We start from the raw sequence: 72089 nt of genomic DNA, 5'->3' as shown, positions 1-72089 counted from the left end.
TTAATGGGAAGAACACAGGTAATACCATAATTATAATGAGATGTTTTTTATTTGAAATATGGAGGAGGTCAGTTTAAAAGCCATTCCATTTTGACAAGCTGTTAAACTCAAGAACCATAAAAATTGAGAAATTCAATCTATCAATGTTTATAATAGGTCTCAGAATGCATGAGCAATGTCCAGGATCCTAGGAAAGAGAGGTATTGATGTTTACACTTCAATCATTACTGCTTTTAACAGCTAAATCAGTAAAATTGGTATTGATTCTAGCCAAAAGTCCAGATGAATTGGATGAGTAAAATCTCCTGTTGATCTTCATATGTCAAGGGACTACCCAGGTATTGGAAACCCCATTTTCAAGAAATCTGCAAGTTCTGCCTCTAAATAAGATCTGAAGGCCTGGCAGTAATCTGAGCCATCTCCCAATTTATCTTCACAAAGATAAATTAAGACAGATTTAACATTAGATTAGTCCATCCCTATCTAGGAAATGCAACCAAAACAAACTCACTGAGATGTGTCCTGTGTAGATGCCTTGCAGCTGTATAATCATTCTTTGAAATTCATAGCCTGAGTACAGCACTTTTTCACCAGGAGGTAAAATGAGTAATATATTAAGGAAAGAATTTATGAAGACCAACAGAAATATTCCCTTTGCCATGTTGAGCTTGTCACAATTCTGGTAATTTTTTCTCTTGCAAGAATTACTCCTGTTGTGAAGCCCTAGCAAAAATCTTCCTAGGAAAGTACAACCAAAAAAAGACAAACAATAATGATGCAAGTTTAGCCTCTTCAGAGCATGCATTCCCATTTTCCAGAAATTAAACAATATCTGTCAAGAGAAGAAATGGAAGTTAGGAAAGGTGATTTAAATTAGTAGGAAGAAAGTGACTAAATTTAAAATACACAATATTCTATAAAGTCATTAAAGTTACTAAGAATAGAACTATTCTATCTAGGATTTAGTCACAGCTAGAAAAATGCTGTGATTTATGATACAAATAGCTAATAAACAGTGGCATCACCACTAAGGTCTGTGCAGAAGACTGTATAAAGCCAACTAAATCCAATGCAAAAACATCAGGCTTACTTCTATAAAACTTTTTTGTTGATTTCCTCAATGCTGTGGACTTCTAGGCATATTTTGAGAGTTTGTTCTCATATACAGGAGAGAGCCAAACACAGCAAAATGTGTGAATTATCTGTCCTACCACGTGTGAAAAAAAACCAAACAAACCATAAGAGACCTTCAGTCAGCAAATGCTTTATGAGTTCATCAGTTACAGGCTCAAATATAAGGCTTAATTAAATTATCTGAACATGGTTTTGAAGGGATGCAGTACCTCCTGTTGCTATAAGAAAGGTTATTAGAGACCCAAGAATACCTCGGTGAGACTTCTTGAAGAATAGGGTTTGGCTTTCCCTGTGATCTGTTTCCAGGTAAAGTCTGCACTGTCACAAAACAGATGCCCTCTTTGGAAAAAGCTCTTTATAAAAAAGGTAACTGAGGATGACAGGAGGAAAGAAATTTTTTAAAGAGTGAAACTTGAATAAAAGCTTGAATAAGTAGGTTTTTTATTAATAGCTCTTATTTCCAGCACATCTGATATGATTTGATCCCCAGATGCACAGACTCTAGGTGCCATCTGCTAGTCTCTTGTGGTGAACTTGGTCTGTATGGGCAAAGAGCAATTGAGCATCCACATCTGTATAACAGATAAAAAAAAAAAAAGTTGGATAGAGAAAGAAATCATCTTTCGATAATGGGTTTATTGATTATACCTCTGTAAAACTGAGTAAATATTTTTATTACTTTTTAGCACTAGATTTCAAGCTGTAAATAAGAGCTACATGAAATTTGTACTGGACTTTCCAAGGGATGCAAAATATATAAATCAAAAGCAAATATTTTCTTTTGACATTTTAAATGGTAGTACTAAATATAAAACTCATTAAAGGAACATGATTTACCATGCAATTTTATATACAGGTGGGGTAGAGTTCAAGAAATATTTTTGCTGATTTTCTTTAGTTGCTACAGTACTACTATTCACAACTAGAAAAAATAGTGACATAACCTGCCTAACCAGTACTACTCAAACCCACTGGTTTCTCTTTCCTATGATAATTTACTCTTGAAATTTAGGAATGCAAATTAGGATTTTTTCTCTGATGCAACCTAGGATGTTGTTAGTCAGAGTATTTGAGTCTTTGATGCATATTCATAATTTTATCTTTAGCTTAAGAGCAGTTAGGTATTACACATTAATTTTAGAATCTTTTATATTCTGAAGAAAATTTTCCATGGTGAATGTAACTGGAAAATTTATTTTGTGGGCTGTGTTGACATATTTGTACATCTGAGATAATGAGGGTTTTTCCCTGATTTTTCTCAGAATTCAATGTGATGTAAGTGATGCCATAGCTGAAGACTGCTCCCTGGAAGGGATCAAAGGGATCAAAATCACAGTAGTATTTGCCAACAAGGCTGTAACTTCACATGCATTGTAATTTTGAGGAAATTTCTACTTTGGCCATTCCACAAGAAATTGGTTTTGTTAGTTGAATGTTGATTATTTGATCAGAAATTAGCTAGCAATATCTATTCAGTATTCAGTCTTGCACTAGAGAAGACATTTATGCTGTAATAAAACAATGTAATTCTGGAGATCATTCTACTGTGATGTGAAAATATGGGTAAACCTTATTCAATTCCATATAGGGAAGTATACTGATGACTGAGACTTATTTCTTTGCCAAAATCCACTGAATTTGTGAGCATCTCAGTTAAAAAATGAGACACTATAGTGTGTTTTAAAAATGCAGTAAAGGGAAAGGTCCATACACCAGTGAAGATTTTTTTTGCATGATTTCTTTGTACATGAGCCAAGGTCCCTAATCATGATAATTCTTAGACTGAAGACTGCTATTCAGAGATAATGGACATACAACTGACATTTTTTTCTAAATAGAACCAAATGCATAATGAGGAGTCTAGAAGACAAAGAAGATATAGACGGCAAAGCACCAGGTTTGGAAAAGATGCAAGAAAATAAGTATAAAATCGTACATTCACACAAATATTTACATTGAAAAGATCTTTAAGAATCCAACCATTTATCCAGCACTGCCAAGACTGCCGCTGAACAATGTAAGTAAGTGCCACATCTAAATGACTTTTAAACACTTCCAGGGATATTGATGTCACCATTTCCCCGGGCAGCCTCTTCCAGTGTTTGACAAACCTTCCAGTGAAAATTTTTTCCTAAAATCAAATATAAACTTCTCCTGGTGCAACTTGAGCCTGTTTCCTCTGTCATGTGGTTGGACATCTGGAAGGAAGGACCACCAGCCACCTGGCTACAGTCTCCTTTCAGGTAGTTGTACAGAGCAAGGTCTCCCCTCAGCCTTCTTTTCTTCAGGCTCAACAACCCCAGCTCCTTCATCCACTCCTCATAAGAATTGTTCTCTAAACTCCAGGTCTGTTTACACTGGGCCATTTTCCAGACACTTTTTTCCAAGTGTGTAAGCACTGTTTGGGGTTGTGACCCAAGTGCAGGACCCAGCACTTCACTTTGTTGAACATCATGCAATTGGTCTTGGCCCATCAATCCAGCTTATCCAGAGGCTTCCTACACTCCAGCAGATCAACACTCCAGCCCTGCTTGGTTTCATCTGCAAACTGACTAAAGATGCACTTTATCCACTTGTCCAAATCATTGATAAAGATAAGAGGGCTGGCCCCAGCACTGAGCCCTGGGGAGCACCACTTGTGACTGGCCACTAACAGGATGTAACTCCATTCCCCACCATTCTCTGGACTCCATCATCCAGGCAGTTTTTTTACCCAGCCAACAGTAAGAAATACAGAATTCTGTGGGGAAAAGTGTCCAAGTCTTTACCTGATGTCCAAGCTAGATGTCCAAGGTGACCCCTCTCCTTAATTGTCAGAGAGTCTAAAAATGTCATTTTGTGATCATTGATGAAAAAGTCAAAAGCTGGTCAACAAATAGAAAGCATTGAAATGTTTACATATTAAAAAAATAGTCATTGTTAGAAGAGTGATCCAGTGGCTATGTGAATAAAGTGCAAGGGCCAAGAGACTCATGCAGGAGACGATTGCTCTAGTAGGAAAGATTTCCCTGATGTATACTTGAAGAGTGGGAATCTCAGCTAAGAGCAAATTCTTGGCTCTCTAGTTGGCAATAGCAGAGGTAATCTCTCTGTTCTACTTGAAACTGAGGGAGAACAGGCTTTGGAATATATGTTTTTAAATTTTGTTTTTATAAATTAACGATGAATAGCTTTAGTATATCAAAAATATTTTCCTAACATAAAGTGGTCTAGTTTAGCTGTCTTCTCACAAACCTGTGAAATAGACAGAACAGCTCTGTTTTGTAATGTATTGATGTGCTTCTTCTACTTTCTCATATTTGTATAGCAACTTAATCCAGAACTTCTGGAGAAAGATTAGGTCCACTTTTCTGTCAGTCAGATACAACCAGACAGCACTCTGAAAAGTCTTTCCATTAAGTCAAAATCCATCTAATATGAAAAGGAAAGACACAGCGGTCGAGGAGGGAAGAATGAACTAGTCAGCAACAGGGGTCTGCTTTAGGGAACAGAACTACAGGGTCAGCTTCACGTTTTGAATCAATGAGTAACAACCATTAGCTTCACATTTGTTCTGAGGAATCGATGCTGAACTGATTGAAGGTGCATATGACTGAATTCTAGAATGATTTTTAACTTTCTAAAGCAAGATATTAAGGCTTTTTAAAAGAAAACTTTGTTTAAACAGAAGCCTAAGGGGTAAAAATTTCTTCTCCCCAAAATTATTTTTCTGCCAATGGTCAGTTACTTGAAAGGACAATATGGTGCAAAATCATTAAACTAGGGTAATTATTTTGGTTTTTTTCTAAATTTGGATGGCAATCTGTAATGCACATGGTTCAAGGCCCTATCATCCTAATTTTTTTTTAAATTTAACTAGTCATCTTGTGAACAACTTGAGGATTTCTAATCCAAATAAGTTTAGAGTATTTAGAGTATTTGTGTGTATGTGTGTGAAATTATCTGTACATCATATTAATGCTGTGGTGTAAAACAATAAAGCCTTGATGAAGCAATTTATTTTAAAAAATCCTCTTCATAATTTTTTTTCATTTAAAAAAGATATAATTTCTCTACAGATTTAATTTGCTGTTTTTGAAACTTTTCATAGAAACTTTTAAATATTTCTCGTAGTGGAGGTGCCTATGAATACATGCAACCTTGAGGTAGGAATAGAAATAAATTGGATTTTTTTCCAAGGAAACTAAGCTACAAGACACAGGTGGGCTTCAAATGCTTTTCAAATTCTGGTGGAAATATAAGTGTCCAGCCCAAAAGTTGGTCCTGCAGGCAACGTTGAACAATTTTACTTATTGTCCAGCAGACCATTTCTGCTAGTTATGGTATTTGCTATTTTCTCTTAGAAAAAAATGTGAAGTCTAGTTTCCCAGGTAGAATATAATAATTATTCACACATAAAATATCCATAAAATATATTTTCCTGAAGAAATTACCCATAACCTTATTTTTGTGTAAATTTATTCCATAATTGCTTGCTTTTGTTTATAGATTCCAAATAATTATAGCAGTTTACGTCTGGAGGGTTGCTGAATGAATTCCTGGTAATATATTTCTGGAATATGTTATTTGTTGAAAAATACCTTTTCTGCAAAATTACTGGTGTGGGTGTGGAACCAAGCCATAAACTACCAGGAAACTCAAAACATTTGTTTTAAATTTACCAAATTGATATAACTTCCATTGTTGTATCCCATAGCTAGCTACTTAAATCTTCTAATTCCCCAAAGCTGTGCTGGCTTTTTTGAGCCTTTGGGTCATTCCCTCCTAGCAGAACCGAGAAAAGAGTATTTTTCTTTGCCAGACATGGTAGAGTGCTAGCTCTTGGGCACCACAGAATTATAAATCCTTTCTAGCCATATCACCTCATTGTGACACAGCTAACACTTCTGATGTCAGAGATTAAATGTAGATCACCAGCAGTTCTCTTGTTTTTCATCTGAACCCTAAACCATGCTTTTTTCAGCATTACTTGAAAGTATTTGCATTTTTTGTACATGCCTGAAATTTGCTGTTTAAAAAAACAATCTGGCAATAATCATTGCAATTATTATTATCAAGACTTGAATACATGAAAAACTTCGACTTAAGGAAATTGAAATATATTCTTTTTGAAACAAGATCATCAATGGTAGGAACAGAAGTAGAATATGATACAAGGAGATGAGGGCAAAGTATATAGGGAATGATTGTTGAAGTCCTCATTGGCTACAAAACAAGGGTTGTCAATATTAGCTGTGCATCTGATGATTCATCTGTCTGCATCTTGAGGAATTAGGGTATCACAGGATTTCTGGGAGAAAACTCCACTCATTCTTTCTCCATATATTTGAAATAACTGTTCACCATGGAGTGTACTATCACTTTTGGCACAGAAAATAAACTTTTCTTACAGCTCAAAAAGCTACATCAACTTTGAGGCATTAGGAGCCAGAACAGAAATCTAACTCTCATGGATGGTTATTTTCCGTTTCTCCCCTAAAAGCACATGTACCTTTAGGAGGCTAGTTTAGGATACAGATGTAAGAATTTACTTTGTGTATTTATTTCAAACAATATATGTTAAACTCCGCTTTTCCTTGTATAAAACTGTATCACCTAGTGGTACTAGCATGTGAAAAAGAAATTAGCTATTCTATCTAGTTAGAACTAGTAAATGCTAGAATAAGTCATGGATTTGGAAAACTGGTATTAGAATCCTCTAATTAAATATTTTATTGTATCAAACCTTTGTAAATTTCTCCTAGATCTTAAAAATTGCTGATACTCAGTATATTTTTAGTACTATGGAAGCTGAAGTAGTTGATTATTACAGATAATCCGTCATAGTTATTTTTACCACAAGAAACAATCAGTCCTAGGCCCAAATTAAAATAATGAATTTCCTGTAAGTAAAGAGCAGTAGCCCACTAAAATACAAATGTTATTTGTTAGCTGCACTAATTTTCTGAATTTCGCAAAATTACTACTCATATATGAATTTTCTTAATTTTCCTAAAAATATATCATGCTTTCATGCTGAAAACTGAGCTGACATTTAGATGCTATTTTCTTTAATTTTGCTTGTACATGGGAAGTTATTTCAGAGAAATAGGATAAGAACTGAAAATCCCTGATGTCACAAAGGAGACAACCTTATATAGAAAAACGAGTCAGCATATAACTTTTCAAGACAAGACTACCATCTTGTGGCCTTTGTGTACAATGACTGGTTGACGGCACAGATTTTTCATAAAAATAGAAATAACATTCTCTTCTGCTTCTGTTTGTTTCTAACAGCGTAAGTCTTTGTGCAGATAAAGCTCATATATCTTTCAATAGAAGTTGTTTTGAATCAAACAAAGACCTATTTGACTTTTTGTATGGCTGCCATGACAGGCGCAGAATAATATTCAAAAGCACAACACAAATGCTTTGTATAAATCAGTGCTGCTGAAGCTGTGTCCTATTAAAGGAGACTAACAAATCAACAAAACTATATTAGTCTCTCTGTTTGACACACGCGGGGTAATTGGACACTGCTTCTTTTTCTGGCAAAAATTCCGTTTGATGTTAATAAGAAACAGGGCAACTACTCAGCTGATTGTACTCATAAATGCTGAAATTTGTTTGGAATGGACTGCTATGGCTATCTAAGGCGGCTGACTTAAATTGTTTACTACTTTGTGGTACTGGATTTAGGCGCATTTAATGTGGTACTGGAATGTAACTTTCATTTAAAGTGAAATTTCTGTCTGCAGTATTTTATCTGTACTGTGCTTGAGAGATCGGCCTTCTTAGTGCAAATGAGATCAGAATCTTATGTGGTTTATGAAAAATGGGGTAAAACTGTCTTGATCATACCTATAAAAATGCTTAGACTTATCCTTTACAGGGCAGCAGAAGAAACTACTGCTTTACTAGATGACATTCACTACAATCTTACAAATTATATGTTTACAGTTAATATGTTTTAATATGTTGTCTTTGCAAATTTATACTAGCAGGGCTTACTTCTAGTTAATAGTTCAGAAGAGATGCAGAATTTTTAATCTTACCAACATGGGTATTGCCCTGCTATAACAACATCTCTGAGTTGAATTTCCTTTCAAGAGAGGAAAGATTTCCAGCTTCTCTTCTCACTCCCCCTCTGCTGCCAGATGCATACACCTGGGCAGTCCAAGAGCAGATCTTTCCAGCAACAGCTGAAGAAAAATAAACCTTTGTGGCCCTTGGGCTTTTCCCTGTCATTTGTCATGATGTTGCCAGGAGGCCCAGCAGTTCTTTCGTGTTCCATTGGTTGTAGATGTCACCTGAGCATCTTTTCTGGCTTCTTGTGACTTCGGTGTGAAGCTCTGAGAAGGGCCTGGCTATGTCCTTTTGAGGATGTAGAAGGACAGCTGAACAGAGCAGGATGCAGCCTCATCAACCTTTCTTCTCCAGAGGGACTCAAGTCAGTTGTGCAGCCTTTCCTCACATAATGTGTTCTGTCTGTCTGTTCACCAGGGCCTCTTGGGCATTTGCTGCAGCTTGCTAATAGCTTTGGTTGTGGTGAGTACTAAACTGGGCTTAATCCTCCTGCCATGGTCTGGCAAGTGTTAGAATTGTCTTTGCCCATACTGATGGCTTGAGTCTGATGAGCAGTATGGTGAGAGTGGTGAGAAATGGAACCAGTGTGGGACACCTGCCCGAAATCAAGGTGCTTTGGAAATAGTGGCCACAGGCTATAAGGATCTTCCAATAGCAACTGGAGATGGTGTCAAAAGTTTTAGTAAAATATATATAATGAATTTCTACTGCTTTCATCCCACTGAATGATTCATTTCACAGTAGAAAGCTATCAAGCTGACCAGCAAAGATATAGTAACAGATTTTTTTAACTTTCACTTTACAGTACACAAGACAATCAAAATTGGTGTAAAACTCTTATACTTCATCCAGATTCTTGTAGGAACATGAACTATTCTACTTTTGGTTGATGTTTACGTTTTTCTACTTGCTTTCCTTATACTGAACCAAAGTAATGTGGGAGAATGTCCTGAAAAGTTTTAAACACCAGTTTTCTGTCTTATGAAGAGAACTGTATTCTTTAGTATGACTGTATATCTTTTTTCACCCAAAGACTTTATTGCTGTTTAGTCTTTGACAGGACTGATTAAAAAAACATTTATGGACAGCCTGATACATATTTCAGTTTTTCACTATGACTTAAAGAGTGAGGCAATATATATTACCAGAAACAAACAAAAAAACTTTATTTTTTTTCTAACACTTAACAAGTGCTTTATATATAATACAAGCAAATTCAATATATGCTTCTCAGTGTCACTGAAATATAAATTATTATTGTTAATTAAATACATAATTCTAGTGTTAATCAATATTAGTTGCCCAAGGCAAGTGACATTTGTGGGAAAGAGTTATCACATTAAAAATTAACAGACTAGTTATAATTTCAGCAAAACTGACATTACTTGTTCATAACACAGCATAATCTGAGATTTCTTATGGTTACCATACAACTAGAAAAAAATTTTCCCTAAGTAAAATATGTTGTCTATAAATCAAATAAATCGTTAACTACAGAATTTTGTAGTTTCATTCCGTATGAAAGATATTCATGTTTGTCATGAGTTTGTATGTTCACAGTTTTCAAGGCAAATCATGATTGCAATTTTTTTTAAAAGGTTAAGCTAAAAATAAATAAAAAAACCCACAACAAAACCAACTAGAATAATCCAAAGAAAATAAAAGCATTCATTTTCTACACACATCTTTCATTACATGCTTTCCTGTGTGTTTTCTCTGTAGCTTTTTTAAAGTAGCTAATTTTATCCACCAAAATGTAGAGCTGTCCTAGTCCCATATGATTTCATGTTAAATTCAGTACTGTCTACTTAATTCAGTTTCCTCTACAGAGACGTAGGAAACATTTTGGGTTATCAGAAATGCATGACTGTGTGTGTTTTTTATAGGAAAATAGAATTTCCAAACATTTAGCTATGTAAAGTGGATTTCAGCTTCTCTGGAGTGCCTCTCATTTACCCCAGAGGCTTGCAGGAATAATACTGAGCAATACATCAAAAAATATCTTTTTTTTATCTGTACTAAACAGATCCTATTAAAATAAATCAAGTACATATTCACACCACTCTTCTGGGAGCATGAACACCAATTGGATTAAAAATAATAGTTTGAAAAGCAATTTCATACATCTATGTATTCAGAAAAACATCTAAATTAGCATCCTTTAAAAATGCAGTTGCTAGAAGACACATATAGCTGGCTTGACTATTGGGTGGACTATTTTTAATGCACCCTTCCTAAACCTGAGCAGTAAATAAATATAGATAACAATTTCTGGAAATGTTCCTCTGATAAAATTATTACCCTTTCCAATAAAAGTGCTTTATATCACAGAGTTATAGAGTCATGTCAGAAGGGACCTCTGCTGAAAACAGGATCAACCAGAGCAAGTTGTGCAGGACTGTGTCTGGCAGGGTTCTGAGTATCTCCAAGGACAGAGACTCCACAACCTCACTAGGCAAGTGTTTCATCACCGTCACAGTTAAAAATTATTTTTTGTTATGTTTAAATAGAATTTTCTGCATTTCAATTTTTGCCCATTGCCTCCACCACTGCTGAAAATACAGAAATATTTTCTTCCATTCATATTTTTTTAATTGATTTTAAATATGATCGATTTAGCAGCCTACCTGATTTGAGCTAGAGTACATCTAAATATGTGAGCTCTATATCTATTCTGAATAATAAGACACATACACATTTAAGGCAAAGTTATTAAAATGACACAAAGTAGTCATCATGAATTAGTTTTTTCATCTCACCTTCACTCACACTGGCTTATCTCTGGCTTGTGTTCTGTAAGAATAAACCTGTCATGTCTGCAATATTTAAATCTTTTCAAACCATCTGTTCTTCTCTGACAAGAACAGTAAGTCTATTGCAAATGTTTTATTTATTGTGATACTTTCCCTGTTCTTATTCCTATCTTTTCTGTCACCTTTAATTCTTCCTAACCATACTCTTCTGCAGATCCTCACACATGGACAATATCATTGGTACACAAAAGTCAGAATTTTGCTTTTCTAGATACTGAAAGACTACCAAAATTGAAAGTATAGAAAGCAAGCCAAAGGAACTTCCAAAGGGAAAATTTATGGATTTTTTTTTTCTTACATAAGTCTTTTGATAGGTCCTGGTAGTTTTTTCTACAGCTATTTTAACAACATGCAAAGGAATTATCAATCTTCTGTAAGTAAACTATTGCACTGACTGTTCGCAATCCAATATTAGCAAAAAATATCATTTGAGAATCATATTTCAAATCTAGTTGAACTATAATAGACTCAAATTTGCAAATTAATTATCATTGATTGTTGTGCCTAAAGAGATAATGAATTGTCTTACAGCCAGCACCTCTCACCTACTAATGACCATTCTAATGAACTTTACAGCACTTCTTACTTTTAGCATATTAATCCATTTCATATGACTAAATTTTATTCTATCGATGAAATCTTCAGGGTTAAAATATCATGTATATATTTCCAGAAACATCATCAAATCAAATTAGCCAATTATAGTCTGGACTTGATAAACAGAGTGGAATTATTTTGTTTAGTCTCTACATTAAAGCCAATATTAAAAACTTTCCTCTTTCAGAAATGCCTACTAGCCTTTTTTTTTTTTTTCTTTTTTTTTAATTTCTTGGTGTTTGCTTACTTTTATGAGTTGAAAGCACATCTATCCCATAAAATAGCTTTTAAATATCATAATACATTTAGAACAACAAATCAAACTTTGTTTTCTGGTCGTAAAATTCTTGATTCTGCTAATTGCCATTGAAGCAAATATTGTAGACTGCACAATCACCATGTGATGGAATTTTATCTACAAGCATGATATAAAGTTTAGTTGTCTTACAACAATTGCACTGCATCTTTTGCATTCCTGCTCTGGCTATCCTTTTTATTATTTTTTCTGTCCAAAAAGATTGCTCATCAGATGTCTCTATTCTCCAGATCTGATTATTTCACAGCTACACTTTATTGATATTCTCTTCCTTTTCCAAGATTAAAAATTCCTAGACTTGTTAGGAAATAATAGAGTTGGGAACCTGCTGGTAAAAGAGTTGAATTGACAGGTGGGCTGAGGTATTTCTGTTGCTCCCTAGCCATCAGGATGTTGGCAAAATGTATTCCTTTTTCATATATTAAATTCATAGACCAGTCATCATTAGAACACTCCTGTTTCCTAGTTAAAGCTGGATGAGTGGATGTAAATTTTGTTTCTCTTGCACATATTTCTGAGCAGTAGATGTCACTCTAGGCCTGACCAAATTTTTCAGGCTTCTTTCTTGCCAAAATAATTTCTCAAGTGGAGGAGGAAGGTGTTGAAAATTTTAATTGTTTACTCTTGAAATATTTACGTTTTTATACGTTAGCTTGAACAGATAGGAATTGCAGTAAAATTCTTGCACTGAATTATGAATTATAGACAGTGGAAAAAGCAATAATTTTTCAGCACCTTACCTGACTGATATCTCAAGTATTTTTCAGGAAATACAGTTTTAGTGAATGCTAATTTTATTGCATTCTGAGACTTCTAAAAGACAGATAGATGGCTTAAAAATTTTAATTTGTTTTAATTTCTAACAAACCCAGAAATTTTTAACTATATCTGCATTTAGACAGGCATCATTAAAGATGACTCCCATGTGAGGTGTCTAAAGTTGAGTGCCATTTAGGTAATATTAGGCTTCACATTCACTTATGTTCAGATACAGTATTGTATTTACATTAAATTTAAAATTAGAGCACCAAAGAAAATCAATTGCATTTAACAAATTCAGAACCCTGTTGAGGACAAAACTGGAACCCTGCTGGTATGGGGAGCGAGCAATTTACAGTGAGCAAATTAGTGCATTAACAGTCTATTGCAAATAAAGATAGAATTTCCACTAGTCCAGTTAAAATAACACTAACAAAATATTAAAGACAGACAGGTTCTGATCCCTGAGTCATTGGGGCAGTATGGAGGGTTCTGCTTTCTTCTGCCAGGGCTGGGGCCACTCCTGGCCGGGCATGGGACAGGTCCTGGCTGCCAGACCCTGCCATGGCCCACCCAGGGGAGCCCCAGGGAGCCACCTCAGTGCCCTGAGAGGTATCACAGACAGGGCCTACATTCCAGGGGCTGAGATGACATGGGATCTGGACTGTGAACAGTGATGCCCTGGGACCAGGACAGACAGGGCCAGAAAGTAGTGCCTTCAAGAGCCTGGAAAAACACCCTGGAAACACCAGGTATTAAATGAGACGTTAAAACTGGATCTTGTGGATACTGAACTTATTTCTTTCAGATGTTACCCTGCCATGTGTCAATTATTAAAAAAGCCACCAATGAACTTTAAGATTCATTTGTTTTTATTTAGTTCCTCTAAATTTTGTGTAAGAAAGAATAATATACAGAAGTTTATATCCCTGCAGCAGACCTCAGGTGTTACGGGTGCAATGTTTCCCACTCCACACTATTCGTTTTCTCATTCCAATACCTAAAATTCCTTTCTGAAATCTGCCAAGAGGGTCAGATCCACTGTTAAATGGATTTCAAGGCATTTGAGAAGATAAGCAAGTTCATAGCAAGTTTTGAGCTCTAAAAAAATTTTAAAAATACAATTTGAAGCCTCTACTAAAGTTACTTTACTAAAGGAAATGAGAAGTCTGGTGGAAGGCAGAAATGGAAGGCAGGTGGCATTATATCTTCTTAACTAAAATTTTTGGGAAATAAAAATTTTAGACACATAAAAGTGTGCAAAATATTAGAACGGCATTTTTTTAAACTATTGTATACTTATATGTTGATATATCTGAAAAAGTCACCCCAATATTAGATTAACATGGTAAAACTTTATAACTTTGGTGTAGTCAAATGGATGACTTTTCTAGAGACAAAATAGGCATTTGGAAAGTACAAAATATAGGTGTTTTGAAAATGAGTGAAAGTACTTGGTATGGTCCATAGCTATGGAAGCCTCTGGTGGGGTTACAAAGGAGGAAACTTTATACTGTCAGCTGTGATTCTCCCTTCCCTCTTCTCCAAATATTTTGTGTATGGTAGGTAGGAACTGAGAAGGTAAAGAGGAAGCCCAGGGCACTGTTTGTTAATGTGATGTGTTCAGATGCAAAGATAGCAGAGAAAAGATGGCTCTCAATAGCTTTGAAATGAAATTCTGTAGTGCTTGGGACTACAGTTGCCCTGCCAGCCTGTTGAAACCATCCTGTCTATGGCAAGATAGACTTTTCAGTAAGCATGTTTTTGTTTCGTACTCCTCCATTCTATTCCTGTATTATTAGTGAGAATGTAACTCAGGAATGCTACTGCAAGCAACTCAAAATCTCCATCAGCTTTGCATTTGTACTGGGAATGTAAATGCTTCATAATTAATATCATTGGGTTGTGTGTTCATATAGGCATTTTTAAATTTCTCCTAATCTTACCAAAGTTTAGGAAATATTTCTGTTTTATCCCCGTGGTTCTGCAAAAGGCACAACCTAAAAGAAGAGATTTAAGCGTCTCCATTCTCAAACTGAAAAATATGTACTAATGCCATTTCAATATTATCATTGTATCTTATATAATTTTCAGTCTTTTTAATTGAGTTCACAGCCATTTCTATGTAGAGAAACAAGAGAAGAGTTTTCATTAAATTGGAAGAAAGTAAAAACTGTAACCATACAGTAACCAAAACTGAGGGATGGGAAAAAGCCCTCATGGTTTCTGGTTTTGTAAGAAAAAAACTTTCAGAACTTTTCTGACTTGTGTTCTAGATCCTGGTTGAAGTACTTTATGAATAATTTAGGGTAGCCTTATTATCTTGGTTGGCTGACTAAGCAGTTGGCCTTACAAAACAGAGAATGTCAAATGTTGGAGAAGAAAGCATAGTCCTTTCCAGCGTACCACTTGAAAGATACACTTGAAACATTGTGAAAATTGAAGGAACTGCAGCCCTTGGGGACTCAAGCTGGACCAATTTTTTACTGAAGGACTGTAGCCCAGCTTGGAAAGACTCATGAAGACTTTTAGCCTGTGAGAAGGTCCCATGCTGGAGCAGAGGAAAACTGTGAGGAGGAAGGAATAGCAGAGAGCAACTCTTACAGAGTGACCACAGCCCCACATTCTTCATCACCCTGCTTTGCTCTGGGAAAGAAGGTAGAGGAGTCAGGAGTAAAGGGGTAAAGTCAAGCCTAAGAAGAAGGGGAGAGCTTTGTCTTTGCTCCTCCTCGCTCAACTCAATTTCCAATTGGTGATAATTTAATATAATTTTCCACAAGTTGACTCTGTTTTGCTCACCACAATAAGTGTTCCAAACATACCAGAGAATCTATTCTTGTGCTCAGTATGATGCCTTAAGTTTTAGCTTTCATATTTTGCTGATTCTGGACTGCATTAGTATACAATCTTGAAGTTTATATAAAGTGTTAGCAAGTTCTCTTCACAGTTTAGTTAGACAAAACAATCCTTTCCAGCCTGAGAACCAAGGACACCAATGCAGCTTCAGGCCCAAAAAGTATAAACAACAGTGAATTGAGGAGAGCAATTTGGGAGGATGGGACTTCATAACCTGAAGCTGTAATTGCACAATTAACCCCAATATGTAAATGCAAAACTTATAAAAGTGTGAAAACTCATGACTCGTCATTCATCTTTGGTGGAGCCATGGCTGGGCTCTTGAACTGCCCAAGATGTGTCCTTTGAAGCCTTTAAATAAATATCTGCTTTATTCCTTTAACACTGTCTAGCCTCTGTTCCAGGTAGCCTCTCAAGGTGTCAAGTAGCCCTCAGTGAACAAATCCTTGGAGGAAAAAATGTAATTGCTTTTGCAACCCTTACAAGAATTTATTGCCTTCGGTCCCCTTTGGCTGTTTTCCAGATTATTTATCCATCATGTGAAGACTTTTGTTTGCAACTGCCATCCATTACTTTCATCTGATATCACCTAATTCTTTTTTTGGAACTGACAGTGAAAAATGGATTTCTACGTTTTTTCACTGCTCCCCATGGCCATGAAGACCTCTTTCATATCTCCTTTAGTCATCTGTTCTTCCATTTCTACTGTTCAGTGCACAGAAGCCATTTCAAGTCACTCTTGTAATCCTTTCTCTGTACATCTTCAAAAATTCCTTTGAATCCTTTTTCAGAGGCAGGGGATCAGTATCCATAACTGCACACTGTAATCAGGATGCTACTGAACCATGGATTCATAGTGTGTCATAAATCCCCTTGTTTCCTTTTTCTTTCTCAAGAATTTCTGGCTTTAAAATTATTATTTTTGATAGCTTATGGACAGTGAGCCAATATTTTATATCTATCTATTATAGTTCTAAATTTTCATCTGAGTTGTCAGTGAAAAGATGACCCTTTTATATATAACATATCCAATGGACAACATCTGACATTTATTTAAAATTAATTTAATCTGTAATTATTAGAAAAAAAACTTGAAATAATTCTCTTGATCCTGATTTATCTTTAGTAGCTTAGCATCAATAACAAAATTTGTCACTTTATTATTCACTCTTTTTGAAAATATGTTGAATTGCACAGATTCCCTCAGTGATCTGAAGTTATAATGTTATCTTCCTTTACTTAAAAAATAAACCCTCCTGTCCCATTTTTCCATTGTTTTGATTAATTATTCATCCACTCTTCACCCTGAAACTGCCTACATAGGTCTTTATGGCATAAAAGTACTGTGAGCAAGTAAATATTCACACTCTGCAGAATGGAGTAAGCCATGTTACAACTCCTGACTCGGCTGGGCTCCAAAACCTAACAGAGCATAGGGATCAGCTTCTGTTTCAAAAAACACAAATCTAGTTTGACTACATGCCCGTCAGCTGAGGCACTGACCATGATCAAGTAACTAGTTGCAGTGCTCTGTGCTTAGGAAAATATTTTCTATGGCAGGATAAGTAAGGACCTCTTAATGCATTATTTCTGAAAAAAAAAAACAGATAGAATTAAAATTTTTTTTTAGTCTAAGATTTAGACTAGTGGTCTGGTTGCTCCTAGAAGAAGGGATGTCTTGGAAGAAAAAATTTTCTATAGGGCACTGTGCATGTAGTTGCATAGCAGTGAAGCTAAGAGGAAAACACACAGGAAGAAGATAGCATCCTTTTTCAACAATATCTGTGACAGAAGGCTAATGTTTCAGTCAATTTTTGGCATGAGATCACTTTTGAATGGTTTACCAAGCATAGTCACTGAGGGACAGTCATGTCTCAGTTGCCATGCAACTATGTAAATTGGAGGAGAAAAGAACAGATGTTAGTCTTCTTATGCAAAAAATATAGTTAATGAAAAACATGCTTCATGAGAAAAATGTTTAAATGTATGTCATTACTAATGAAGATGTAAATAATTACCATGGCCTTTTTGTGAGACTTGTATTTAAGTTAAAATGTTAAATAAAACATAACACATATTTCAATATGTCTTACCTAAATATAATATCCAGTTCAAGAAACAGAAATGCAAGAAAAATCTAAACTTGCTGTTCAGAATATTGGTGCAGTTTGATGCTATGAGATATATGTTGAAATTTGCTATGGATCTCTAAGAATATGAAATTAGTGAGTCAAACCTGATTGATTAATACCTTGTGTTCATGCAAAAATAAATCAACAGGCTACAAAATTTTGTAAAAAAATGTGATACCTTCCACTGCCAGAAGTTGTCTTCTTGTAGTGTGGTATTTCAATCTGAATTCCATAGTTTAGGAACCAAAGAAGTGAAGATATTTAAAATTTAATTTTAATAGGAATATACTATACTAGAATGTAATTTTCTAATTTTAGGTAAAAAAATTTTCTCAGGATCACTCTCTTCAAGTGAGTTAACACCTTAACAGACCCTATTGTGCAATGCAAAGCTGTGGAAGATGAGTTTCTTTCGCCGGTTTAAGAGTCACATGCAGAGTGTTAGGTATAAACATAATTTTTTTTAAAGAATAAGATATGTGTAAACTGTGATTATTCCACAGATAGATTCCATTGTAAAGCAGAGAAAATATGAATTCAGGATCGATTTTTTCTAGTTATTAAACAAAAATCAACCCTGACATCATCTTCAAAGCCTACCATTCATCTTACCAAAAATTTGACAAATATTCTAAAATTTAGTTACTAGCTATTGAAATGCTTAAGTCCTTAAGTCACCTTACTTAGGCGAAAAGAAATGTCAACTTCAGGCAGAGAATTTTTTTATTTATCCTGGACGTAAAATGTCTTTGAGAAATGATGCCTTTTGCTCAGATGTAAAAGGACTTTTGGAGTCTAGTATCCGATGTATAATGAAACTTCGCATAGCTGGTAAAGGTAAAATCTATTTTGAGCTTTGCTATTTTCACAGCTCTTACCATTGTTTATGTAGATATGTATTAGAAACCCTGTGGGATAGTTCAAAATTATATTTGAAGAGAGATAAATAAAAGTACAGTTCACATGTTCAGGGAACAGAATGTGACTCTCACTTGAGAATTCTTTATATTGCAGCAGAGTGCTTTTGGAAAAAAGTACAAGGAAATATGAGGATGTGAATGTGTATAATCTAAAATATATTTCCTTAGGGTCTGGCTATGGTTAAAAGCTATTTATCTTAAAGCACTTTTTTTTAAACTTGCAATTCTTTCTGAGGTTTATTTGAATCTTTTGTTCTGTGTGCTTCATTGGTTGCACCTTTGGTAGACCCGTGTATCATTAGGGAGGTATGTATGTGCTCTTAAATGCTTTTCAGACATGGAAAAATTAGTCTTTTTTTGGACCCTCAGTAACTAGCCGTTTTTGCTGAAACGGTATATCTGAGATTTTTCTACCACAGTTTAGATAAATAAGTAAATAAATAAGCCTTACCAAGGTTTAACAAAATTAACTGCACAGTGTATCCTTCAAATATCACAGAATCACAGAATACGCTGAGCTGGAAGAAACAAGGATCATCAAATCCACATCCTCAGGATTATCCTCAAAAGCCACACCATGTGCCCAAGAGCATTGCCCAAACACTTTTTGAACTCCGACAGGCTGGTGGTGTAACCACTTCCCTGGGGAGTTCATTCCAACTCCCAGCCACCTCCTGGGTGAAGAACCTTTCACCTATACCTAACCTAAACCTCTCAGACACAACTCAGGCCATTCCCTTGGGTTCTGTCCCTGGTCAGCACAGAGCAGAGATCAGTGTCTGTCCCTCCTCTTCCCCTCCTGAGGAAGTTGTAACTGCAGCAAGGTCTCCCCTTATTCTCCTCTTCTACAGGCTGAACAGACCAAGTGCCCTCATAAGTCTTCCCCTCAAGGCTCTTCACCATCTTCTATATAAGGGGCTCTTGTTTATTCAAAAAGATTTTAAGGCATTCCTTTCTTTAAGGAAATGACATGGTATTTTGTACATCAACTTTTATGTCAGTAATTATGCTTAAGAATTCTATCAAAGAATGAAATGTCAGTGTTTTTATTTAAACAGTTATTAATTTGAAAAGTATAAGCCTCACAGTTATTCAGTGCTTTAGAGTCAGGTTGTTAAATCTTAAAACTGTGACATTATTTTCAAGATTGGTGCTGTTGACTTTCATATTCCGCATATATTTTTTGCAGAATATCGCATCTTTAATCCTCTATTTTCCTTCCAAAGGTGAATGTTCGAGGTGTGTCAAAAGTTAATTCAACTAGGGAATTTTTAGGTTATAGGATTTCTGAAAATATTGATTATTATTATTTTCTCCTACTTCTTCCTGTGTCTTACGGTTTTAGTTTTGTATCTCAAGAATGCCATCACTATTTTTGACCTGTAGTCAGTGAAAGACCTTTACAATTTTTCAGCATCCATTGAAGAAGTCATATAAATATTCTTATTTTATTTAACACAAGTATTTGATTAAGTTAAAACTTGAAATAAAAGCACCTTTAAAAACATTTGCTTCTCTTTTGTGGTAAGAAAAGAGTAAGGCAAAACTCAGATTATATTAAAGTGGTTTTTTTTTCCCCTCTAACTGTAGTTTGACACTGATATTTTATCATGTTAACGAAGAGATGTAAGAAGGTTCCTACAGCACAATTGCAGATAATAGAACATAATTATATGTTTATGTAGCTGATTATAATGTTGCTCCTATCCAGCTGCACAGAGGAAGAATAAAGGCTCGTTTCATGCCATACCTGATGAACATGACTGCCTCACTGTATGTGCTAGTGAAAAATACCACTGTACTATGCAACTTTGCATGAGTAAGAATTATATTGAGAAATCAAAATAATGTATTCTATCAATAAACTCCAAGGGAAAAAGTAAACCTTTTCCTCTAATTAGTAACCGGGAAATTTTTCATCGTGATTGGACATGGTGAAATAACTAATTGGCTTGGGTTTTATTTCTTTTCACAGAATAGACTTGAAATTGTAGCATGGCTTTGCATTATGTTTTCATGTGTGCCAAACATACTACAGAAAACATATATTTATTTTTCTATGACATTCGGTATTAGGTCTTGTCATAAATACGGGAAGGGCAATTTTCTAGGTAAGTAACACAATAAGTGTATGATAGCTCTGAAAGAGCAGTCAATCTGAAATATATTCCAAATCTTGCTTTGTCACAAGACCACCTGGATGCCCCTCTGAAAAGCTGACAGGTATTCTTGATTCAACAAGTTTCTTCTTCTTCTTTTTTTTTTTTTTCTGTTTATGCCTTGAAACTAACTTACTATGTTACTGTGTGAAAATGCAAGTTTGAGAGAATCAACTACTGTAAATATTTAGTATTTAGCCTAAGAGGAAACATCTTCAGGGTCTTTTACTTTCAGAGTAATGCCATCAGAAATTACTAAATATTTTCCAAATAATCAAAAGTAATATGTTAGTATTTGTGTGGTTTCTGAACAAATAAACATTTGCCAGCAATGATTGCTATAAACAAGTTGCATTACCCAATTAATTTTTGTAACAATATTAAAATTTTGTCATTAAAATAATGTTTCACATTTATTACTGGTGACACAACTTAGTCTACTCAAGCATCATAAGTGAGTAATTTAAATTTAAAAATATTTTTATACATTAAATGTATAAAGAAATTCTCACTAATACTGCAGAACTTCTTATGTTCTATTAGACATCAAAAAATATTATTCAGGGTAGGGTTATAACCATCACTTTATCAAATAAATCAAATAAATATGATCTTTTATTAGAAATTGCTTTCATTTAACCTTGGGGTTGCAGTTCTATATTTGTTTTTTATAATAAGAGGGCATCACATAACAGGTCAGCTAGGACTCTGTGTTATTGGAGAACTGTCAAATAAAAACCTACGATAAAAGAATAAGGATTTATTCCTTATTCTGAGTCTGTGTTACTTTACAGGAGCATAATATGTAATATTTCCTTTTCATTTAATAATATAACAGTTAATATATTCTTAATTCAGAGAAAACAAACTTAAACCCTGACAGATTTCTAATGGCAATTTTCTTAGAAAAAAGAGGTAATATAGGGCCAAATGCCATAAAGCATAACACTGATACAAAACATGGTAATCCAAATTATTTCATAAACTGTTTTCAATGTGCCATTATTGGTTTGTGCTGAGAAGCAATGATAACATGCTGTAAAATATATTCGGGTCATACTGTATACAAAGATTGTCAACATTTTACACAGAGCAGCTTATGTAGCTCAGTGCAGAGTTCTGCTTAAAAAAAAATGATGGTACCATATGGTACTGCTGCTCAAAGCCTCAGTCTCCACTTCCACTGCTGAAAGTTGTTAATGTCAAAACAGATCAAGCACAATGTCACTGAAGAAAATTACCTTAAGGCAGATCTAACATGGAAGACAATCTATCATTTAAAGGGACAATTCTCTTATGCTTATTTAACCTTTTTCTGATGTTTTGGAATTTGAGAATTTGTGGTTGACACACTAAAGAAAGAATTAAACAAAAAAGTCTGAGACTTACCTTTGCCCATGATCAGATGGGGATAGAAGGGTGATATCCATTTTCATAGTTTTCTGCATGGCAGAAGTCAAGCTACATTTCTAGACAAGTCAATATGATGACCCCCTGAATGTCAATGCCAGCCCCTAAATCCCACTCAGCCCCATGACAGAAATTCCAGTAAAGATTTCACACACAAGTTTTTTATGGTTCAGTTATTCTTGCAAGTGTCAGTAACACACAATCATTCATTGTCATACAGAACCATGTAGAAATTCTGCTTCAGTGCCAAGTTTCTCTGTGTCAAAACATAGGCAGAAACAGCACTTGCCCCACAGATTAAACTTTCAGAGGAATGGTATAAAAAAGGAAGAATCAGTGACCATAAAGTCATATTATTATACACTGAAATAGTGCAGTATTCCTCATTATTCTGCTACATAAAGAACTATTTTTAATATTTCAGTGACTGGAAAGCAACAGTTATTAGCAATGCTTATAAATTAATTAAAGACTAGTTAGGTCTGCTAGTTGGAATTTCTTTGAAGTACAGTTTGTAAGAAACAGGTATCAGGTATGATTTGGCTTCTGATTTGTCCATAATGTACCAGAAGGCAAAGCTGATGTTCAGAGTGTGTAACATTAAGGATACTTTTTAATTTATTAATGCCAATGGAAAATATCTTCTATTTAAATATGTTTTTCAGTTGTGTGCTGTTTAGTTCAGCATTTCTGTCTTGAAATGCATTCTTGGTTAAAATATGGAATAGGAAAATTGTGTTTCTGAGGGGAGAAATGTTTTATTCTTGGTATTTATATTTGTCCTTTCTGCATCATTCCATGTTTGTAAACTGAATTTATGAATTTACATCAACATAGGCTGAATTCTCTGATATTTACAGTACCCTGAAATTTCAGCTCAGCAGCTGAGTCATGAATCATGCACATTTTGTATAATTTAGTCATCAGTGTCTCAATTGCTTGATTGATTGTTCAATATTCTATTATATGTTATATTAGCCTTATAAATGGAATCTTAGATCACTATGCATAGAGTATAAGTTCTTCAATTTTGATTAGAGATGCCAAAAATGCTACATAAATCATTTCAAACCCTGCAAATCAAATTATATTACCCCTTTTGAACTGTAAACAAAAATCTATCACCATAAAAACCAAAGTGTTTTAGTTACACTGATATAAACTGGACTACGTAGACTTTAGAGATAGCAGCATCAGCTTATAAATTTAGCACATCCTAGTTTTCAGAGGAAAGAAAATAAAAATATATTGATTGAGAGAAAACAATACTCATAACTAGAGGGAAAAAAATGTGGGGTTTGAGGTAGGATAGAGAGGGTCTCGCATTTGGGACCTAGATTTCTCTTTTGGGCAAGAGTCCACACTGTCTGTTCTCTATCACCTTCTTGTCCTGCGTATCCATGTGCATTGTTTCCAAGAAAAGTTGATGTATTACTTTCTCAAGTAATAAGGTCAGGATAACTACCAATAGTTGCTCAGATCCTTCTTGATTTTCTTGAATGTAGACATAATTCATATTTCCCAGCCCTCAGGGAACTCTGCTTCGAATCAAGACCTCACAATGGTATCGTCCAGCACTTCTAACCATCCTGGGTATCCTCTAACCATCCTTGAGGCCAAGATCTGGGAGGCTTAAGGGCAGATTTATCACCAAAGACAGAGACAAAGAAGCTAGCAAGAACCTTTGTATTTCTATGTCTGTTGTCAAATAAAGCTCTCTAGGTATAGGCACGTACTATTTCAGTCTGTCTTTGACTGGTAAATTGACAATAGACTCCCTCCCTGTCCTTCCCTTCTGCTGCCAAATTCAACTAAAATTAAGCTTTGCCTTTCATTATTGTGGACATACTGTTAGAGATCTAGGAAAATTCCAGCCAGGAAAATCATTCCCAGGTTGAAGTCTGTCCTGGTTCCCTCAGATCCTTTCCCAAGCTGATAACATGTCCAGCTCCAGTAGGGAGTATTTCCCAGGATGATAGTTTTGTCAAAATAGAATGGAATTAATAACAAAGATTAACAGCTGGTGGTGACCGTGGGACCCATTCTGAAGTACTGTCCCAGAGGCATTTCTGCAACTATCCAATGAGCTACTGTCTGAGTTCAGCACAACACCATATAAATACGAATAAATAAATCCTCAATGAAAAGTCTTCTCCAGGGAGGTCTGTGTTGCTTTCTCTAGCTCAGTAGTGACACATTCTTCCTTCTATTCATGCTTGGGTGACGTTTCTGTATTCTTGGTAGAGCCTAGATCATTACAACCACGTTAGTTTGGGCACAGCTTTCCTAAGAATTTATCATTTGCAAAAAACACCAATATATTTTATAATTACCTCAATAAAACTCTTATTACAAAATGTTGCGAACTGATGAGATTATTGTTGATTATTGTTGATGAATCAAAGCCGAGGATCTCTTGAATGAGTTATCCAATCATGTAGACTTTGCATGTATAAGGATATTTGTGCTTTGTTAATAAAAGACAGATGTGGAAAATCTATTACAAACATTATGCCCACATATGTTTCCCTTTACTTCATCATGTCACAAAGATTTCACAGTTTTAAGTGGATTTAAGCAACATGCATAATTCACAAAGTAAATTAACTGAATAGTCAGGATGCAAGTAAGATTTAGAAAATGGCTGCAAGTAAGGTTCAAATGTATGACTGAGACTGTATGTTTAAAACAGTAGTATTAGACTTGTTTCAGCAAATCTAACATAGAGCAGTGTTTGCACTCCTGTTTCTGTCAGTGGGCCTGATTCTACATTCATTAATGGCATTTAATACCCTACTTTGTAGCCTTTTGTGAAATTAAATCTGTATAATTATTCAGTGTAAGTAAAGGTAATGAATTTGGGCCCAGTGGGATTGTCTCAAGAGACAGCCTATAATTTGTTGACGTATTGACACTTACTGCTTGCTGGCTTCCATCTGTTTCTGCTTAACAAAAAGTCTGTTTATGAAGACATGGCTGAATCAAAAAATTGAAATGACAACAAATGATAATAGATGAAAGAAGTATTTCCACTACAGGCAGTTGATGACTAGTAAATACCTCTAGTATCCTCAACATGGGCTTGTGTTCATGACTTTACACTCTGTACAGACCCAAGAAAGAATAATCCTTTTTTTTTTTTTTTTTTTTGCTGATATCCATGTTTCTGTTTGCACTGTGTCTGGCTGCTGTAATTTCCTTCACAGCAGCTAGTATGGGGACATGTTTTGTATTTGTGTTGGCAACAGAGTTGATGACACATTATCAGCTGTTGTGAGGGGACACAGCTGGGACAGCTGACCACAGCTGAACAATGGAATGCTCAATACCATATGATGTTATGCTCAGCACAAAAATCTGAGGGAGGAAGAGAAGAGGGACATTTTGAGTGATGGCATTTGTCTTCCCAAGTTGCTGTTATGTGTGATGGAACCCTGCTTTCCTGGGGATGACTGAACATGGGAAGTGGTGAATTAATTCTTTCTTTTGTTTTGCTTGTGTCCATGGCTTTTGTTTGCCTATTAAATGATCTGTATCTAAACCCATCCGTTTTCTCACTTTTCTGATTTTCTCTCATACCCCATTGGGGAAAGGTGAGTGATTGGCTGTATGATGCTTAGTTACCACTTGGGGTTAAATTGCAATACTAGTACTGTTCTCTTCTTGTTATAATAAACTTTGAAACCCTCAAATAGAAGACATTATATTGGATATTCATGAAGATACCTTAAAACCGTGTATTGCAAGACTGAGACCTGTTTCATCTTTTAAAAGACTAGAGATAATTTAACGAATGGTCAGAGAAGATACATTGTTCCACAGGAATACTTTAAAATTAGACTGAAGAAATTCACACATTTTATGTCAGAAGCAGAGTAGGATAATAAAAAGTGAAATAAATATTCAAAACTTCCTCCTCCCCCCACCTCTTTCCCAACCCTATCTCCTCCCCTGCAGTGTCCCAGGGAGACAGGGGATGGGTGGGGGTTATGGTCATTGTTCCTGCTGCTGCCCAGGGAGAAGAGTCTTTCCCCAGCTTCAATGTGGGGTCCCTCCCACGGGAGATAGTTCTCCATTAACTTCTCTGGTGTACATCCATCCCATGGGCAACAGCTCTCCATGAACTGCTGCAATGTGAGTCACTCTTCCATACGACGTCCTTCAAGGACAGCCTGCTTCAGCATGAGTCCTCCAGAGAGTGGCAAGTCCTACCAGGAAACCTGGTCCAGCCTGAGTTCCTCTTTCCGTGGGTCTGCAGGTCCTGCAGGAACCTCCTCCAACCTGGGCCTCCCACAGGGTCATATTTTCCTCTCAGGCATCCACCTGCTCCAGCACGGGTTTCCTCCATGGGCTGCAGGTGGATCTCTGCATCCCCTTGGTCATTCATGAGCTGCAGGAGGACAGCCTGCTATCAAAACCTGTCCATGCAGACCCAATACATCATCTTTCCATGGATTATGTAAAATAAATTTAATACAGGATAAAACAGTATTTCTTTGGACTTTATGGAAAAGGTTTGATCTATTATCTGGAGTGATCTTTCCAGTAATCTTTACAGAGTGGTTTTATGCTTCAGTTTTTTACCCCGAGTGGAATACAAATTTTAAAATTTACTTTCATTTTTAAGAGTCCCTTGTATTCCTGTTTCTAAAAGTAAATTTTCATACAAAATCAGAACTGGTAGAAGATAAGCACTGACATTTTCTGTATTATGCCTAATGAAAAAAATAACTGCTTATATAATAGATTACATTAAAATATTCCTAACTTCAGATTGCTAAAATATTTCATTTGCTTTTTAATCCTAATTCTTTCCCCATTGTAGAGGGGAAGAGAGGGTTATGAGTACAACATTGCATTCAGGTTAACTCTCTTGTACTGCTTGTTTGCTTTAAGAAATACCATTCAGGGTGTCATATATCTGTTCTCTTTATCTGCTTGAAATCCCTGTTTGAACAAAATTTCTGAGGCACATAATAGAAATCCCTCTTGGGAAAGTGAGTCATCCGGACCTGAACAGAACTGCAAAAGGAAATAAGTATTAATTAGTGTTCTTAATGAACATTTTGGCCTGAAATAAAATGTTAATTTTGGATAAGTTAAAATACAGAAATTCTACTAAATATTTACTCAGTAGAAACAGGCTTATTAGAAGCAGTATTTTCCATACAAATCTTGTGGGAAATCTATTAACTTGTTTTAATTATCACAAGTTGCCTTACTTAGACATTGTCTTGAAAGAATATATCTTGAAATAATAAAAATAAAAGACCTCTGATTACAAAGTGCATCAAAAGCAATGCTTTAGATAGTGTTTAATTTATTAATATAGAGATTTTTAACATAAAGGCAAGAGTGATTTTGCTTTTAATTTGGAAACAAACATTCAGTCATTCTGTTGTTCTGAGAAGGAAAGAATGGAAAAATACTCATTTTATATTTGGACAGGTAGTAGATTTTCAACAACAAAGATCAAACATTCTGGAAGAATTACTGGTTGCATTAATATCTGCAAAATCTTAATTGTCTTGATCACACTCGTAATTTGCATTTTCCTGAAATATGATGACTTATTAAGCTCCATCTGTCATTTTTGACCTTATTATTTCAGAAAGCTGATCTCAGTAAACTTTTCCATGTCTTCATGACATTGTACTAAAATTTCAATTTCTGTCTGAAACTTCAAAGAAAATAATAAATCTATGGGTAGCTTGTCAGAGTTGATGTTACCATTTCACATTTATGAAAGAGAAAGACAATTTGTTGCTTTGGTTCTGTTTTTTTTTTTTTTTAAATTGAAATTAAAATCCATGTTGTGAGCATTCTGTTTATCTTCATAACTGGCTTAAGCGGTGTTGGACAGGTAGCATGGATCTTTCTTTTCAAGTACTTATTGAGCATTTCAACAAGAAATCCAACCCAAGAGACAGTATAGGTCCACATGTGTCAATAGATAAGGGAAATTCATCCAACTGCACATTCTGACAGTGATTTCAGCCCAGCAACACACAGTTACTGTGTGGTAAACAGAGTGTCAGAAATGCAGCCAGCACTGCCTGCACAATGTTCATATCTACCCTGCCACAGGCAGTGAGTCGAATCTGTTCCACATTGAGGAACTTCTGGTTTATTCAAACTTATTCACACTTTTAGAGGAAACCTTCATCTCTGTGAACTCCTGAGTGTTTATATTCTTAGTAGGCTAGGTGGATAACTGATTTAAAACGCTACTAGAACATCATTGTGATTAAGAGAAATTTTGTCCTTACTTAGAATATATGCAACCTGCAGATTTCTTTCTTTGTCTTCATCTTGCTTGTAAAACCACTTGCTAGATAATCCATATTAAAAAAACACTATCAAAAGTGTAGATTTTTTTCATTTACAGTTCACATGCTTGATAAACAGACCATGCTCAAATAATCATCTTTATGTATTTTCCTTTTTATACCTATTCATCTGTAATAGCCAATGTTTGCAACTGCTAGTGGGTAGATACTTGAACAGTTGGTATGTAATTGACACACATCTGAGAGACAACACTGAAACTTTTTCTATTTTAGCAAAAGATTGGATAACAATCAAAGTTAGTGTTACTGGAGGGCAAAGTGTCAGGAAAGCAATCAGCAGATGAGCAGATAAAATGGTGGTGGAATGGTATCACATATCAGATGAGGCTGAGAAGTAATCATCAAACAAGGCTAGAGAAAGATGGAATGGATGTGGAGAATACTTCTGTCACTGTCTCCTCCAAAAAACCTACACTATTTGATATGAGTCTGCTGAAGAGAAACTGCTGGACTGTGTCAAAGGAAAAATGACTCTTGCCACTTTGTGGTCGTTTTAGAGCTGCCTTGTTCATTGCAGAATCCATTGTCTCATTTGCCAAGATTATCCTCATTAAGTGAATGTAACATTATTTCAACTGTTTGTTGGTCTCAGAAGTCTGAAACTAACACTCATTACATGAAACAGATCATAGTACAAAAAAACCTTCTTACTCAGAAAAAGCAGTCTTAGAATTTCTTAAAAAACTGTAAAAGAATTTTTAAAAGATTGACTTAGTTTGAAAATTCGCATTGTCTTGGTGAAGGATTTAATGAAATCAGATGGATTCAAGGGATCTATACATTATTTCTGCAGATTTATTTTTGACAGTTTGCTGTGAATTTTATTTATGTTACAGGTATGCAAGTCCAGAATAATTCCAATTATTTTCTCTAGACTGACTCTGGACACAATTGACAGGTCTTGCCTACTTTTTTCAAAACTAAGACAAGCAGTTGAACTATAGTGAAATATTCTTGGGGTTTTAAATTTGTTTTTTTCCTTTGCAGTCTTTTGAATATAAAATGGTTTATAATGTTAGACCTCAGGTAAAACAATTCCAAAGTTTTACAAGTCAGACCTATTGTTCAGTGATTTTCTTAGACCATGTCTTATTTCAGTGTTTTGTCTGGGTAGATTTATTACATTAGAAGTCCATATAATGAGATTTGTTTGATGCCTGTACCTTCAAAATTTTTTTTAATACATGCACAGTACTGTGATGAATTGGTGAGTACTTATGCTTCATATGAGTGCTTGAAAAAGATATAAAAAAAGAAATAGTATACTACTGTTCCTGTATAAGGGAATGTCTGTTGGGGAAAAAAAATTCCTTCAGGGTCAGGTTGCAAAGACAGAGGCAAGTAATCTACTCCATAATTTATACACTGCAGTGTATTAAAAAAAATTGTGTGGCTAATCATTAGTACTATGTATTCATTCTTCTCAGTGCAACTCAAATTTATTTCAATCTATCAAGAAAATACTTAAAATACTGTTAAAGAAATACCATTATGCTTGCATTAATTTGTTTAATGTTTAAGGCAATCACCCAGAATATGAAGACATCTGCATGTTCCTAATCTATCTAATGCACATACTCAGTACAATGGCTACCATGATGTAGAATATTCTGGGAATGAGAGATGTGTTAAAAGCTGACCTGGAATAACTAAGGAAGCCTGGTTTTAGGCTTAACACACTCATCACATGAAATCTGGTAGAGCCTGGATCAGATCCCATCCTCCCATCAAGGAGCAGCACCTCTGAACTGGGAATCATAGAAACACAGACCCATACAACAAGCCAGGCTGGAAGATAAGACTGAAGATCCTCCAGTCCAAACTTTCATGAGAATGACAGCCTGGATGAGATTATCCAGCAATCCAATCGTGTCTTGAAAACTTTAAATGACAGGGACTCTATCAAGTTCCTGGAGAGGCTGTTCCAGTGACTGATTGCACTCATTGTGCAAAAAAAAAAAAAAAAAAAAAAAAAAAAAAAAAAAAAAGTTTTTGGGATCATCCATGATGAAACCAAAAGCTGGTAAGAGTCTTGTTCCAAATGGTTTCTGCAATGAAAACAGGGAACAGAGGAAGGAGAGCCAGTTTCAGGTAAACTATAATAAATCCATCAAAACGTGAAGAGTCTGAAGGAAAAGCACTATGTCAGAACCATGGGTGAATTAAGTCAGATTGAATGAGTGTGTCCTGCCAAAACCTTCCTCTAGAAACAGATTTCTTAAGATGACATTATAATCCCCAAAAATCTTGTTTTCTGGATAGTTAACACTCTCAGCAGGTACATGATATACCCGAGTTCCAGATCTTGTTCCAAGTAATATTTCATATTGAATATATTAATATGAGAGTTTAATGATACCCTGGCAGGTAGTGCATTTCTCTGGGAGCTGGCACTGTGACTTTAGACTTTGTCAGAGGAGAGCATTCAGCTGGAGATTTTAATACCCTGGCTAGAGATCCTGCTCAGTATTTATCAAGTGAACAAAAAGAGAAGAGACACTTTCTTCTGACTTGAAAAGATAGTCCATACCCTCCTATTTTTCCACTGAAAGCCATATCTCAAGTCAAATCTTGTTCTATGGAGAAAAGCCCGTAGCACATAAAAAAAAAAAATCAGTATTTAACATGTAAACTGTTTATGAATTTAAAGTAGGATAATAGCTTGCTATATTTTGGTTTGAATTATTGCCAGTTATTTATTAACTGATCATAACTTTTTCGCTAGTAGTGGTTTATGCATTAGTGAGGAAAAAAAGGTGAAGTTTCCTGTTGCTTCTCCTTCAGCCTTTTGAATGAATGACTGCAGCTTGAAAGCCTATGGTAGGGAAGGAGCTGCCTCAGGCTTGGTATGTTGCTCTGTCCTTGGCATGTCTCTTCTAGCTCCTTTGTTGAAAAGGGTCCTGAGGACATTGGAGTAATCTGAGAAACATGAAAAGCAGGTTTATCTTAAAATAATTAGTATTACTCCCTGCTAAACCTGTTTTTCTCCTGAAAAATGCTGCAAAGCAATTTATTTTGATGCCAAAATGTGCTTGAAGTCTCCTATATAATAGTACAAATCAATGTATCTGATAATTTAGAAAAACATCTTTGATTTTTGATTTGTCATTGCTAAGAGTGGGTATTAACTATATGCAGATGGAATAAAATCTTCTGTAAGAAATGTACTGAAAATATATCCACCTTAACAGTGTTTTACATATATAGAGGAGTAATCTGTGGAGTCTACCTAGAATAGAAAAGAAAGGCATTTTGAAAGATAAAAACAATAATTTAAAATGAAATGGAGATCAGTTTTATTTTTTAGTATGACTAGACTACTTTCTGGACTAATTTAGGATCATGTGTCTCTGTTTTGTATTCAAAAAGATTTGCATTAAATTTTTAATGATAACTTTCTGTATTAGATGTTCATTCTCTGACTGTTTAAATCAGAGCACATATCTCTAGATTAGGGGTAATTTTTACTTAATAAATAAAACTCATTAACAGGTGGACTTAACTTGTGCTGGATACTGCTCTGTTCTGTAATGAAGATGGACTGAAGCCAAGAATCTTTGGGAATATTCAGATATAGAAGGCAACTTAATAGTGTTCAATTTCATATTTTCCTGTCTCAGAAATGAAACAACAGTTCCCCCAAACTCTCTGTAGGCAGGAATATTTTTCGGTTTTCAGTACTTCTCCTGTTCTGATTTTTTCTACTGGAGGAAGCATCTACAGTTCCCAGCATGAATATATTATTTTGGGACACGTGCCAAAACATCAGAAGTAATGCTGCTCTTGAGTAAAGGGCAGGATTTCCACCCCTCCTTGATCTCTTATCAAGGTAAATTTACCACCAGTCTTCAGATCTACCACTGCTTTTTTCTTTTGGACATCCTTTGAGTGGAGACATCTGTAAGATTTTTGCTCTTTTCCACTAAGCTGTGGACCACGAGATTTTGGAAGGACTAAACGTTTAACTTATCTTATGATAAAAAAATATTAATTAACAGGGCAATAATGCTTTCAACAGGCTGTATGTGCCTCCACCCTTAGAAACAAGTCCTCAGTTTCAGTTGCCTAGGAAAGAAATAGTGATATATTTGAAATTATGGATATTTTAAGTTTCAAATATATATTATTTGGTTGTGTTCATGAAAGCATTTGAAATAAGCTTTTGTTTTATCGTTTCTGAATTTTATTATAGAGAGATGATGCTTTCAATGAAAAGTAAATAAGACTGACAGCACTTCTAGAGTTCAGAAAAAAAAAGCAAGCTGTTCAAGGATGTGTAAAAATTCAGATTGACATAAACTGAGTCAATATTACAGAAATCATTTATACAAAGCAACTATCAATGCCATGATAAACAATGGAATGAATATAGGGAAATTATTTTATTGGCAGTGAGTCACATTATTCTTTTCTAACTGTTTGAATTGTAATGTATATTTGATTAAACATGGGACTTTTGGACATCATTTCAAAACAAAACCACTTGCTACAGAGAAAACTAAAAATTAGAACTAAACTGTGTCACTGAGATTGAATGGCTTAAAGTATGACAAAGATAAATCATCTTGATCAATAGAGTAATAGAAATTGATTTGTAGGATGCCAGAATGTCTGATGTTTCATTCTGCTTATCAGGTAAAAAGGAAAGATACATGGATTGAAGATGAGGGTAAGAGCTCAAATCACAAAATTTACAGCTGATTGGACCTGAGGTATTTCTTCAGGCTTTCAGTTTTTGCTGTATAACTCTCTGCAGTCAGCTAAATGACTAAGTTTCTTGGCACTAAATTTCATTGTCAGTTTTATTGCCAAGTGGCTTCCATTGTACCCTTTGTGGTGCTGTGCTTGGTTTCAGTGCTTTAGCAGATCCTTCCACTTGTCCTCATTAGGGCTAATCCACTTATTTCCCAGTTAACACCAAAATTCTGGAAGGTATGCAAAGGCTTTCTAACTTATGGATAATGGAAATGCTCTCAAAAATTACTGTGCTCCTTAACCATGTTTTCTAAAGATTCTGAAAACAGGTTTGAATAGGCCAGTTTCAAAATATCTCAGAAATCTAGTATTTTTTCAGTTTAGACAGCTATACTTCACAGTATTCTTCAAGAAGAAAGAAATTAATTTTTTTTATTTTTAATTTTTTTCTATTTTATTTTACATTGTTTGTTGCCACCAACGTATTTAATACCTTTCTGAATAGTCCTGATAAAAGCCACTAATTGTTCACAATTGTTTTTCCTTTGGCTGTCAAAGTAATCTTTGTAATATCAGCAAATTTTGTTGCTTTTCAGTTCTCTCTTATTTTCCAAATCACTATGTAGAACAGCATGGGTGTTGACATTTAAGTTATATCAATATTGATTATATTCTGCTGAAAAATCTGATCGCTTTATTCTACCTACTTTGTATCTGTGAAGTCTTTTTTAAAAAATTATCTTCTTCCATCATGTCATCTTATCTTCCTCTAAATATTTTGTAAAGCATTGCATTATGTTCTTTACTCCACTAACCTCATCTTCTGTGATAGAATAATTGAAATAATTTGTCATTGGTGGGGTTTTGTGTTTCCTACTGGTAGTTTGTATCTTATTCTTATTAATTTCCAGGCTATAAAACAGGTTGTTGTGATAGATCTTAGATTTTTATGGTTAAACAAATAAGATTTCTACAGCCAAAGTCAAACTATAATTAGGTAGTAAGAATGACTGCATATGTCCAAGCACTTTATGTGTTGTCAGCACAAGAAAATTATTTAATCATAACTGAGAGTTAATGAGACATTCACAGTCTTTCACCATTGAGCTGCATCCTACCTAGTGTAATCCAATAATTTACTGCAGATTCTGCCTGAAAAAATGGACTACAAGGCAGTGATAGCTGAATTCTCTTTGCCTGGTTTGAAATTCCTTCCAATGACCCGGATTTTAAATTGTATATAATCTCAAGTGTACTTGAAACATGTTCAATCCTGTCCTATATCAGATTCCACATCTGTTTATTAAAACTTAGTGAAAATGAGGAATGGAGGATATTATTGTTCATAGTGTAAAGACAAGAGAACTTATGTACCATGATTACTGTCTCTGATATCAGTGGTGCAATCTATGGGAAATCCAGCACTAAAACCCATGCTTCTAACTCTTAGGGTGAGTACTAGCTATTATAAAATATTGCTTATGTCATTTAGAGTAAAGATGCCAGATTTCCACATATTTCAATGGTATAATGAGAGGAGAAGTGTTTCTCTCATTGCTAAAATATTAATGCTGAAAACTGAGGCAACTCAGGAAACCATAAGAAGACAGTTTCCTTGGAAAACTATCTCAGGCACATTCCACATCCCCTCTCTCTTACTGGCTGCATTAATAAAACTTAATTCAGTGCATTAAGCTTTATATTTAACAAAAACCAATGGAAATATTACTTCCTTTGTAGAATGGCCAAAGTAGTGGTTTAAGAAAAACATTGTCAAAAGACTTCCTGAATTTCCTGACTGCTGCCTGCCTGTCCCGGGGTGACTTTATGATGCTTGTATCCCCAATCATCTGTTCTGCTTAAGCTGGATGTTGAGTTCTCTGCTTTTAAGACTGTTTCTGAGAGCGAAGTGGGGGAGAAGTGTGCAGTTCATCTGCAGAAACTGCACTTGCTCCCCACATTCCTTCTCATGGACTGTGCTGCCAAGCTCTGGCAGCGAGAGAGAGATACGGCTCTTGGTGCTCCTTAGGAGCTCTTGGCTTTTTGCAGGGGGAGTATTTCATTGCTCTTTTCACTGTTTCTCCTCATTAGCTGCAGCAATAAAAGTTTTCCCTGGACTGTGCTTTCTGTTCAGCTTCTCCTTGGTCCAGGATATCAGGAGAATCACCTGGGGACCCCCAAGCTGCACGCTGAGCCTGGCACACTGGGCTTGAGCCCCAGAGAGACTGAGCCACACCCACAGAAGGACTTTTCTGAATTTGCCATGTCTTCAGAACAGTGAGAGGTTTTATTGTTTAATATTATTCATTTTTCTCATGTTTGTGAGTACTTTGCTTGTCAAATAAACAATTTTTTCCACTTTTCTCCGAGGAAACATTTCCTGAATCAATTACTGGAGAGGCCCTTTGAATTTGCTTTCTAAAGGACACCACTTCAGAAGTTTCCTCCCAAATTTGTCCCAAACCAGGACACTGCCTCAACTACATAAAAACCCAAGGTGTGTTTTTCTTTTTGAATCCCCATTTAAATTCCTCTTGTGTGCTGGTGAGAAGGTAAAAGAAATGTTCAAAATGCTCAAAAAAATTAGCACATAATTCTTTAGTGTAATTGTATGGTTCTGAAGTGACTGGTTACCATTGTCCTAAGCTAAAAGCTATCTTAGGACTGACAGATGTGAAATAATCTCTACTGTGTTTTATTTTTCCTCATTTTATTTCACAGTATGTCTGACAGTAGAATATTTTTCATGTACATCTGTGCTTTGGGTAGCTTTGTTACCAATGTTGGTGCCATTCTGGCAGAGTTACCATTGTTACCATCAAGGTCATTTTGCTGCAGTTTCCTAAGGTAATAGAATGCATTAAAGTATGCAGGAATACTTTCCTTGAGTATTACAGTGCAGGAAGTTAAATGAGAATGTCTCTGTACTTGACGTCATGAAGTCCTCTGTTATTGGGCCAATTAATAATTCATGCTTAAAGATAATTATTTCTATGAAGCTTCATTTTTATCTAACAATTGTTGTATCAAATAATTGTTGTAAAGGAAATATGTGAAAAAGCATTGCTACTTACCAAAATCAAAGCTCTTAAAACCCAAAATTTTTCATAGATCTCAAAGCTAAGTGGGTTTTTTTTTGCTAGATATTTTGGAGTGATGACTTGCGTCTTTGTGAATTTGTAAGGAAATTGCTAAAACATCAGAAAATTACTGGTTGAATTATTTCTAAAATACTACATATGTTTTCCTAAATTACTGAAAAACAATGATATTATTGCTAGGTTGTGTTCTGGTATAGATCACCTTTCCCTTTCTAAAATAAATTAAGAGAAAACCTTCCAATTATTGTTTGCTCTCTTATCTGTCAGAAATATCAAATAAATTTATCCTTTAAATGTCTTTTTTTTCAGGCATTAATTGTTGTGTCCAGTGATTCAAAACAAACTTCATTATCCTGAAAATTGCATTAAAAACTGTGATTATGACCACAAAAAAAAACAATGAAATATTAATAATGATTGAGTCCTTCCTATGAGTAGAAACCCAAGTTTGTGTTTCTAAAGAAAAAGTGCTTTGGGAAAATAGGAATAGAAGATGATGGTAAACTGAAATTCCTGGGCTTCACAAATCTGTTTCTTTGTGTCACGACTTTCTTTGAAATATGTCAAGGAGAAAACCTTTGGTAAGTAACTTCTATTTATGCTACTTTATGGAAAAAATACTGATATTGAAGTAAGTAACAAATGAAATGCACATGATCATTTTCTGTAACAGTAAATTTAGATATCTACCAAAAATACTGTATGAAAAAAACCCAAGAATATTTAGAAGTATTCTTCATCATGTTAAGAGAAACTTACAAATCAGAACTATATATTTTCAAGATATGATATTTAAAAGAAATGCATCCATTATTGTGGGAAAAAAAGGAGAATATTTTCTGTTGACTAACTGAGAAAGAAGATATTTATGCAGACTTTTAATTTACAGCTTTTCAATCAGCAGAACAATTGTGTGTAAATAGATTTTCTGTTCTATTAAAAATTAAGGAATAGTTTGGGGTTTGTTTTCTATTAATAATAAATTACTGTTGTTTATTAGTTTAGGAATGTTCATAAACTAATTGCTTTATTAGACCCTAGAAAATTAATTGTGTTGCCAAAATATATTCTCTCTTGGCTTGAGAGAAAGCAGTAATGGGCAAGAAATTTTGTCAACAACGCAAATAGCAGAAATGTACTAAAATAATTTCCATTCTGTATGTCATAAATATCAGTACATGTAGTCAGATAAGCTGTAATTAAGTGCCAGTGAATATGAATAGTCTTTTATTATAGGAGATATAAAATGAATATCACAAATAAAAGCTTATTTTTTGGTTTTTCTAAGCTGTAGGCGATTGGTTCATTTGTTAGTTGTGGCATGCATTGTTAAAAATTCAGAGGAAGACAAAACTGCTCATTCTGCAGATATAGTCCCTTTTTTTATATGCTCATTTTTGTATTTTAGATATTAAAAAGATATAGAAGTAACCTCATGGTGTCCTGAATTTGCATTACTGTAAGGTCAGTGCAGAAGGAGGGGCAGGAGCTGCTCCAGGCACCAGAGCTGATTCCTCTACAGGCCATGGTGAAACCATGGGGAAGGAGCTGTGCCTTGCAGCCCATGGGGATCCCTGGGGGATGCAGAGATCCACCCACAGCCCGTGGGGGAAATGCCCATGCTGTGGATGCAGCAGGATGGAGCAGGTGGATGCCTGGAGCAGGTGGATGCCTGGAGCAGGCTGTGATCCAGAGGGAAACCCAGTGGAGAGAGGGGGCCCTGCTTCCAGGCTGGAGCAGCCTGTCCTTGGGGGACTGCACCCCATGGAAGAGTGACCCACACCACAGCAGTTTTGGGAAGACTGTGTGCCCATGGGAGGGACTCACATTGCAGCAGTTTTGGGAGGACTGCTGCATGTGAGAGTGGAACCACGTTGGAGAAGTTCACAGAGAACTGTCTCCCATGAGAAGGACCCCATGGCCTCACAGAGGAAGAACTCTCCCAGGGCAGGGGCAGTGAAAGAAAACCTTGGGTAATGAACTGACCAGCACCCCCACTTACTGCCCTGTCTGTTGGAATGAGGGAGAGGTTGGGAGTAAAAAGGTTCTTCAAGGGCTTATTTTACTTCTCATTATTCTCCTATAATTTTGTTACTAATAAATTCATTTTAAATGTGAAGTGTTTCCAAGTTGAGCCTGTTTTGCCCTTGAAGTGTTTTCTCCCAGTTGTTCTCTTATGTTATGAAACCTTCATTACATTTTTCTCCCCTCTGCCCAGTTTTGGCAGGGGAGGGTGAGCAAGCGGCTTTTGTGGGTGCCTGGTGTTTGGCCAGTTAAACCATGACACTTGGTAATAAAGCCTATATACATAAAGGACTATTATAGGGATAAAGAAGAAAAGGTTGACGGTGTTGAACAATGGCAGAATTCTTTTCATTTCACTACAAAGGCTTCACAAGGTTGATGCACCTTGCTGCACTTTAATGTAGCTGAAGGCTTTCAAATCCAGCCCTTGTTATGAAACTTGTTTTGTGCTTCCCTGATCCCATTGTGCTACCTGCTCTCTCTAAGGGGAAGGTTTCTGCTGCCTTCTCAAAGGCTTCCTATTGCTCCTAAAACTTCACAACTTCAGGCTGTTCAGGAGAAGAGGCTTCTAATAGGCAGTCTATGACTAAGCAGCACCACCAGGTACATTGCAGTTGTAAGGAGCAGCAGCAACTGTTTCAGTTGTTTTCTTTAAATTTAAAAAAACATTTGAGATTAATTGCAACTTGGTGTTGTTCACTGTATTCCTTTTCTAGTCCATTTTATTTAGTAGAATTTTAATAAAAATAATTATAGGCGTTATTCAGTTTAGAACTGTAATCTGTCATTGATTGCAAAAGGGTACAGTTTAGTCAGTTGTGCAGCTAAGATCGAACATCAAGTGAAATGTGCACCAAGAGCCAATAGCAAGCTCAAGTTGCACTATGTTGTGTAAAAAGAGAAATTTTGAAGGGCTGTAAAGTAAAATGGATATGAACGGAGTAGGGGAGAAGGAAAGGAGGAATTGAGCACCAAAACATAAACAAAGATGCAATAAATGTGAGGAACAAAAGAAAATCATGACTACTTTTCTGTTTAACCACAGAGTTATGCTTAAAAAAATATTAATTTCTCATGACCTTGCAAGTAGAGTACTGAGCCTTCGTAAATTTGATCCTGTGCAGGGCTACTCCTTTTCTTTCCCTATGCTCACATACAGCACTACAGAGAGGTAGATACAGCAGTAGGTGGGAGCCTCAAATTCTCTGGTTGTTCATGGTGAGCAGTGTAAAAACCGGACAACAGCAGTGCAGTGATACACAAAAAATGAAACCTAGATATAGAACAATCAATTACCTTCTTTTAGGCACCTCTCAGTTGACTATGTTACAATTGAACTGAGACTATGATTCGACTTTGCTGTGTAGTACCTGTACTGGCAATTGCACCTCCTATGCCCTACAGATGCTCATGAACTCACTGATGAATAGGAAGGAATCTTACATTTTCCTAGTCATTGCATTCCTCTAAAAGAACATGATCTGTCCTCACTTCAAAATCATAGCTAATACAGCCATTATGATTTCCACATTATACCTTCTTTTTCAGTCTTTTAATTGCTGGTAGGAGAGGAGGAAGGGGAAGGAAATGCAGTAATTCTGTGTTCTATGAGTTCTGCTGCTCCATGGTACCAAATTAATTGTTTCTTAATCAGTCAGCTCATATATTTTATTCCAATATTGTGACAGTATAGTGCTTTCTGGGGTGAAATGAAAGCCACAATTTCTTCTCCTTAAAGGTATTATTCAGCTTTGAGGAAGGAGTGAAGAAGAACATAATTATCCTGTTAAGATTCTGTGACAGGAATTAAAAGGCAAATGAATACTAGAGTGTTAATAAGCACTGAGCTACTCTATCTGTAGGTTACGTGTACTGTAACTAATCCAGGCACAGAGCTTGTAATTTCAGAATAAAAACATAACTCATCCTTGGGTTTGTCTGTTTTCACAGTGTTTCATTTATAATATTATGTACTGTGTGAACACTTTACACTGACAACTAATTTTTAAAAAAACTTCATCTTAGAATAAGATGTGTTCTTATTCTGTGCTTCTTCTGCCTGCAAAATTTCTTCTGAAAATGCCAGTGCAGTAATCCCTGTTTGTGGAACTTGTAAAACTAATGAGATTCCTAGATTGAACTCTTCAGTAATGCTTGATAAATTTGATTTTAAATATGCTTCATTTATAAGTGCTATGCAGCTTGATTTATTTATTGTGATGAGATGAACATTTGTGGTCATATACTGAAGAAATAAAAGATGGCTAAATATGTCAAAATATGTAATACTAATAAAGAATTTACAGAAAGCACTAATAACAGGTAGAATTTTAGCTTGACTTAAAACCTGTCCCTGGGAAATAACAGAAAGGTCTGTTGAACTAGGAAATTCATTTATTGTAATAATGTGAATCTGACAAATGCAACGAAATGTATCAGAAGTATTTCCTACCAGCTCATTGAACAATTCTTCAGTGTCAGTACAGCACATACTGCAGCATGCATCCATTCTCAGGCTGGCAGCTCTACAACAATTAGCAAGCATTGGGTTGTCTGTGATATTAAGTTATATTTTTGAGACTCAGTTTCATCTGGGGAAAGAGTGTATACTTTTTCTTGAGAGTTCTATGCTCTTTAGGAACATTTATTTAAAGAAAATTAGTTGCTAAAAGAATGATATGACAGAAATGTATTTTTGCTGTCACAATTTCTCAAGAGAGGTTTGGGTTTTTTTGTCTGTAGTACTTAATAAATTCAAACAGAAAGGCTATAAACAATGCATAAAAAATGCTTAAAAAGCTTAAATTTTATCTAGCCTGATTAAGATAGAAGTTCTTTTACTGATCTCCACATTGAAGACACTGTTTATTGAAGTATTGGTTTCGAGTCCCTACTATCACCTGGGGAAGAGAGATTATAACTAAATTTTCTAGTCTTTCATTTTCTTCTGAATCTTTCTTCAGACAAATTTTCTAAAATACATACCAAATCTAATTGTTTGATACAATTTTGATAAAAACCTAACATATATTAAAAGTCTAAATTAATTAAAAAATTTATTACCTCATTTTGACATTTTCTAATATTAGTAATTAAAATTTATGTATAATGACCTCGCTTAGATCCTTAGGCATGCAGCAGAATTCTGTGTGAATATTTGCAAACTTTAGCATTTGTTTTCCATGAGCAGTAACAAACAATATTTCATTCAGGGAATTAAATTTAATAATTTAATGTTGAAAACAAAGAAGAAACCAAACCACTTTAATATTAAAAAAATTATCATCATAATGATCTATTATATTTTTAGAAAAAAAAAGAAAAGGTACATAACTTCAAAATAAATATAACTGTGGAAATATGTGACTTTGAATGGACAAGTCTTAAAAAATATAAAAGTGAGAATTTAGCACAATGCATGTTTATTGCAAGGCATAATGTGTGGTGAAAGAAAATGTAAGCATAATTATTGATAGCAACCTGTCTGAATTTCTCTTAATGTAGTATATATTTGCATTGTAATCTGTTCTGACCTTGGCTTGTTTATATCACAGTTGAATTGAACAGATAAGTGTGAAGAAGGATATTAAATATATGATCAGCTACTATCTGCTTCTTTCAAACTCTGTAACTGTCACTGTCATTTTTAAGTGATTGATTATACCTCCTTTCCCCTCAAAGTAATGTTAAGAATCAATAACTTAAGATAAATATCCGTGAATTTTCTAAAGTTCGGTTAATGATATGAAGTTGACATTTTGGACAAAGTCCTCTCGGATCATGAGGGAAGCAGATACTCATGAATTCAAGATCCTGGCTGTTTATGAGACTAGGCTGTGACATTCTGAGGTGGGTGGACAATAGATGAATTTCAGAGTGGGTAACAAGCTCTGCTCAGCCCACAGGCGCAAATACCAAAGAATCAACAGAGCAGATACTGAGGAAATATCACTCATTTATTAGGAATTCTTCAACTAAATTCCAGTCAAATTCCTGAACAGCTTCATCAAGCTATCATTCTCTGGTAGACAAAATAATTGGAACAGTAATAAAAAGTGATCAGACAGCTAGAAAACCACTGTCAATGATTGTTAAATTGTATCCCAAAAAGACACAGGGAAGCAAACAGGGACACACATTCATTACACATTGCAGGATGAAAGTTTTACTTCATACAGGTGCTCTTCTTACAGAGGGACACACAGAGAAAGTAAAATCTTGCTGAGTTGAAAAAAAAAAAAGCCTAAACCACGTTTCATTTATATAACAAAAGATTCAGGACAACAGCTCAAGATTTGAAGGACTGGGAGTATCAAATCCACATGATCATGCTTTTATGTCAAGTTAAATAATACCATAGCAAAAGGAAAACATCAATAGGAATTTACAAAAGGAAAGAACATAACAAAAGCTGAAAGGAAAAGTACGATGAAAAATTGACCAAAGGAACAAATTTACAGAGGACGGAAGAAAATTAAATACAAATGACAGCTGTAGAAAAATGGGCAGTGAAAAACTTATTTTCTGTCCTCTTGAACAGATGAGACTTTCAGCTTGTGAACTATGTTGTTATACACCAGTAAAAACAGGTACCACTGCTTAGTCTAAAAAAGTAAAATTGGACAAATTATTTCCCTTCAAACTGTATCAAGAAAACTAAATGCTATGAGGAAAAGAATTGTTTATAATATACAGAAGCTGGGGAGAGAGTAGTTTGAGCTACATAATGAAAATAATTCTGTAGAAATGAGCCATCTCTATACCTCAATAAAAATGCACAGATTTTGTTAAAATATGTCTCTATGGGTACCTCAGTCTATAAATTTGTTTCCTTTTCAGATTTATGACATATACTGAAGAATATGTGGCAGACTACTGACATACTCTGAAAAAATATATGCAGATTAAACTAAAGTTATAGTGGAAGACACATGATTTTAGCTAGCAAATTGCCCCTTGGCAGTCCACAAATTTGAGCATTTCTATTTAAATGAAAGTAAAAATTATGTACAGTATACGTTCTGGTATTGTGCATAGTAATTTACCTGAAAAGAAAATAATTATCCTGAATAGTTTTTCCCTGATATTATCCACTGGAATTACTTTTTTTCAAGCAGATCCTGATATTAGCAAAGATCTTGATGTAAGCAAGAAATAAAAATATTAGCAAAAATAAGAAAATACTCTATTAAGCACCATGACTCATTCTGAGAAATTCTGTTCTTTTTTTAAAAGTCCCTGACCAAACTCAGAATTTTAAAAGGTAAATTATCACATAGTGCAGTGCTTTTAACCTGTGCAATATTACCTTCTAGGTTTTGCAGTCATTTCGCTCCCAAATACGTAGACCCGGGCAAAAGTAAATATAAGTAATTGAACATATTTCCAGTTATTAAATTGTAATTGCATCTCACTAGAGCATACTAGTTGTTTAGTAGCTGCAGAATACAAAATATATCCCTGAGAAACACTTTTGCTGCTTGGCGTTCTTACCTGCCTTTCATTTTGTTTCATTTTCCGTCCTGCTGCTTGAACATAATTTCTTATCAATTTCCATAAACAAATAAGGTTTTTAAAGCTACTTCACAGATACCTAATAATTTAATTTGTAATTTCAAGATCTTTGCTTCAGTGGATCTATTGTGGCAACAGTTCTGAAGCAATTATTTAATTTGCAGTTATACATCAGATTACATAATGTTTACATAATTAGCATGCATAAACAAGAAATTATAACTTCATGACAGAAATACTGTATTTTTGACAATGATCAAGAATGCAAATATTTCCTTTAGTAAAATGCCAAATATGTGAAAGTACAATGCTTATAGGCCTGGAGGACCAATGACTGTGAGTTAAACTTATTTACCATTGACGTGATCAATACTTGAACAGAATCAGATGAGATAATATAGTGTTAATGAATGACCTTTTCTTTGTCTGTGTTGTCTTCCAGAAGTTAATGATATCATGACAAGCTGAGCTCTGCACTCTGAATACAAAGAAATTCAGTACTAAGAACTATGGGCTCTTTCTTCTTTTAGCTATGGACTTCATGTCTAAGGGCTATGAAGAATGCTTTAAATTTATCTTTGGTCTGCTGATGCAGTATGCTTTTTGAGTTTACTCAGAAGGAGAATTTTAGTACCTAGAAAGTGATATCTAGAGACTGATCCACAAGGGGGAATATTCCAAACAGCTTCTTTTCTGTCTCTGTATGCCAGAAATTTAGATAGAAGGCATTCATTAGAAATAAAATTTCAATTTAAGGTAAGCATATCGGTTTTTTTCATCGCCTCTATTATTTGCTAGCCAGAGATTGTTGCTTGGGCCTATGCAGAGAGCAGAAAAGTTGTGTCATTTCTTCTCTAAACAGTATATTGTCTTTTCATCTGCACAAGTGATATCTTTCTGGTAAAAGGAGATCAAGAAGATTACTACCAGAAAACTTTTGAAGTTTTGATAATATAATCAGAAAATTACATCTGATTTATATATGGCTTTCACAGAAATATAACCATATTTAAGTCACAAAATTATGGCATTATGAAAAAAATCATTGAAGATGATCTTCAATTGTAAACTCATTTAGTTACATGAGTTTTGCAGAAGTTTTCTCAGTGTGTATAAGAGGAGTTACAATACAAGATAGAGGCCAGAACATAAGTTTAGAGTTCGGTGGAGCTGGGACTGAATTACTGGTTTGCAAGTCACATATAGAAAGAAAGCTCAGTGCTCTTTTAAAAATTGTTTTCTATTATACAGGATAAGGATACAGCTTTTCTGCTGGCTTTGACAAAATGAATAGCATGCACTGTAGACAGACATAGCAAGAAGATGTATTTTGGCTGGTATTTTTTTACCAAAGTGTGAAGTGTTCTACTTTAAAATAAATCAAAATTCTGAAGTAAAATGAGACTCGTTTCAGTAGAGTGGCTGAAATTTTCTGTACTAAAAGTGGGATCATCTTCATAATAAAAAATGTAGTTCATTTTTCCTTGCAGAAATTACTTTTTCTGCTATCTTGCTGTGTTCTCTTACCTTGGAAAATCAGGTCTTCTTTTGACCACACTGGCTTATTTTTCCTTTTGCTCTAAAATACTTTTTATTTTTTTCCCCTAGAGATGACCTAACATTTGCTTCTGAATGCAAACACATGTTCTGAAATGTCAGATGTCTGAACCATCTCAATTTTTAGATAATGTCTTCTGTAAACTTACATAACACTCATTAAGAAAATGCTTTAAAATTCACAGAGAGTTTATATTTTAAATAATCTGTTGAATTAAACTGAAATCCCTGTTTTATATACTGGAAAAGTAGGTCCAAATAGTCACATTACTTGTGTGGCTGGTAATTGGTGCAAAGAAATGGTATCTTCTGAGTCTCTGAATTACCATCTGAATTTTATCATCCTACCACTTCAGAATAACCATACAAATATGTCATCCATTTGTGTCTCACATTCTTTGGAGTCAAATTTCCAACATTTTTATCGTAGGATCAGTACTTAGGCAGTCGTATGGATAGTGTTTCCTTTTTTCCATTATATTGCTTCTGAAAGGCCTTGGTCACTATTAAAGAGGTCCACAAACATGAAGAAATTTATTTGATAGACAGAATGGCTCACAAACTTTATGATTGTTTAATAAAAAAATATTAAAAACTATTCATTAAAATAGTGATGTGGACCCAAATCTATTGGTTTCAATAGACCAATAAAAACTGCAAAACTCTTCAATAAAAGAAAATGTTTGATCACCAGACCAGTAAGGACATTTCACAGCCAGAACATGGTGCTAGAAATTTCAGCAAAATATCCATTCTTAAGACTGGCCAGATGGAATAGTCACAGAAGCCAGATCAAGGTCATGTTAATCAGAATCACTGAAGTGTCTGAGTTGGAAGGGACCCACAAGGATCATCAAGTTCAGCTGTTGAGTGAATGGCCTGTACTGGGATTTAACCAGCAACCTTGGCATTATTAGCACCATGCTCTAAACAACTGAGCTACTTTCAGAGTCAAATGATCATTACTTTAAGGCTTACTCTGTTTATAAGATAGTGTTCAAAATCATTAGTGACTTTGAGTCTTGTGTTAGCTAAATCTAATAAGATTTAATTGAGCTTTAAGAAGGAAAGATGGTAACTTGTAAATGTGGACAAGATAAGAGGAGTTCAAGGATATGTTACTTAAATGAATTTTAGGCATATTATGACTTTAATTTAAATTTAAAAGGAAGAAATTTTAATTTATTACGTATTTTTATGTTTATATTACAGGTGCATTTATCTTTGATAGAGATCACCAACTCATTCTCTGCAACAGTTTTAATTGATATATACAAATTATATACCTGACATGATATTGAATGTAGGCCTGAGACTGCTTCTTCTCTATTAAATTTGTTTATATTGTTTTAGGAGGGCTCAAAAGTTGTGAAGAGACCCATATAAGATGGAACCACACAAGAAAATGAATTTATGTTTTTTAGCTTCTAATCTAGATAACAAAATATAAGAATAAGGATTTTAATGCATAAAAATTATAATTAATTTTAGGTAACATATGGAATCATCACTTATTTCCTGATATTTCTAAGTGAGATGAAATATAGTTTTTTTCTTTTAAACAAGATAAAGAAAAACCCTTTTTACGTTTACCACCAAAAACTAGCATTTTAACCTTTTCAGAGGTCAATGGGAAAGCTAAATCATTAGTGTATTCTTGTTAACAAATGTACTGTCTCTGCTATGGCATTTCCTTCAATCCTTAATTAGCAAAAACATGTAACTGAGCTCCAGCAATTATCCCCACATTAATCTGAGTTAATTTCTAAGCAGATACAGCTGTCTGGAGCCTTGTGTCAGGCTGTATGTAGTATTATCTGCAATACATTTTCTCATGAAATAGCAATGAGCCAAGCTAACTAATAAAACAGAGAAAAAATTACAGCTCTTGCTGTCATTTGGATGATAAATATATTACTCCTATAATGAGCCTTAGTATTGGTTTCCTGTCCTAAACTGAATGACTTTATCATTCTATAGTTAGTAAAACGTTTAAGGAGGATTCGATAAAGCTTAAGAAACTGAAAATAGTAATCAGTGCTGTTTTAAGAGAATAGTCACATTAAACAAAAAATAAATTTTTGTGCTCCCTGAAATATAAATTTAAGTTTGTATTGAATTGACATGAAAATTCCCTCATGGTAGCTGGGGAGATACAGGGTTGGTTTCTGTGAGAAGTTGCCAGGACCTTCCCCCATGTCCTGCAGAGCCAATGCCTCCAAGCTGGACCCACCACTGGCAGAGGTCAAGCCCAGCAGCAGTGATAGCGTCTCTGGGATGATGCATTTAAGAAGGGGTAAAAAAAACCCCACCCAAACTCCACAGCTGCTGCTGGAGAGAAGAATATGTGAAAGAAACATCCCTGCACACACCCAGGTCAGTGAGGAAGGAGGGAAGGTGCTCCGGATGCCAGAGCTGAGGTTCCCCTGCAGCCCATGGAGCAGGCTGAAGTGAGGCAGCCAGGACACTTCCATCCCTGGAGGACCATGGGGGAACAACAACCCACCTGCAGCCCGGGAAGGACTTCATGGCAAAGCAGCTGGATGTGCCTGAGGGAGGCTGTGATCCCATGGTAAGCTGTCGGTGAGGTGCATGGAACCAACATGCAGACCACATCCTCAGACAAACTTTAATTTGCAAACAAAACCAAAACTAACCAACTACAAGGGTGATCATGGTGACATGCCAAAGACATTTGACAGGTGATAGGTTTGGTTTACCCATTGGGGATCTTGTTACTGCACGGACCAGAATGATGACACATGCAAACACACACTGGATTCTCGCCCAGGGGTACCCAGGAGATGGGTTCACTTCATCCTCAGGGTCAAAAGCACTCATGGATACCCAGCAGTAAAACACCCAGAGAGTTGGAAGGGTGGGGTGAGGGAACTTCATCCCAGGAAGTGTCCTCAGGTGCTGTTCCAGCCCCAAGAAGAGGCCACCCCTCACAGACACGCTGTAGGACAGTATAAGGGCCTGAGTAAAACATTTGATTTACCATTTTATTTGTAAAGAGTACATTTAAAAATTTAAAGGTGGAAAATAGAAAAAGAACTGTAAAAGTTATCACATGAACTGAAATGAAGGCAATGTACATGAAAAAGAAAAAAAATGTTTAAAAGAAAGGAATTAGTAGTAGAGTTCCTCAACATTTTATCTTGAAACTGTATTCTTACATTCTTTAGTGACTGGGGACAGTCCTTCTAACAATAGGTAGTAAAAGCAGAATGAAAAACATAATTATTCCTGAAATGGCCGTTACTTGTTTTTAACTCTTATTGTTTGTTTCCTGAATCCTCAGTGAGGAGGAAAAAAAGTGTAAAAAATTAAAATATTAATCAGGGATGATAGAAGCGGTAAAGCAACAGTTTTATATCTGGTTTCTCAACATGAGAAACCCAGTTCAGCAGGCATCCCAACATCATATATTTGGTCATAATACTGATAATATTAAGCATGTTTCTGTTCAGCTTGGGAGATTAAGACAAACTGGTTTATGAGTTTTCGGAAGGCAGAGCGCAATAGGTTCAATTGTCATGCAGGGGACTTCTGATTTGCTACACCTAATTTCTATGTACCTTTAATATCTTGAAGCTGCTAGCAGTAGCAAGAACCCCTGGGAGAAGGGGCTTCATTTTGTGCTATTAAAGGAAAATTTGTCTTCTGTTTCTGAGGCAACCTATGCAACTTCCTTAGATAAGGAATCTGTTAGAAGTCATCATACCCTATATTTGTTATTAAGGGCCATATAGAACCATAATGAGCCACACTTTGTAACAACTCAGTGAAATATGGAAACAGTATCTGAGATAGATACAAAAAGTCTACCCCTAGTAAAACAAAATTACTCTTGTAGACCATGCACTTAAACACCGGCTACATTCCTCTTACCTCGCCATTATTGTCAGTGTTGAAAACACATAATCACAGAATGATTATATGCAGGCGCTTTATTGAAGAGCTCTGGGAATCAGGGGTGCAGACCCAAATCTGACTCTGACATGGATCTAAAATGAACATGTTTTTATACCCTTTTCCTTATATAACTGTATATTAATTATTAAATGCATATTGTTCTATTGTGTACATTGATCTTATCCAAGCATTAATTCTTGTAATTTTCATTAGCCCCCCCCAAATATTCTTTCTCATTATTCTTATACGATTACATTGTTTCTCATGATTCTTATTACGATTAAACAGTAATAATTTTCAATAACCAAACAATTATTACATTTAACAATCATATCATTTATCAGATGATGGTTACTCAGGTGCAGCTTCACATGATCTAGAAATAAACAAAGCTCAATATTCGTTCCCAGGGCCTAGTTCCCTTTCCCAGGCCTACCAGACCCAATCTTCCTTTCCACCCCCCTGAATCTATTGTATGCAATTCCCATGATTTTTAGAAACATTTTAACCCTATGCTATCATTATTACATTACTATAAAGCAGACTCTGCCTGATGCTATGTCTGGAACTGGTTTGTCTTACCAGGTTCCCACTATAACCTTTTCAAAAAACACTTGTCTTAGAAACAAAATATTTTGCTGGTCCATATAGGGAATTAGTGGCTCCACCTTTATATTTTTCTCTGTATTCATCAATAAATTTATGTGCCTTCAGTGACCGTATAGATAAAATCAAATTCAAAAAGTATTTCTCTTTTGAAACATTTTGTAGATATTAGCAAAGTCTAGTACTTTAATGTGAGCCTACATATCAGAAACTCTTTCATACATAATAGAGCATAAGCACTATCTCCAGATATCTCAAACAACATGCATATGCAGTACATCATAGGAAAACCTTCTCTTTAATCACATAGAAAATTTCTATAAAACAACTCAGAATTGAGTTTAAATCTTTCAATCTCAGAATCAACTTTCTTTGCTGGAAAAATTAAGACTTTTTTCTGAAATCACAAGTCCAAGAGAACGGAAGAATTCTGTTTTCTGTAGACATGTCTAACCATATTGTCTAACTATGCTTTTCAGTAGTTTGGAATCTGCTCCTGCAAGTTGATGTCTACCATTATCTATCTCCTCCATACATATTCCAATTTGGAAATATGGTCTCAAAGCTATGCTACAACAACTGCTCATTCCGTTCTGTGATACTGGCACTGCCAATAGATGCAGAGTTGTCTGCTCTTGTTCATTTTATGTGACCTTTAAGAGCTGCAGAGTTGACTTAAAACCTTTGTGCCAGAGAAGTGCAGCAAGCAAATTAGTAACTGTCAGGGAAGAATCTATTGAAAAATTCTCCTCTGTGAGTCATTCAACTGTTAAGTGAAGGATTATCATTGCTTGCATGATGCTTACTCACAGATCTCAGACGTGCTATATGGATCAAGTTGACAACTTTCTGCAAGCTGTGAGCATCACCGGCTGAATCATTTTCCTTCCCACTTCTGTCCTGCCTGTATATTTTCAGGCTCAGCACGCACAAATAGGCCATTGTCATATCACTGAAAGTATTTCATTGCTTGTCAAACTATTTTTCATCTGGGCTAATGATCTGTGTGAGTTTGCATTGATCTCTTGGAAGGAGAAATGCAGTATGCCCGGTGAGAAAAAGAGAAATTAGTCAAGCAAAGACAGCTGAATGCCAGTCAGGTTGCAAATTCTCCTCTGTTTAGTCATTCTGACCTGTGTTGTCATCAGTGACTTTAACAGGGACATTTGTGTGCTGCAAATAACAACTACACTGACCTTCCCCTCCCCCAAAACTGTTTTCCTATTATGCTCCAGAATTACACAGTTTAAACTATCTGATTATGCAAGCACCTCACTTAGTTTCCTTAAGGAAGATTGCCATAAGCCTTCAAAATAAAAGATCTTTTCATCGTTTCACAAACAAAGAGATGGTAAATATATCAAGTGACTTGTCAGATTTAAACAAGAGGCCAGAAAAAGGAGCTGAGTTTATGTCTCATTATTTTCAGTCCAGTCTTTTTTTTCTACTGAATCCTCCTTTCTGTGAGCTTTTAAAGTAGTCACACCATATATCTTGGAATCAAGGGATTTGGGACCACCATAACAGATATTGAGTTGTGGCTTGGTAATAATTCTCAGGAATTTTGTGTGATTTTTAGTCCAAAATGTTTCACTGAACAATGGATGGCAGTGCACAATCAGAGTTCATCTGATTGTAGCTGCTTGTGTGCACTTGGGGCATGAGTTATTAGCAACTTTCTTATAATGTGCAACACAAAGGGATCGGTGCCCTTATATTCTTAGCAATTAGATAGACGTGCAAATAAATGAATTACTGATGGAGTTAGTCAGGTATATACTTATTCTTTCCTGACATAGTGAAATAAATCTAAAATATTTCATATATACTTTAGTCGGAAGTGAAATAAAACACTTAAGTTATATTGCCTTACAATTATTTTAAAGCAAAGATAAATCCTACAAGGTTGATATAAAAAGATTTTGGGGCTTTGCCACTACATGACAGAAAACAGGAATTGCATGACTGTTTTAAGAATACTTGACACCAGCATGAAGTTTTATGAAAACTTATATTTTGAATGGATTTACCCTGTCATTGGAAATTTTAGAAACCTTTTGTTTACATGGGATAAATATCAGGTTACACACCATGTTTATATTTTTATCTCACAAAATGCTAAAGGCATGTTAGAAAAGAGAGAAATAGATTGAATTTTTAATTTCAGAAACTGTTGCTACATGTTTATGAACTGATAATAAATTCTGGTTTTCAATCAGAAAAGTTGTCAGGAAACTGTCACAAAGGCAATATACACAGGCCTGTTTCTTCTATAACTTTATTTTCCTGCATATTAATGTGATAGCATGGGCTTTAAAAATGACTCAGGAGTTAGAAATCCATAGATAATTTGAGTGAAGAATCTGTCTGTTTCAAACAGACTGCCAACAACAGATTAGCAAGTTATAATACAAATACAGTGTGGTTTGCATATGCCAGAGTCACTGAACTACCAAAATATTGGTTGATTTCTCCAAAACAATAAATTTTCTTTGTTTTTGTTTTCTCTTCCTTTTGCTGAAAAATGTAGCTAGTGACTCACAGGCAGATGGACATTAAAGACAATTTATCGGGTTTTATTCTTATGAATCAGAAAATCCTTGTTTCAAAGGGCAGCAAGACTACACTTCTCTTATTTTTTAGGGAAAAATGGATGAACCCTGAATAAACATTGATGCATAAATCCAAAGGGGCAACATTAGTCAGCCTGATAAAAAGGAAATATATTGTATTGTCAACCTAACCACTACTAAGTGGTTTTGCATGTTTTGTGGTAAGAAATCTTTATTGTAATGAAGAAGGGCACTTTGGTAACAATTCCCTTCCAACCCAAGCCATTCTGCAATTCTGTGATTCTATTCTATGATCCTATGCTCATGAGCTGAAAATATCAAAAAGGGAGATAGAGATACTTTGAATACAACAGTTTTTCAGACCAACGAGAATACAGACTTCACAGAGTATTTGATACTAGTACCGAGCAACACAGATTCTAGCAGCAAAGCAGGATTATAGCAACTGGTGTGCTTCTAATGGGCTCAAAGACATCCCAAAATATATATTCCATTAATTTCTGATTTATTTGCCAATTTCCAGATGCAAGGTCATGTGATGTTTTGCTTCAAAAACAGCACTGTAATGGAACCGAGTTATGACTAGACCAGATGAGCAGCCGAATATCAATACAATTTGTGTATTCAAATAAAATTTGTCATGTGTAGGAAAGAAGCTGTTTCGTAAGAAACATTTACCATGTCTGCATGAGCATGGATTTAAAAGAACATGTTTGGTCTTGGTCCTGGTTGTTATTATGTGTGCAAAGTTTTATCTGAACCAATCTTTGTATCAGTAAATTTAAAACATTTCTCACCCTATGGAGGTAAGAACTTTCCTGCATTGCAGCCAGAAATTTTTGTGCCGAACAGCTCTGTCAGATTAGAAGAAATACAAGACTTCACTCATTTTTACTACACAGTATAATTAAGTAATCTTGTTTTTTTTTTTAATCTCTGTGACTGAAAGTCCTTATGCTTAGGTTCAGATTCAGAACTGGAAAATCTCCTGAAAGATATATTTAATATTCCTTTAAGGTATAGTGACAACCTTCCCAGTTTATTAGTTTGAGATGTTATTGAACTATGATTTTTTCCAAGGAATTGGTTTGTAATTTTACTGCTATATCCTGAGAGAGAGTATGTTAATACCATACAGTTATTTCTCATCTTTCCTGATCAGAGCCTTGTTTAAAAGAAACTTTATAGTACAGAATGATTCATGATTGATTTGCTGATTTGTTTTTTTCTTTTCTGGCCTTAAGGTCTGGACTCCAACTGTACTTAGCCCAGAGTTTCACACTCTTTCAAAGAGTTAAGCTATAAAGGTAACTTTATAAAAATGTAAACCTGGGATGACTTTTCCACTCTCATAAGCTGAAGTTCTTAAAACAGACTCTTTTGAATCACTAATCCCTGAGGGCCAGGCCAAAGACAGAACAAGGACTACCTCTGCACGCCTGCTAGAGTGAGCCTGTGGACAAGGTTCAAGGTCTGATTATCCACCTGTCATAGTATTACTTGCAGCAGTGCCCATGGCAACAGTCCAGGACACACAGGTATGACCTATTCATGAACTGACACAATAGCAAGTGTTTAAGTGTTTTGGAGGGGCTGAAAAATTCATGAAGCCTGCAGCTTTCCCCTCTGCCCTTGCCATGATGATTTTGTGTAGAGATGACAACTGGAGACACTTACCGCAGGTGCTGTTTTTGGCACTGGCCATAGCAGAGGTGTGAGGAAGCAGCAGATAAGATTAATTCAAATTGCCAACAAAGGACACAATAGATGCTGTGTACAGTATCTTAGGGACTGTCTGGACAGTGCAGAGCTTCCTGTATGCTTTTTTGTCTGGCACATTAGAGATGCAGGTAATAAACCCTGTCAGACAAATCCCTGCAATTTCAGATATTTCACACTGCCTCCAAGATACATCAATAAAGATGAGGATCTGATTTATATTCACTTTCACGTGCATTCTGTTTTAGCCAAATCTCATATGCAACCACTTATTTTTCTACTTTGTAGTGTAAGTGATGCTCCAATGATTGGGGGTATTTTTGGCAGTTGTACACAAAGAAAACTCTATGAAAGGAGTGGGGTTCCATTCACCACATATATAATGTGTAAAAATGAGACATGTTTTTGTAAATGACATGGCTATTTGTGCAGAAAATACACGATAATGATATTTAAATATAGTAAAGTATTCAAAAAAATTACACACACACACAGAGACCATTTATACATAAAATAAGCATATTTTAGAAATATCTAAATTAACTAAGTAGATAAAATAACCTTCATTCCTGCAGAAATTATGAAGAAACTAATCCTAAAAAACATATCTAGGCGTATGAAGGACAATAAATTTACTGGGAGTAGTCAGCATAGATTCACCAAGGAGAAGACAAGCTCAATCAAATTGGTAGATTTCTATGATGAAAACACTGATCTGGTAGATGATGGGAGAGAAGTGAGTTTTTTTACCTGGACTTCAGTAAAGCTATGGACACTGTCTCCCACAAAACCTTAATAAAGACGAATGATGAAGTATGAGCAGGATGAGCAGACAGAGTGAGGTGGATGGAAAACTTTAACAGCTGGGCTCATGGGGGGGTGATCAGTGTACAAAGTCTAGCTGGAGGTCAAGAAATAGCAGTATACCCCAGGACTCAATACAGGGTCTATTCTTGTTCAATATCTTTGTTAATTATCTGGATGATGGGAAACAGTGCTGCCAAAGAGCCAAAAAAAAATCACAATGACAAAAAAATAAAATATTCTAATTTTTTTTGTTGTTCTGGCTTAGATGTAAATTATCTAAATAATCAGTGCTACTTGAAGATTTTGATACTTTCATAACATTGAAAAAGTGATTCTTTTATCTTAAGATTTTTATAAAATTACTTTGCTTATTCCAGAATATGCAGAGTTCAAACAATTTTGGATATTTGTAGAAACGTAGGCGTCTTCAATAAAGTATCCTAATTTAATCTTATTATGACCTCAGGGAGACATACTTCATACTGAACTTATGAAATTGATAGTACTTTCCCAATATACAGTTCTGTTTGTGACCTGAACTCACTTGCAAATATGTTCTTTTGAGTAATTAAAAAAAAAAAAAAAATCTTTCATTTTAAGGAAGAATCAGCAGTAACAGATATTCCTGAGTCATGATGAGATAATTTATATCAACTCTTCTCACTCTTAGAATTTGGGACAACTTCTCAGATGTGTGAATCTTCATAAAAATATGCAGCATCTATACAACACCTTTATATGTGTCTCACAGTCATTTAACTTTTCAGACAGGACACTCTGTCACTGTGTCTGTTACTGAGGCACAAAGGGTGGGCTTCAGTTTATAACCCTATATTGATTTAGTGTTTGGAGCTCGCTTTTGAGTAGTCAGCTCAGACAGCCTGTAGACAGATCTGTTTTTTCACAGAGGAATATGTCAACATGACTTAGAACTTGCTCAGGGATATTTTTGTCAAGTTGTCACAGCAGCACTATTGTATGCTTATTATTTAAATAACTAAATGTAACTACAAAAATTAGTACAAATTAGTACAAATTAGTACAAATTAGTACAAATTAGTACAAAAATTCATACAAATCTATTTCAATGGCTAAATTAAAAATTTAAAATGTTTCTGATGGAAAAATATTCTGAACTGACATTTCTGATCAACAAGTCACCCTGAACAGAAAACTTTTGAGAAGCTGGGATTTTGTGAACTGAGAAAGACTTGTCTTTAATTTACTTTGCATACTAGTTTTATTGTAATTTATTGTTCGTCCTAGCTAATGAGGGAGGTCCCAGATGACCAGAGGTTGGCTAATGTGACACCTATCCACAAGACAAGCTGGGATCTGGGGAGCTTGTCAATCTGTCAGCTTGACCTTGGTGACTGGCAAGGTTATGTAACAGATCATCCTGAGTGATGTCACACAGCACACGCAGGACAACCAAGGGATCAGACCCAGCCAGCATGGATCCACGAAAGTCAGGTCCTGCTTGACCAGCTTCATCTCCTTTTATGACCAGGTGACCCTCCCAGTGGATAGGAGAAAAGCTGTGGATGTTGCCTACCTGGACTTCAGCAAAGCCCTCGACATTGTCTCTTACAGCATTCTCTGGAAAAGCTGCAGCCCATGGCTCAGACAGGTGAACTGGGGTAAATACTGGCTGGGTGGCCAGGCCCAGATAGTGGTGGCAAATAGAGCTGCATGCATCTGGCAGCCAACCACTAGTGGTGTTCCCAGGGCTCAATATTGGGGCCACTCTTGTAAAATCTCTCTTTCTACTGATGATCTGGATGGGGAGATTGAGTGCATCCTCAGTACATTTGCAGACAACATGATGTTGGGTGGGGGTGTGGATCTGCCAGGGAGTAGGAAGTTTTACAAAGGGATATGGACAAGCTGGATGGATGGGCTGAGGCCAGTTGTATGACGTACCACAAGCCAAAACACCAGGTCCTTAACCTTGGGTCACAACAATCCCATGCAGTGTAACAGGCTGGGGGAAGAGTGGCAGGAAAGGCAGACAGTTAAAAAAGACCTGGAGGTGTTGGTCAAGAGCCAGCTGAACATGAACCAGAGTGTGCCCATATGGCCAAGAAGGCCAAGGGTATCTTAGCCTGTATCAGCAATGGTGTGGCCAGCAGGATCAGGGCAGTAATTTTCCCCCTGTATTTGGCACTGGTGAGGCCACACCTCAAATCCTGTGTTCAGTTCTGAGCCCCTCACTACAATAAAGACATTGAGGGGCTGGAACATGTCCAGAGAAGGGCACTGAAGCTGAGGAAAGGTCTAAAGAGTAAGCCCCATGAGGAATGTCTGAGGGAGTTGCTTAGCTTGGAGAAAAGCAGGCTCCGGGGTGATCTCTGCAGCTGCCTGACAGAAGGTTGTAGCAAGGTGGGGGTTGGTCTCTTCTCACAGGCATTAGTGACAGGTCAAGAGGACATAGCTTCAAGCTGCATTAGAGGAGATTTAGGCTGGACAACAGGAAGAATTTCTTTATGGAAAAGGTTGTTAAACACTGGAATGGACTGCCCAGGTTGGTGGTGAGTCACCATCACTGGAAGTGTTCGAGAAATGACAGGACATGGCAATTAGTGACATGGTGAAGTTGAGAAGGTGGTGATCAGTTCAAGAATTGAAATAGATGATCTCAGAAGCCGTTTCCAACCTAAATAATTCTGTGCTTCTCCTACAGAGTAAAGCACTTTGCTCTCCCAATCCTCATCTTGAAATCCACTCACTCAAAAGGTGTGGGAAGAGAGGCTGCTCTTTAAGAATGAGGCAAAAACTTGTTGAGTACTCACCTCAAAAGTTGTTGAGCCTTCTCATCTGTAGCTACCAATTTGACAGCCTTCTAACCATAGGGAATATGCTTGCTTTGACCTTCCTTTTCTGGCCAACATTACTTTAGAAGCCCTTGTTTTGTTTTCTTACCTTTGACAAATTCAACTCAAGTTGTACCTTGGCCTTCCTCATTTCATCCCTACACAAACAGACTGCATCCATACACTCTTCCCCAAATACCTATTCTTGCTTTCACTGTCTATACTTGCCCTTTAGTTCTGATCAGCAGGCCTCATCCACCCATGCCAGTGTCTTGCCTTCCTCGCCTCATTTCTTGTGCCAGGCCATCCCTAACTGTTGTGTTCTATGGAAGGAGTCCTTAAAGATCTGCCAGCTCTCTTCTGCTCCCTTGTGCCTGAGAACAGTTTCCCAGAGAATCCCATTGAGAAACTCTTTAAAGATCTGAAAGTTTGCTTTCCTAAAGTCCAGATTCTAATCATAAAATAAAATTCCTCTTCACCTGCTGAATACAATTCCCTTATTATGTTAAGAGATTATACAGTATTCCTCATTCAAATATTTAATAGCAGAACATAGATTTCATTGCTAGACATAAATGACATTATTTAAGTAATAAGATAGAAAATCAAATTATCCCTCCAGAAAGAAAATCATATGTTTTCAAATACTCTTCAAGATTGTAAATTAAAATTTGACCCTGATTTGACCTAAGGTTTGAATCAGATGAAACCCAGCAATCCTCTCCAATCCAAATCCTCCTATGATTCTGGAATCACTCACATAAAGTTTCAAGTAAGAAATAATTTATTATCTTTTCCCCAAAGATTTTCATGAAGCTTGTTGCTTGTGCCTTAAATTATGGGAAAAAAGTTGGTGTAGATTCTGCGAACATGCATTCTATTAGCAGTGGTAATACTGTCTGCAGGATAGGGAAGTTTCTGTGAGACTATATCTGATATTTGGAGTATATGACTACTGTTATCTTATGCAGTATCTTAACAAAAGGAAGAGAGTTCCTGTGGTGCTGCTGCTACTCCTTCCCTCAAGGCATGTTTTCCTTCTTATACGTCAATTCAGTCTTGAATTGGGACTTTAAGTCTTGTTGTGAAGACTGCAATTCTATCCTGTTGCTATTTAAAAAAAAATGTTTAGTTTTCTATTGACAGATTTTCTCTGAGGAAGTCTTCAAGAAACAGGAGTAGAAGTAGAAAAAGATAAATAAACTTCAGTGGTTGATGCCTCTTAGTAAATGTAAAGGGGAGAGACATGGAAAAATAAATTTCGTACAATTTTTATATGAACTCCGGTTATCCTTGCAGCAGGTATAAAGATGATTCCTTACAGGAAAGTTGGCTTAATTAAAAGCTTAAAACCCCATCATTGGCAAAGTAAGAACTCACTTGGCTTGGTATGGATAAAGTGCAGTGCTTTTTGAATTTCCTAGATTCTGAAAAATGAGGCAGTAATTGAAAAAAACCAAAACAAAACCACAAGGTATTGTATATTTAGAAACCAGAATGCTCTTTTCTTCTTTCACAATTTAACTTCAAGAAGGCAATGTTTATTGAGGAAAAAGGACAATAATGAGCTCGAAGATGCTTTATGTGCCTGGTTTTAAACTGTGTAATATTATACTACTTGGCTGACTAGTATTAAATCAAAGGAGTTTGTCCATGAAAAACCAAAAAAAAGAAATATTGAGAGGGCTATTAAGCCTTACAGAGACAGTGTAAAGAACTAATAGCTGGTGAATTTTCTTTTTGCCTTCAGCTAGACTGTCTAGATTCATTCATTACAGGACTGACCCTAATATCAGTCGAAACCCATAAGATCCTAGAGCTGGGAAGACACTCATCATCAGTTTATTTAGTTAAGAGGCAGCCACATAGCTCTGCAATGTGTGATGCTTTATCAGCCATGGGCCAGTAGCAGGATGCCCAGGGCAGACAGAAAAAAATATGCCAAGAACAAAGTATTGTTAGGTTGTTATAGAAGACTTATCCACACACATGCAAAGGAAGCTTAATGTTCTAATAACCTTGTCAGAGAGGAGGTCTGAGTACCAGGAGCTGGATTGGGGTATCGGCTCTAGAGTTTGAACACTCAGATGCCATCCGAGGTTGCAGTTATTGGATAGAACAGCTACTAGAGGGATGCATATCCTTTACATGTGTATGTTTTCCACTAAGAGGCTTCATTTTGAGCAGCCTGAGAGCAGAACAGGATGAGGTCATTTGTACTGTTTGTGGTTGTGTGAATACTGTGTTTCCTGTCAGTGCTGATCTCCATGCACAGACATGTACATGTGATGTGGGTGGTTGTGGCTGTGAGGGTGTCTGTGAATGCATGTCTGTGGGGACCTGGGGACAGGGAACTGGCAGCCTCCCACCTATTGGGCTACTGAATTTAGCAGCTGTTAGTGAGTATAAAATCCCTTTTACTTTTACTCTGTTTAAAAAATACATACCTTTTGGCAAAGTACTCAGGGAAGGAGGTGGGTGCTGCCTTGCTGAAGTCCCTTCTGCTAACTTGCTATTTAAATCAGTTTGTTTTAGAAGCTCAGGAACACATTTGGGTTATACTGTGACCAAAGAGATGTGCTGTCTTGAGAAGATAGCCTTCTAATCCAGACACAAGCCGACTAGAATAAGAGAAAACTCATCTGAGGCATGGGAACATGCTGTAGTCTCTCTGTCTCTGTCTCCTGCCATGCTCATATAGAAGTGTTTAAATCAACTGCCTGTGCTTGAGCCTGGAGGGCAGACCTTTCTTGTAAAAAAAACAGAATATCAATATTGTTGATGAACAAATTACTTCAGTTCAGAGATATGTTCTTTGGTGAGATGGAGAAATCCAAGTCTGTAATTTTAATGTTTTTTTGGCTCTTGAGAAGTGCCAAAAAATTGCCTAAATGTATGTGTATCAGTATAATGAGTTTTCCTCTATTCACATCCTTGAGGTTTCTTTTGATATTTTATCATGAGATGCAGTTTATTCTTTGCTGAAATAATAATGCATCTTCATAACAAACAGCACACTGAAGTATTTCAATTCCCACTAAGATCATCACTCTATAGTATCACACAACACCACTTCTAGCTTTCAGTCACTCAGATCAGCTGTTTTTACTGGAGATTAATACACTTATGCGGTATCTATTTGTCTAAAAGATCTGCTAAAATAGCACATTATCTCAGATAGGGATTTGGATGCAGCTACACCAGATATATTTATGAATTTCCTGCTTAACCTGTAGCAGATGAATAATAAAGACAAGGATCTAATTCATTGTTTTATTGCTTATACTTGCCAAATACTGTTACAAACCAAAAAAATCTGAAGCTACCTATTAAATATTTTGTTACATACATATATATTCTGGGCTAGTTGTTAAAGTACTGCCTTTTCTAATTATTCTGGTCTTTCTTGAGAGAAGGATCATGGGGTAATTCAATGGATTATGTGTTTGTTGTTATTAGTGTCACGTTGCATTTTGCTATTGGTTTTGATGGTGTCCAGGGCTTCCTGTGATGTTTAATTTAGTGCAACAGGTGCTATCAAGGTTAAGAAATGATTGTCTTGATGTAACGAAATACTGGTAGAGGTGTGTCCTAGTTGTGTCATTATGATGTATTGGCACTTAATTTGGCCAAATGTTCAGCGTCAGAAAAGTATGCTTCTGTCTTATGCTAAGGGTCTGAAAAGCCTTCCTTTCCAGTATGGAAAACACACAACAGCATGGAAGAAAAAGGTCCTGACAAAGTGCTCAATATTTTCTGAAATGTTGATTCTGCATTATGTCCCCAGATCTTTGCTCTGCATTTAAATGATTTTATTGAAGTCTGCAAATTACAAACTTCTCAAAAATTTTAATTGTCATTGAGCTTCAAAATATTATGATTCTTCTCTTTTGCTTTAGAGTCATGTTCAAAATATCTTATGGACTGTGTCTCTGAACTTCTGTGTAGGATTTACGTGTGACATAGTTTCCTTGGTATCAGAGGAAGCACATTGATTAATGATCAGGACAAGAGAATTTTATGCAAGAGAGAATTAAGGAAAGAACATTTCAGACTGGAAAAGAAATAAATGAGAGGAATATTGGAAGCATCTATGGATATATTGAGAAACAAGCACAAAAATGTACCTGGTTTAATTGCTTTTCTTTCCTCTTTTAATAGAAAAATTAGGAAGTATTATTAAAGGAATTTATAAATTAGTGAATTCAGAACAAGGGAAAAGAAGTAGTCTGTACCACAAATTTTAAGTCAGTCATGGTAATAATAGACATAGGATGCTTCAGTATTGGTAATATTAATAGAGTTTAAAAGGATCTTATGAACAAAAAAATCTATTCAAAGTTACTCAGAGTTTAGAAATGATCTGGGGAATAAATGCCTGAACGTTATAACACTGTATATATAAATACAATATAAACTTGTAAGTATCCTTATTCTCATGTAAGTATTCTTATACTCCAAACTCAGGCTGTTAATCACAGTCTTGGCCAGACTCTCTGCAGATGCTGTTAGGTCCTTCTGTCTCTTTGACTGATTTGTCCCTGCAGCCTTACTGCCTCAAGGATTAATATCTTGCTTTCACAGGGTGTCCCTGTGTATTCTCTTGCCTATTAGAGGATAGAGATAACAAAAGAAATATTCTCCTTTTCTTTGCAAACCATCAGGTTATACACCCTGTCAGTTTCTTTGCATCTTTCTAATTGATACAGACTTCAGCACAATCCTAATTAGCTTGTTCTTAACGTGAATTATAGGAATTTTGGAAGAATTTGAAACTAGAATCAGATCACGGGGTTTTGTCTTTTCATATTAAAGAAAACCATATCCATGTTAGAGCAAGACTGCTCTGCTACCTCTGCCACTCATACAGGCAGACCGCTCTACAACTGTTCTTTCCATGCCACTAGGTTCTTGAATTTGAATAGTTTCTGTCCTTTCCAGTAGTTATATTCTGCTGTGTTTAGGCAGAGGTGTATTCTCTCTTCATTTTATTGTGCCAAGATGAATAAATTGAATTTTCTTCATTTCATTCCATGGACAGAACCCTCTACTCTCATCATGCTGAGAGCTATTTTCTCTTCCTCCCTTCTTGTTTAAATTCATCTTCTTGAACCCAGTTTATCAAAATTGTTCAGTGTCTATTTTAGGGTCATAGCAATACCTTGTATTTTTTCACATTAATACCTCTATACATGTCTGTGTACTTGACACACTTCAAAATCAGGATCATTTCAAATTTTTAATTCCATATTGTACCCATGACTCATATTCACCCATTTTGGTTACTTAATACTCCTGGTCTTTCCCTTCCTTGAGTTGCAGTGGAAAACCCTAATTTAAAACAGACAAGCTTGATATCAAGCTCTAAGTGACACCTTTTACCTGACACCTTTGCCTCTACTATCATCTTGTCATATTACCTTTCTCCCCTGTTCCTTGCAAGTTCACCTTCTCGTTGGTAAGTCCTCCAAGGTTTTTCCTCTTTATCAAATCATAAACTTCCAAATATATTAATATAAACAAAATTCTAATGCTTTATTTATGTCTTCCTTCCTTCATTCAATGACTTCTCTACAGTGGTCAGTAATTACATCATGTAGCTCATCTCAGTCAAGCAGGGACGCAACCACCACTCATGTAGCAGTTAGGTGAAAAGTGTATGTGCATTTGTATATGTGTATCTTACAGATTTTTGTTGAGAGCATTTGTCCAGCTGATCCCATAAAGTGAATAAAATGGCCATACTGCTCCATCTCAGCAAAGGCACATATGATCGATTCACCTACTCCTAGCTTTTCCCTTTTTATTGAAGCCTGCATAAATCTTTGTGAAAGCATTTAACAAAGGCTGTATTTACAATGTATTATTTGACATTCATGAGTTTGACAAAATCTTTTTGTACACAAACACGATTTAAGGTTGAAACAAACAGCTTATTCTTTGCAACACCCAGATGCAGTCATGCAGCGAATCAGAAAAACTCCCATTACTGAAAGTAAATTAGTAACATTTACATTGTTCTTAAAAGAGATGTTTAATTTGTATGAGGCTCTGTGTTGTGTTTCTCACTTGGCACATGAAGTGTTAGAAGGTAATGTTGTTTGAACAAAATTGAATTTGCTCTGTTTGTATTGGAAAGTGTCTAGTTTTGAAATGAATACACGTAATGGAACTAGACAGGAAAATGTACATATCTTTCTCTTTGGGGAATACTGCTCAGAGTTTTACATAATTGCTTCTGGCTGCTATTCTTTATTTACTTCTGTTTCTCTCCATTTAAGAAAAGGATAGTTCTGTGATATCAACTGATTGAATATCACATGCTTTCATATCGTGTGAACTCATAACTCTTTTTACCTGTTATAACGAGACAAAGGAGAAAATAAGATTGATAGCATATTGTACGTGGCTGTTGTCAGTGTAAGTTCAATAAGTTCAATAAGATTGAACTGCATTTCCACAACACCAAATGCTGTTCTATTTATTTAAACAATGTTGAGCTGCAAGATGGTTTCATAATACTGAGGCAAACTGAATTAATCACCACTTTTTTTTTCCTTTCTCATGCATGCTTAACTTGTCCTGTGTTTTAAACAGCAAAGGTCTGGGATTACAGAAATCATAGAAACTGCTTTACTCTCTTGATCAATCCAGAAAGACTTGCCTGTTCTCAGATAGTGGCTTATCAGTGCTTCGAGGATAGTAGTGCATCCATTTGGAACCATTTTTTTTTTCTATTCAGATGTCAGATTCCACTTTACTTGACCTTGCAGAAACTTTTAGCTCCAGCCTCTCTCCTTGTCCTTTCTCAATCAAATGTCATCTTTAATTTCTTCTGACATTCCAGCCTTTTGTTTCAAAAGCTGTGATCGTGCAAAAACTATGCTCTTAGTTGTTTTGGACATGATTCACTATGGCTTTAAACATCTTTTTTGTTTGCACAGTAGACAATAAAATATATTACTTGAACCGTTGCAAAATGCCCATTTTAAACTCAAGTGCTCTCATTCCTAACTAAATCAAAGTTTATAACGGAGATTTTATACTCTAGTGTACAAATCACCTTGCATTTTACCTAGATGGCTGTTAATAAGTCATTAGTGGAAAAGAAAGCTATGTCATCTGCAAAGCTAAAAAAATAATTAACTATTTATGACCCTCATCTTTCATTTTGTGTTGGTAGTTGACTCACATGTTCCCAACAGAACTCACACTGCACCAGCTCTTCATTGTTACAGTATAAATCATTTTTAGTAGTAATATTAATGGCAAATCCGTGCTATCAGAAAGGAACTAGAGCTAATTCAAAGAAGGAGGGTATGGTGGGTTAAGCGTGGCTAAAATCTGAGCTCCTACCTGGTTGCTCACTCCCTTCTCTGCCTTCAGCAGGAAGAGTTGATGAAATACTTTAAAGTGGATCAAGAAACCTCCTGGGCCAAGATAAAGACAGGAAGATTCCTTACTGCAACAAATGGACTCAACATGGGGAAAATGAATTTATTACCAATTAAAATAAATATTTACATGTAGTGGTAAACAAAAAGAGAGATATTGCACATCTGACATATAAAACCGTATTTCTTCATCCCATTCGCAGGCTCAGTTCCACTCTTCAGTCCTGACTCCCCTAACTTCTCTCCCAAGAATGACACAAGGGAAAGAGAACGAGGAACTGTGGCCGCTCTGTAACAGCTCATCTCTTCTGATCCTTCCTCCTGATGGTTTTTCCTCCAGCCGGAGTCCTTCCAGTGCCCGCAGGCCCAGCCGTGTCCCGCCGTGTCCCTGTGTGGCCGCAGGGCCATCCCTGCCGGGTCTCTCCCGGCCCGTCCCTGCTCCCGCTGTCCCCTCGGGGCTCGCAGGGCTGTTTCTCGCTCGGTTCCCCTGGCTCAGCCCTGCCTGCCGGGCAGCGTTTTGCCCTCCCTTGCCCAGGCTTTCCCCGGGGCTGAGGGGCTCAGCCGTGCCCTGCGCTGGGGCCGCTGCAGCCGCTGGCACCGCCTGGGGCCGGGCCGGGCAGCGCCGCTACAGCCCCGCTACTGACCCGGTACTGACCCGGTACTGACCCGGTGCTGACCCGCTACTGACCCGGTGCTGCCCTGGTACTGCCCGGTACCAGCACCTGGGCATGTAAAGCCCATTCAGAGGAGGAAGGCGGCCAACAACTGACCATAACTTTTTTTTCTTCTTTTTTTTTTCCTTTAACTAAACTTCACCTTTCTCATTTCAAACCATGAAATCTAACTGGCATGCACAGGTCCCTGAAGACAGTTTTGCAAACATTCCACTAGCTGACAAACAAATATTCAGATGAAGATTTACCTACTTATGTAAAAAAATGTACATTGTGTCATACTGACACAAAACAAAAATTAATATATCACGTCTGCATTACAGAAAGAGAGATCTGTGTACTTTAAACCATAATGATGATCAATAAGAAGGAAAGCTTGAAAAATATGAAAAGGACAGGAGAGAAAATTGGCAAATGTATAGTTTTGTGTTCTACCTGATTGGCCAATCTTCTTTGAATGAAATAACTTTTCAGATTAATAGCACATGAGAAAAATCCTTCTAAGGAAAAGAGATAAACAATATTTTATGTAGGAAAAAAACCCCAAACTAAAACAAAATATATTCATGTTACAAACTTCAATATCTCTTTAATGAAAAAAAATTACTTAATGAAATATAAATATATAAGAATTCTTGTTCTATTTTTCTTTAGCCATAAACATTCTAAGAACAGTGTAAGAAGAAACTTTACTTAGTGTTCCGCTGTTTTTGTTTTTTTTCAGACTCGTATTTAATTCGAATAACTGGCTCCTGATACCATTTACTCCTAAAAGTGTTTGTATTTCTTTTCAGCCTTCAAATGAGTTAATTTTGATCTGCATGTATTTCCCTTTAAATCTATTTACTATTGAGTTTCTGATGTTTCTGGTGTATTTCTTCTTCTAAAAATTATCTTGTGAGGTCCTGTCTCTGTTTTGATAATTTGAAAAGTGACTTTTGCATAAATTATATGAAAATCATCTAGTCATTCCTGATCTCAAAGATACTTGAAACATTGGCTCTGCAAATTGGCACTGTATGATAATTAGGGCATGAAGTTGTGCATTGTATATAACTTGGCCACTTTTATCAACATAAACTTTGAATGATTTATATCCAGCACTACTAGCAGCTGGGAATTACATCCATTTATGCTTGGAGGCAATTCCCAGCTGGTGCTAGAGCTAGAAGTAATTTAGATAGAGTGGGAGGTCTTAAACTCAGTGGATTCTCATTAAATAGTTGGATTTCAAGTTAGAATGTTATCCTGAACTACACAGAGGTAAATATTGAGCCAGGTTAAATTCTAGCAATGCCTGACAGGACCTACTGTGAATCAATTTTTCTCCTAATGAATTAGGAAAACAAGGACGGGGCTTCATTAATACAGACTACTTGTCTTTCTCAAAGTCTTCTAGTGAGATCTGTCGCTACAGATTTATAAAGATATTATGGAATAAATTTTCATAAATAAGTAACAAGTTAAATGTAGTCAACAAAGTTCTTTATGATACCCTAAAGGCTTTGTTTTAGTTAGCTGCTGTATGGCTAAAATAAGTATCTGATTTTTTTACTGTAAGAAGGCTTTGTTTTGTCTTTTTATGATGGGATGTCTGTTTAACAGACTAAGTGATTTTAAGGAATTCTAGAGAATCAGCAGTCTTATGTGATAAAGGAGTTTCTCCTTACTTGTTAATGACCTTTTCAGAATGAGCTTGTGGGTTGGAAGAGTATTAAGTGAATTACTCTTCTGAATTAATTCAAAGGTAACCCATTACCCTTACACTGATTTAATTCAAATTGAACATCAGACCACTGGCTTCATGAAGTGCCTACATAATTACAAATATATTTATTGTTATTCACTATGGTACCCTGACTACTTAATCTATAATATAGGCTAAGAACATAGGCTGTTGAACAATAATTCAACAGCATGAAAACACAGCTTTCACAGAGAAGTAAAAATCTAATTGTATGTCCCACATAATCAAACCTAAAGTTCTTGATATGTATCCAATCAAACAGAGATTAAGACAACCAAAAAAGAGGGTAGCTCCCCATTGAAAAGGCTATCAAGTTTCTGTCTGATTGAAATGTTTGTCACTTCGTTTTAGCTACTGAAGATGCAATAATTGCTCAAAAAAGTGCTTTTGAAAATTTTTACTGAAAGATACTTCTACAGGAAGAAAATTGATGAAGTGAGGTTGGCCTGTCGAAAAACAAAGCTAAAATTCAATTAAGTCATAATCAGCAACTTTGTGTATAGTGCACCATATAATTGATGAATGATCAGAAATAGTCCTGTAGATTCAAATTTGTCTGCTCTGTTCATAGAAAGAAACAAGAGGAGATAACATTGTAGGGTGTTAAATGGGAAATAAGATTGATTTTATTAGATAGTTAGGTAATATGCGATTTGAATATGTCTGACCGGTGTGAACAAAGAAAAAAGTCTATCTTTTTTGTATTAGAATTTAGGATTTTTAAAAGAAGATATGCTAACTTTTTTCTCATTCTAATGCAGTCTTCATATATGAAGGCATAAAGGCACATGAAGGCAAATCAGATTTTGAGCAAAATTGAAAATATTTTAAAACAATTTTAAAATTAATAGAATTGGTAAGTTGTTAGATAAAATGAGTTTGTAATTTAAATACACTAAGATAAACTAATCACAAATATATTTTTCCTTAATCATTCATGTGAAAAACTCTTAAGATCCAATTTCTAATAGAAGTAGGATTTGTATTTGAAACACAGCAAGGCAAACACAGTTTTGTAAGTAAACTTGATTTTATACAGTCCTTTATTAGTCGATTCTAAAATAAATTTTTCAAATAAACATTTTTGCCTCCATATCGCTGTTCCGTGTAATGTTCCAGCATTGTGCTGAACATCGGCAGGAAAAAGGTAAAACAAATTCTGAAGTACCATTATGATCACTGATAGTTCATACTTCTGTTTTAGTAACCTTCTGTGTACGTGTCATTGCTTTCAAAAACACAGCTTGCCACAAAACACACGTAAAGGCTTAACTCCACATTTACTGTTATTCCCAGTCCCAGACAGACTACTCTGTCTTCTTGTCTCTTGTGAAATCTTACTTCATATTAGCTGAGGCTCAATTTTGATCAAAATCCAAGTACTAAAAATAGGTTTATGTCAAGCAGTAGGTGTTCACCTCATACATATAGAAGGAGGTGTAAAATTTAAGAATTCACATAGGTGAATTTTATTGTGTGCATCCTTTTTTCTACTCACAACTGGTCACCTGTTTTTTATTGGTACCTTCCATACTGTATCTTGTGCCCCTCAGAAGAGATGAGAAATTAAACTATCTGAATAAAATCTATCCCTGGGGGGCTTTGCTGTAAAAATTTTTAAAATGTGACTGCTGTAGCATTAGGAAGGAAGGATTAAGACAGTTAGAGCTGTAAAATCGTCTCGTTTTTATCATTCTCACCACAGGATAACACAAAGAAAATTAATTTAAGTTGGAAAAACTAATAAAAAAGAAAAAAAAAAACCCAAACACATTTAAATAAAATCTGGACTTTGAAGTACTACTTTTTAAAAATAAAGTAGTAATTTAGCTAAAACATTATATATCCTAAAAGTGTCTATTTTTTGCCTAAGTTTAGCCTGTCTTTCCTTGACCTGTCTGTGTGTTGTTCTAAATCTCTTTTCCCTTTTTAATTAGCTGTCTGCTACAATTTTATTTTGTCTTTATTTGATATTTATAGTATAAAAAGAAAATATGCAAGGTAATTACATTTCTGTAAATATGATGCTTCTTGGAAAGAAACAAAAAAAACCCCAAAACACTAGCAATCAATTGATTCACATAGAGAAAAAAGCTGACGATAAGCTAAAAAAATGAGGAAGATGATTTTGACCAAAATATTATGACTTCTGTTTAAATTGTTATATTTTCTGAAAGACATAGAAGGTAAGATGGCAATCAATGTCATATGTGTTTTACACAACATCTCACTTGCTGAGTTAACATAGAGTGCCAAAAATATAACAACAGTAATAATTCTCTCATCTAGACAAAAGCATGACTACACATACTCCAAAAACACAATTCCAGATAACTTTGAGAATAAAAATTTATTTTCCAAGCACATTTGAAGTATACAAGACTGAAGCAAAATTGTAAATGTAGTTCTAGCTGACACCACTCTGACTACTGCAGCTTGTTTATTTAATTCAAGTTTGCTATCACTATGCAAAACTCAATAGAGTTTTGTTTTAATGATATACATATAATAAAGATTCCTTTCACTAGAATCTACATCTCTGAGGGAGTTGCCTGTATACTTATTTCTTTTTCTGTGCTTGGTAATAAATTATTAAATTAGGATGACAAAATTGTTGAGTAATATTTTCTTTTTGCATAATTCAATATTTGTTCTCATTTATGTTCCTATGTGGCACTTTAAAAAAGATGAATCCAGCTCTTCTGCTTCCAGATGATCAGTTTTTAACATCTAGCTGAGAGCTAAGATGATAGTCAATAGCCAAACCCCTTTTTTAATAATATGAAAGAATTATTATGGTCACTATGTCAGTAGAAGAAGGTCATTCTTTCTTTCTCTCTCCTCAAGTTTCTGTTTTTACCTGATTCATCTGATGCAACGATTTAACAAGGCCACATTAAAAATACAATGTTGTGTTTTACTGATATTCATTAATGAATACAAAACTAAAGGAAAGCCAGCTTACTTGCTTACTTGTTGACTTGCTTGCTTCTTTCCTTCTTCCCACTTTTTTCCAAGACAAAATATTTCCCTCTGTGTTTTTTCCTACGCATTAGAGACCAGTTTGTTATGTTGTTGGGGTATAATCCACCAGGGAAGAAACCTGATTTAGCTGGATTATGCCCTTAATGATCAAATGTTTGTCACCATTTATGATCAGTGAATAGACAGAATGGACTCAGACGCCAAAACTGTTCAGTGAGTGTTATATAAGCAGTTTTAGGAGTCAGTGACTTCTGCGTTCTTTCAGGGAGATGGCATGAGGCAGAAAGAGGTCAGCACAGTATGTGTGCAGTTGGGACCTGGATGCTGAGTATGTGGAGAATTCTGCCCTCTCCCCATGCTCTGTCCTGAGTGTTTCTGTCTTTGATACCCTGGATCCTCCCTCTGCTGGCTGATGAAACAGGCTATTGGATAAGGAAAACCCAACTCCCAGCTGGGTCACAGATGTTCTCAAGGCGTTGGACACCAACAGGGCTGTAGCTGCTCCAAGACTCTCCATAGCTTTGCAACTGCTCCAGGAAGTGGTGGGCTGTGTATGCTGCAGGAGCTCCTCTCTTGTACCAAATTGTCTTCCCCAGGCTGTAGGGTTAGCAAGAGGATGTAAGCTTTATATATTACCACAGTGTCAGCCAGGCCTGAGCCATGACAGCCATCACAGTGCTGCAGTGCCAGGCTAAGGATGTGATGGATATGTTTGATGGCATTGCCATTACGTGAAGTATTTCTGCAACTTGTGCTCTAGAGATATTTACTATTCTATATTGGGTTCATTAAAACGTTTTGTATTATTAAAGGGAAAGATGAAGGTAGGACAGCTAAAATTAATTACTTTAGAAGGTCATTCTACATGCATTTGGTTATTTCTTTCAGTGGCTCAGATCAATATAAGAAATTATGAACCTTGATTACATGAACTCCTTAGCTTTTATGTCTAAGGCAATCCTCAGATTTACTGAACTTGCTGTGTCATGCATACTCTGTTGACAAAGCTTAATGGTGAGGTCTTGAGAGAAAATATTCTTCCCTTCCAGTGTTCTGTGTTTACCTACTTTGAGACTCTTTGTCTCTCTTTTTGATGTCATGTGAAGGAGGAGACAAGCCAAAGAAATGTCAAAACGAATGTTGAAAAATTGGCATAGCAGTAGATCTACTGTGACAAGAAAATAATATTAGATTTAATAAAAAATAGTATATACCAGACTCTTTCTGATGCTGATATATTGATTAAAATGGAAGGGATATGAAGGACTGGGCTTGTGGGTAAGTAAGAGTGATCTAGATCACTCCTTTAACATGGATGGATCTTTAATACCATCCAGATAGGTTTGATGATAGTATCAGCCACCTTAGAGTATGTACCTTCTTGTGCAGTGGGTGGGTTGAAGTTTAAGGATAATTTTGAACTGTGTTATAGGAGGTTTATGTAATTTTT

The 72089-nt window shown here is 35.7% G+C and overlaps 1 long non-coding RNA gene across 2 annotated transcripts; it reads left to right on the top strand.

Annotated features, from left to right (window-relative positions):
• The first annotated feature begins 32765 nt into the window (after positions 1–32765).
• On the top strand, positions 32766–48064 carry LOC148225327 (uncharacterized). 2 transcript variants are annotated; one of them, XR_015805691.1, is made up of 3 exons: positions 32766–35703; positions 36617–36888; positions 47729–48064. It is a non-coding gene; the product is annotated as an uncharacterized LOC148225327 (long non-coding RNA). The 2 variants fall into 2 exon arrangements; XR_015805690.1 differs by lacking the exon at positions 47729–48064 and adding an exon at positions 44289–45342.
• Positions 48065–72089: the final 24025 nt, after the last annotated feature.

Source organism: Sturnus vulgaris, chromosome 1, assembly GCF_052056855.1.
Source record: "Sturnus vulgaris isolate bStuVul1 chromosome 1, bStuVul1.hap1, whole genome shotgun sequence".
In the NCBI taxonomy this organism is placed as follows: Eukaryota; Metazoa; Chordata; class Aves; order Passeriformes; family Sturnidae; genus Sturnus; species Sturnus vulgaris.
Note: the sequence above shows the minus strand (reverse complement) of the source record. Positions and strands in the feature narration are given on the sequence as shown.